Source organism: Trichomycterus rosablanca, chromosome 3, assembly GCF_030014385.1.
Source record: "Trichomycterus rosablanca isolate fTriRos1 chromosome 3, fTriRos1.hap1, whole genome shotgun sequence".
NCBI classification, from domain to species: Eukaryota; Metazoa; Chordata; class Actinopteri; order Siluriformes; family Trichomycteridae; genus Trichomycterus; species Trichomycterus rosablanca.
In genome coordinates, this window is record NC_085990.1 from 20257734 (window position 1) to 20329822 (window position 72089).

The 72089-nt window shown below is 37.9% G+C and overlaps 2 protein-coding genes across 2 annotated transcripts; both read left to right on the plus strand.

The window, feature by feature from the left end:
* Positions 1-15609: 15609 nt before the first annotated feature.
* Positions 15610-29655, plus strand: hcst (hematopoietic cell signal transducer). Its single transcript, XM_062991940.1, has 5 exons — positions 15610-15658; positions 19014-19089; positions 23202-23225; positions 27037-27168; positions 29601-29655. The coding sequence occupies exons 2-5, from the start codon at positions 19044-19046 to the stop codon at positions 29642-29644; spliced, it is 246 nt and encodes an 81-aa protein (XP_062848010.1). The 5' UTR covers positions 15610-15658; positions 19014-19043; the 3' UTR covers positions 29645-29655.
* Positions 29656-44643: 14988 nt separating this feature from the next.
* On the plus strand, positions 44644-50973 carry tyrobp (transmembrane immune signaling adaptor TYROBP). The gene is made up of 5 exons (XM_062991941.1): positions 44644-44689; positions 46728-46748; positions 46856-47014; positions 47093-47160; positions 50917-50973. The coding sequence occupies exons 1-5, from the start codon at positions 44644-44646 to the stop codon at positions 50971-50973; spliced, it is 351 nt and encodes a 116-aa protein (XP_062848011.1).
* Positions 50974-72089: the final 21116 nt, after the last annotated feature.

Below are 72089 nucleotides of genomic sequence, written 5' to 3' on the forward strand. Positions count from 1 at the left end.
CACGGAGCTGGTGGATGTTAGACACCTTGAACTCCTCCACCTTCCACTTGAGGATTCGCCACAGGTGCTCAATTGGGTTTAGTCCATCACCTTTACCTTCAGCTTCCTCAGCAAGGCAGTTGTCATCTTGGAGGTTGTGTTTGGGGTCGTTATCCTGTTGGAAAACTGCCATGAGGCCCAGTTTTCGAAGGGAGGGGATCATGCTCTGTTTCAGAATGTCACAGTACATGTTGGAATTCATGTTTCCCTCAATGAACTGCAGCTCCCCAGTGCCAGCAACACTCATGCAGCCTAAGACCATGATGCTACCACCACCATGCTTGACTGTAGGCAAGATACAGTTGTCTTGGTACGTCTCACCAGGGCGCCGCCACACATGCTGGACACCATCTGAGCCAAACAAGTTTATCTTGGTCTCGTCAGACCACAGGGCATTCCAGTAATCCATGTTCTTGGACTGCTTGTCTTCAGCAAACTGTTTGCGGGCTTTCTTGTGCGTCAGCTTCCTTCTGGGATGACGACCATGCAGACCGAGTTGATGCAGTGTGCTGCGTATGGTCTGAGCACTGACAGGCTGACCTCCCACGTCTTCAACCTCTGCAGCAATGCTGGCAGCACTCATGTGTCTATTTTTTAAAGCCAACCTCTGGATATGACGCCGAACACGTGGACTCAACTTCTTTGGTCGACCCTGGCGAAGCCTGTTCCGAGTGTAACCTGTCCTGGAAAACCGCTGTATGACCTTGGCCACCATGCTGTAGCTCAGTTTCAGGGTGTTAGCAATCTTCTTATAGCCCAGGCCATCTTTGTGGAGAGCAACAATTCTATTTCTCACATCCTCAGAGAGTTCTTTGCCATGAGGTGCCATGTTGAATATCCAGTGGCCAGTATGAGAGAATTGTACCCAAAACACCAAATTTAACAGCCCTGCTCCCCATTTACACCTGGGACCTTGACACATGACACCAGGGAGGGACAACGACACATTTGGGCACAATTTGGACATGTTCACTGTGGGGTGTACTCACTTATGTTGCCAGCTATTTAGACATTAATGGCTGTGTGTTGAGTTATTTTCAGAAGACAGTAAATCTACACTGCTATACAAGCTGTACACTGACTACTCTAAGTTATATCCAAGTTTCATGTCTATAGTGTTGTTCCATGAAAAGATATAATGAAATATTTGCAGAAATGTGAGGGGTGTACTGACTTTTGTGATACACTGTATATATATATATATATATATATATATATATATATATATATATATATACACAGTGTATCACAATAGTGAGTACACCCCTCACATTTCTGCAGATATTTAAGTATATCTTTTCATGGGACAACACTGACAAAATGACACTTTGACACAATGAAAAGTAGTCTGTGTGCAGCTTATATAACAGTGTAAATTTATTCTTCCCTCAAAATAACTCAATATACAGCCATTAATGTCTAAATCACCAGCAACAAAAGTGAGTACACCCCTTAGTGAAAGTTCCTGAAGTGTCAATATTTTGTGTGGCCACCATTATTTCCCAGAACTGCCTTAACTCTCCTGGGCATGGAGTTTACCAGAGCTTCACAGGTTGCCACTGGAATGCTTTTTTACTCCTCCATGACGACATCACGGAGCTGGCGGATATTCGAGACTTTGCGCTCCTCCACCTTCCGCTTGAGGATGCCCCAAAGATGTTCTATTGGGTTTAGGTCTAGAGACATGCTTGGCCAGTCCTTCACCTTTACCCTCAGCCTCTTCAATAAAGCAGTGGTCGTCTTAGAGGTGTGTTTGGGGTCATTATCATGCTGGAACACTGCCCTGCGACCCAGTTTCCGGAGGGAGGGGATCATGCTCTGCTTCAGTATTTCACAGTACATATTGGAGTTCATGTGTCCCTCAATGAAATGTAACTCTCCAACACCTGCTGCACTCATGCAGCCCCAGACCATGGCATTCCCACCACCATGCTTGACTGTAGGCATGACACTTATCTTTGTACTCCTCACCTGATTGCCGCCACACATGCTTGAGACCATCTGAACCAAACAAATTAATCTTGGTCTCATCAGACCATAGGACATGGTTCCAGTAATCCATGTCCTTTGTTGACATGACTTCAGCAAACTGTTTGCGGGCTTTCTTGTGTAGAGACTTCGGAAAAGGCTTCCTTCTGGGGTGACAGCCATGCAGACCAATTTGATGTAGTGTGTGGCGTATGGTCTGAGCACTGACAGGCTGACCCCCCACCTTTTCAATCTCTGCAGCAATGCTGACAGCACTCCTGCGCCTATCTTTCAAAGACAGCAGTTGGATGTGACGCTGAGCACGTGTACTCAGCTTCTTTGGACGACCAACGCGAGGTCTGTTCTGAGTGGACCCTGCTCTTTTAAAACGCTGGATGATCTTGGCCACTGTGCTGCAGCTCAGTTTCAGGGTGTTGGCAATCTTCTTGTAGCCTTGGCCATCTTCATGTAGCGCAACAATTCGTCTTTTAAGATCCTCAGAGAGTTCTTTGCCATGAGGTGCCATGTTGGAACTTTCAGTGACAAGTATGAGAGAGTGTGAGAGCTGTACTATTAAATTGAACACACCTGCTCCCTATGCACACCTGAGACCTAGTAACACTAACAAATCACATGACATTTTGGAGGAAAAATTACAAGCAGTGATGAATTTGGACATTTAGGGGTGTAGTCTCTTAGGCGTGTACTCACTTTTGTTGCCGGTGGTTTAGACATTAATGGCTGTATATTGAGTTATTCTGAGGGAAGAATAAATTTACACTGTTATATAAGCTGCACACAGACTACTTTTCATTGTGTCAAAGTGTCATTTTGTCAGTGTTGTCCCATGAAAAGATATACTTAAATATCTGCAGAAATGTGAGGGGTGTACTCACTTTTGTGATACACTGTATATATATATATATATATATATATATATACAGTGTATCACAAAAGTGAGTACACCCCTCACATTTCTGCAAATATTTTATTATATCTTTTCATGGGACAACACTATAGACATGAAACTTGGATATAACTTAGAGTAGTCAGTGTACAACTTGTATAGCAGTGTAGATTTACTGTCTTCTGAAAATAACTCAACACACAACCATTAATGTCTAAATAGCTGGCAACATAAGTGAGTACACCCCACAGTGAACATGTCCAAATTGTGCCTAAAGTGTCAATATTTTGTGTGACCACCATTAATATCACTGCTTTAACCCTCCTGGGCATGGAATTCACCAGAGCTGCACAGGTTGCTACTGGAATCCTCTTCCACTCCTCCATGATGACATCACGGAGCTGGTGGATGTTAGACACCTTAAACTCCTCCACCTTCCACTTGAGGATGCGCCACAGGTGCTCAATTGGGTTTAGTCCATCACCTTTACCTTCAGCTTCCTCAGCAAGGCAGTTGTCATCTTGGAGGTTGTGTTTGGGGTCGTTATCCTGTTGGAAAACTGCCATGAGACCCAGTTTTCGAAGGGAGGGGATCATGCTCTGTTTCAGAATGTCACAGTACATGTTGGAATTCATGTTTCCCTCAATGAACTGCAGCTCCCCAGTGCCAGCAACACTCATGCAGTCCAAGACCATGATGCTACCACCACCATGCTTGACTGTAGGCAAGATACAGTTGTCTTGGTACTTCTCACCAGGGCGCCGCCACACATGCTGGACACCATCTGAGCCAAACAAGTTTATCTTGGTCTCGTCAGACCACAGGGCATTCCAGTAATCCATGTTCTTGGACTGCTTGTCTTCAGCAAACTGTTTGCTGGCTTTCTTGTGCGTCAGCTTCCTTCTGGGATGACGACCATGCAGACCGAGTTGATGCAGTGTGCGGTGTATGGTCTGAGCACTGACAGGCTGACCTCCCACGTCTTCAACCTCTGCAGCAATGCTGGCAGCACTCATGTGTCTATTTTTTAAAGCCAACCTCTGGATATGACACCGAACACGTGGACTCAACTTCTTTGGTCGACCCTGGCGAAGCCTGTTCCGAGTGAAACCTGTCCTGGAAAACCGCTGTATGACCTTGGCCACCATGCTGTAGCTCAGTTTCTGGGTGTTAGCAATCTTCTTATAGCCCAGGCCATCTTTGTGGAGAGCAACAATTCTATTTCTCACATTCTCAGAGAGTTCTTTGCCATGAGGTGCAATGTTGAATATCCAGTGGCCAGTATGAGAGAATTGTACCCAAAACACCAAATTTAACAGCCCTGCTCCCCATTTACACCTGGGACCTTGACACATGACACCAGGGAGGGACAACGACACATTTGGGCACAATTTGGACATGTTCAGTGTGGGGTGTACTCACTTATGTTGCCAGCTATTTAGACATTAATGGCTGTGTGTTGAGTTATTTTCAGAAGACAGTAAATCTACACTGCTATACAAGTTGTACACTGACTACTCTAAGTTATATCCAAGTTTCATGTCTATAGTGTTGTCCCATGAAAAGATATAATGAAATATTTGCAGAAATGTGAGGGGTGTACTCACTTTTGTGATACACTGTGTATCACAAAAGTGAGTACACCCCTCACATTTCTGCAAATATTTCATTATATCTTTTCATGGGACAACACTATAGACATGAAACTTGGATATAACTTAGAGTAGTCAGTGTACAGCTTGTATAGCAGTGTAGATTTACTGTCTTCTGAAAATAACTCAACACACAGCCATTAATGTCTAAATAGCTGGCAACATAAGTGAGTACACCCCACAGTGAACATGTCCCAATTGTGCCCAAATGTGTCGTTGTCCCTCCCTGGTGTCATGTGTCAAGGTCCCAGGTGTAAATGGGGAGCAGGGCTGTTAAATTTGGTGTTTTGGGTACAATTCTCTCATACTGGCCACTGGATATTCAACATGGCACCTCATGGCAAAGAACTCTCTGAGGATGTGAGAAATAGAATTGTTGCTCTCCACAAAGATGGCCTGGGCTATAAGAAGATTGCTAACACCCTGAAACTGAGCTACAGCATGGTGGCCAAGGTCATACAGCGGTTTTCCAGGACAGGTTCCACTCGGAACAGGCTTCGCCAGGGTCGACCAAAGAAGTTGAGTCCACGTGTTCGGCGTCATATCCAGAGGTTGGCTTTAAAAAATAGACACATGAGTGCTGCCAGCATTGCTGCAGAGGTTGAAGACGTGGGAGGTCAGCCTGTCAGTGCTCAGACCATACGCCGCACACTGCATCAACTCGGTCTGCATGGTCGTCATCCCAGAAGGAAGCTGACACACAAGAAAGCCAGCAAACAGTTTGCTGAAGACAAGCAGTCCAAGAACATGGATTACTGGAATACCCTGTGGTGTGACGAGACCAAGATAAACTTGTTTGGCTCAGATGGTGTACAGCATGTGAGGCGGCGCCCTGGTGAGAAGTACCAAGACAACTGTATCTTGCCTACAGTCAAGCATGGTGGTGGTAGCATCATGGTCTTGGGCTGCATGAGTGTTGCTGGCACTGGGAAGCTGCAGTTCATTGAGGGAAACATGAATTCCAACATGTACTGTGACATTCTGAAACAGAGCATGATCCCCTCCCTTCGAAAACTGGGCCTCATGGCAGTTTTCCAACAGGATAACGACCCCAAACACAACCTCCAAGATGACAACTGCCTTGCTGAGGAAGCTGAAGGTAAAGGTGATGGACTAAACCCAATTGAGCACCTGTGGCGCATCCTCAAGTGGAAGGTGGAGGAGTTCAAGGTGTCTAACATCCACCAGCTCCGTGATGTCATCATGGAGGAGTGGAAGAGGATTCCAGTAGCAACCTGTGCAGCTCTGGTGAATTCCATGCTCAGGAGGGTTAAGGCAGTGCTGGATAATAATGGTGGTCACACAAAATATTGACACTTTGGGCACAATTTGGACATGTTCACTGTGGGGTGTACTCACTTATGTTGCCAGCCATTTAGACATTAATGGCTGTGTGTTGAGTTATTTTCAGAAGACAGTAAATCTACACTGCTATACAAGTTGTACACTGACTACTCCAACTTATATCCAAGTTTTATTTCTATAGTGATGTCCCATGAAAAGATATAATAAAATATTTGCAGAAATGTGAGGGGTGTACTCACTTTTGTGATACACTGTATATATATATATATATATATAAATTTACATACTTACACTATATGGCTAAAAAGTATGTAGTCCATGACGTCCATAAAGATGTGGTTTGACTATCTTGGTGAAGAGGAACTCCAGTGACCTAATCTTTGAGGTGCACTGGAACGTCAAATGCAAATAGGAGCCAAGGCTTTTCATACAACATTAATGCCTGACCTCAGAAATGCTAACTTTTTAGCTGGTGACAGTTCTATGCCTATGTAAATAGGACTAGTTTGACTGCACTTGCTTAAAAGTATTTGGGCTTTTGTCACATGGGGAGAACCTAAACAGGTTTACCATGAGGTCTACAGTTGGCAGTTGTATCCTAATGGTTAAGGTTCTGGTTCTGGTTGACACACGAAAAACAAGCCATGGCGCTTCTTGCCACTGGACAGCAGTTTTTACTAATTAGATAATAAAAACAGCTTATAATTATGTAAAGCTTACTTAATGATGGACAGTCTCACCCATGTTTGTTCTAGCAGCTTTTAATTTAAAGCGTGTGCCTCCTAAGTGTACATAAACTTTAGACTTCAAATGTCGATCCAGGCAACTTGATATGGTACTGTACAGGTTAATTTGGTAAAGAGACACAATGGGTCTGTTCGAAAACCTAGTGAGCTCTCTACATAGACAGCATTTTACGTCATCCTACACACGCTCCCGAGAAGAAGGCTGTTCGAATTCTTAGAGGCCCTACAATGCTGCCTAGTAAGGTACCTTAAATTTGAATGGTATTTCGACTGAATAACGAGGGAGCATCCGATACTTCCTTAGCGGTAAATGAAATCCCAGCATTCAGTGTGGCACAACTTTTCTCACAAAAAAATTACCAATATGGTGGACAAATGCGATGCAACTTATGGAGTTCCTTTCAAATGTAAATAAATTATCATTGATTTTTTATTTCTATAAACGTACAGTGGGCGAAATAAGTATTTGATCCCCTGCTGATTTTGTAAGTTTACCCCCTTACAAAGACTTGAACAGTCTATAATTTTTATGGAAGGTTTATTTTAACAGAGAGAGACAGAATATCAACAATATCAACTGTATATAAGTATCATTCATTCATTTTCTTAACCGCTTATCCAATTAGGGTTGCGGGGTGGGGTGCTGGAGCCTATCCCAGCTTTTCAATGGGCACACAGTAACACCCTGGGCGGGCTGCCAGTCCATCAAAGGGCAAACACACATATACAGTGTATCACAAAAGTGAGTACACCCCTCACATTTCTGCAAATATTTCATTATATCTTTTCATGGGACAACACTATAGACATGAAACTTGGATATAACTTAGAGTAGTCAGTGTACAGCTTGTATAGCAGTGTAGATTTACTGTCTTCTGAAAATAACTCAACACACAGCCATTAATGTCTAAATAGCTGGCAACATAAGTGAGTACACCCCACAGTGAACATGTCCAAATTGTGCCCAAATGTGTCGTTGTCCCTCCCTGGTGTCATGTGTCAAGGTCCCAGGTGTAAATGGGGAGCAGGGCTGTTAAATTTGGTGTTTTGGGTACAATTCTCTCATACTGGCCACTGGATATTCAACATGGCACCTCATGGCAAAGAACTCTCTGAGGATGTGAGAAATAGAATTGTTGCTCTCCACAAAGATGGCCTGGGCTATAAGAAGATTGCTAACACCCTGAAACTGAGCTATAGCATGGTGGCCAAGGTCATACAGCGGTTTTCCAGGACAGGTTCCACTCGGAACAGGCTTCGCCAGGGTCGACCAAAGAAGTTGAGTCCACGTGTTCGGCGTCATATCCAGAGGTTGGCTTTAAAAAATAGACACGAGTGCTGCCAGCATTGCTGCAGAGGTTGAAGACGTGGGAGGTCAGCCTGTCAGTGCTCAGACCATACGCCGCACACTGCATCAACTCGGTCTGCATGGTCGTCATCCCAGAAGGAAGCTGATGCACAAGAAAGCCCGCAAACAGTTTGCTGAAGACAAGCAGTCCAAGAACATGGATTACTGGAATGTCCTGTGGTCTGACGAGACCAAGATAAACTTGTTTGGCTCAGATGGTGTCCAGCATGTGTGGCGGCGCCCTGGTGAGAAGTACCAAGACAACTGTATCTTGCCTACAGTCAAGCATGGTGGTGGTAGCATCATGGTCTTGGGCTGCATGAGTGTTGCCGGCACTGGGGAGCTGCAGTTCATTGAGGGAAACATGAATTCCAACATGTACTGTGACATTCTGAAACAGAGCATGATCCCCTCCCTTCGAAAACTGGGCCTCATGGCAGTTTTCCAACAGGATAACGACCCCAAACACAACCTCCAAGATGACAACTGCCTTGCTGAGGAAGCTGAAGGTAAAGGTGATGGACTAAACCCAATTGAGCACCTGTGGCGCATCCTCAAGTGGAAGGTGGGGGAGTTCAAGGTGTCGTAACATCCACCAGCTCCGTGATGTCATCATGGAGGAGTGGAAGAGGATTCCAGTAGCAACCTGTGCAGCTCTGGTGAATTCCATGCCCAGGAGGGTTAAGGCAGTGCTGGATAATAATGGTGGTCACACAAAATATTGACACTTTGGGCACAATTTGGACATGTTCACTGTGGGGTGTACTCACTTATGTTGCCAGCCATTTAGACATTAATGGCTGTGTGTTGAGTTATTTTCAGAAGACAGTAAATCTACACTGCTATACAAGTTGTACACTGACTACTCTAAGTTATATCCAAGTTTTATTTCTATAGTGTTGTCCCATGAAAAGATATAATAAAATATTTGCAGAAATGTGAGGGGTGTACTCACTTTTGTGGTACACTGTATATACACACACACACATTCACATATAGGGCAATTCAGTGTCTCCAATTAACCTGACTGCATGTTTTTGGACTGTGGGAGGAAACCGGAGCTCCCGGAGGAAACCCACATAGACACGGGGAGAACATGCAAACTCCACACAGAAAGGACCCGGACCGCCCCGCCTGGGGATCAAACCCAGGACCTTCTTGCTGTGAGACGACAGTGCTACCCTAAGCCACCATGCCACCCTGTACAAGTGTCATTTATTTGCAAATTCGGGCTTGTCAGTAACAATGTAACTGCTTTTGGTACATGGAGGGAGATGTTAGTTGACATGCTAGTGCATTGTGCCACCTCATCCCATTGGTTTGAATGGCATGAGGCTAACTGTGTTAGCTTAGTAAGCAAAACCTGTAATCTCTGTCTAAGTAGCGCGTCTGAATAACCTGACTTATAAGTTAATGACTCATTAGAATCCTCTTAATCAGCTGCCTATGTAGGCAGCAGACGCAAGGTAGCTCACTAGGTTTTCGAACAGACCCCATAATTTCTCGCATTGCTAAGAAGTGTATGAAATCGATTATTTCCAGTAAATGATATGCTTCATGTTCAGTGCAAAAGTCATGGTTTGATGTGTTTGGTGTGGCGCAGCTTGAACACCTCTGGGATGAATTGGAATGTAAGCCAACCTTTTTGGTCATCACCACCAACACTCTTTTAACTAAATGGGCCCAAACTCCCATAAACACACTTCGTCTCTGGAAAGTGTTTTCACTGGATTGGAGGCTGGTTATGTTAATGACTATGGTTTGGGAATTGAATTTTTAACAAGCTTAATGTCAGGTGTCTACATACTTTTGGCCCTACTGTGTAGAAGTGTGTCAAACTCAACATCTTGTGGTAATACTAGTTGTAAGCCTGTGTTCACACTGGCAGTAATGTTGCCCTATCCTCTGAATTGGCTTATCAGTAGTGTCCATTTCTGACCTCTAGTTTACTACTGGTGATGCCTAACTGGACACGACTGAGGTGTCTTGGGTCTCACTTGTGTTTTAATGCTGATCAAAAGTCTGCATTGTAATATGCAGACTTAAACCCTAATATGCAAGACAAAGACATAAATCAATTCTATGCAGAAATGTCACAGAGTTTTCTGGGCCTGAGCTCATCTCAGATGGACCACAGTTTTTTTGTGATTTTGATTTTGTTATGTGTTGACATGTCAAATCACCATCTCTCATACTGCAGGGTAATAACTATAAGGGCATTGGTCATAGTTGAGGGTAAAGTAAATGCTTAAACCTGCGAATCTCTTTAAATTCTACACAAAATGCAGTCTCAAAATAATTCAACCCTCTAAATAGAACCCATGGTCACTATTGTATGATTCTTCTTTTCATGATGCATCATAATTTTCAGTAGGAGACAGATCTCAGTCAAGCACATGTACTCTGTCTACAAACCCATTCTGTTGTAGCACATACACAATAAGGCAGAGGATTGTTTTGTTGAAAGATCTTACCTTGATAGCAGCTTGTTGTAGAGCAGTTGTAGCCTAGCAGTTAAGGTACTGGACTAGTAACCAAAAGGTCACTGGTTCAAGGCCCATCACTGCCAGGTTGTCACTGTTAAGCTCTTGAGCAAGGCCCTTTACCATCAATTGCTTAGACTAGAGAGTATCCTGTCAAAGTACTGTAAGAGGTGGCACAGTGGGATATTCTGCTAGCACACCAGTGCCGAGATTCTGAACTCCTCGGTTCAAAACTCAGCTGGGTGCCGCCTGGCAGGCATAATTGGCAGTGCCTGCAGCAGATACTAATTGCCCATCATATCTGCTAGGGTGGGGCGACTGGACTGTTTGTGTGTGGGATCTTCATACGCTGTGTAAGGACCCTGATTGGTATGCATGGTGCGAGAAGAGGAGGGCTGTGCACGTGTCGGAGGAGGCGTGAGCAGCGACACGCTCTCCTCGGATGCAATTGGGTATCCCTCAGCAAAGGATTTGCTAAATTGGAAGGAAAATAGGAAGAAAATACATTAAAAAAAATACTGTCACCTTCGCATCAATGACAGTTGTTGGCTTTTGCAGCTTTTACTGATAACAGTCTGGATGGTCTTTTTCATCTTTGTCATGAAGAACTCAATGTCCTTTTTTTTTTTTTTTTATAAAACAAGCTAAAATGTGGACTCATTTGACCATAGATGTTTCCACTGTCTTTCAGCCTATTTGAGATGGGTTTGGGCTCAGAGAACTTTTGGTGTTTCTGCATATAATTGATGCATTAGGTGGTCGACTGTAAAGTGATGACAGGTTTCCAAGCCCATGTGTCTATATGTATTACGGTAGCATGAGGGTTTCTCATGGAATGTTCTGTGAGAACTCGAAAGTCATGCACATTCACTAGTGGGTTCCGTTGGGATTTCTCCAAATTCATTAAATCTTTTCACAATATTATGTATAGTAGATGGTGAAAGACCTAAATTATTATTAAATAATCTTAAAATTGAGAAATGTTCCTTTTTTAAACTGATTGACTATTCTCTCATGAGGTTTTGAACACAGTGGTGAGACCCAGCCCAACTTTGGTTGTACAGAGCCATTGGTGGATGCTCCATTTATACATCACCTGTCACTTGTCAAAACACAGTGCCTTCAATATTCTATCAGCTTTTCACTTTTATTTTGCCTTTGTAAGTTAACGATTCAAGAAAATCAACAAAACACAGATTCCTAATTTTGCATTTTACTGCAGAAACTGTCCCAACTTATCTGGAAATGGGGTTTGTATGTAGTTGTGTTGTTTGATTGGTTTACTGCAAATGTCTCAAAGTTTGTAAATTTTACAGATTAAATAATTTTGACTGTAGCTGTATGTTGTAATTACTGCTATAATTCATTACAGTAGGAACAGTTTGCTTCTCAGGTTCAGGATTTTTTTATTTAAATCTTTTTATCTTGTTTTTTGGGATTATATAAAAGAAGCAATAGAGCAGCTTATGTTTGTTTATTATGGAAATTAATAATTGCACTTTGTTGGTTTTTATTTTGGTGGAAAATAAACACTATCAAACATTCAGTTTTGCCTCTTTATGAGTATTAATAATACACAAATGTAACTGTATGTATAGTTTGACAACTGGCTGTTTGTGGGCATCTGTCCGCTATAATGGATCCACGAACAGGTCATTTTACCCCTAGAAGCTTCTTAAAGAACTGGGGATGCAAACATATCACTGAGTTTTAAATCAACTTGCTATATTAAATACGTAGCAGCTTAACATGGCATAACATCAACATACACCGATCAGGCATGACATTATGACCACCTTCCTAATATTGTGTTGGTCCCCCTTTTGCTGCCCCATACACAACAAACTGTGATGCACTGTGTATTCTGACACATTTCTATCAGAACCAGCTTTAACTTCTTCAGCAATTTGAGCTACAGTAGCTCATCTGTTGGATCGGACCACACGGGCCAGCCTTCGCTCAGCCATGACCCTGTTTCCGGTTCACCACTGTTCCTTCCTTGATAGATCCTTTTGATAGATACTGACCACTGCAACGGGGAACACCCCACAAGAGCTGCAGTTTTGGAGATGCTCTGACCCAGTTGTCAAGCCATCACAATTTGGCCCTTGTCAAACTCACTCAAATCCTTATGCCCGCCCATTTTCCTGCTCCTAACACATCAACTTTGAGGATAAAATGTTCACTTGCTGCCTAATATATCCCACCCACTACATTTACATTTTTGGCATTTAGCAGACGCTCTTATCCAGAGCGACTTACAGAAGTGCTTCCATAGTATACATTACCATACTCTAGTTCAAGTAGACAACCGTCCAAGAACTCAAATCTGCTAAAACCTGTTGGGACTAAAGTTTTTTTTTCAAGAAATAAATAAGAGCGTTAGTAAGTACAAGTCAGCTTAAGTGCTTAGTAAAGAGGTGATGAAGTTTTTTAATCGTTTTTTAAAGACAGCAAGAGACTCGATCAAGAGATGTTCGGACAGACGAGCGACGCTCATTCCACCAGATCGAGACTAGTGGCTCGGAGGTTGCGTGGTACAGAGTGGGGTTTGATTAGACCACGATGGTAACCTGGAGCTGGTACATTTTTGGCTTTGTAGGCGAGCATCAGTGTTTTAAACTGAATGTGTGCAGCTACAGGAAGCCAGTGAAGAGAACGCAGCAGTGGGGTGATGTGGCAGTGTTTAGGTTGGTTAAAAACCAGACGGGCAGCATCATTTTGAATGAGCTGCAAGGGTTTAATAGTGGACTTGGGAGCACCTGCCAGGAGGAAGTTGCAGAAGTCCAGTCGTGAGATTACAAGTGGCTGGGCAAGAATCTGAGTGGCTTCCATGGAGAGAAATGGCCACTAACAGGTGTCATAATAAAGAGTTAATTAAGCAATAGAACACGAGAGGGAGTGTTCGGCTCGTGCCTGCGACCAAATCACAGCCGTGATGTTATTCGCGATAACACACGACCTCAAGTGTTCTATTGCTTTTATACAACAGTTTTTACAAAATAAAGAAAGAAAATAAATCAAAGAAGCCCTGAATTTCATAATAAATATGCTTTAATATTGACAATACCTTCTGCCAAAAAGTAGTTCCACAACGAATATAAAGTTTAACACTACAAAACAGACATCCAAAGTTGCAAAAACTCATTTCAGGGAGGTAAGAACAACAAAAAGAAAAAGGCAAGAACCTCCGAAGGGAAAAAAAAAGAAATAAAAAACCTCTTGCACACACCAAAGGATATGGGTAATAACAGAACTTTAAGGAGCTGTTAACTGGGCTATTAAGCTAACTGTTCGCGTTACAAACACATTAATGTTCCCTACATAGTGCACTAGATTGTGTATCAGATAACGCTTTCATGTTCACTACATAGTGCACTAGACAATATATTAGACAATTGATTTATGTTCCCTACACAGTGCACTAGATAACGGATCAGATAACGGATTTAATATGCGATCTGGAAAAAAGTCTGTGTCGCCTGCATGCGCGTTTGTGTGCATGAAGCTTGTCGTTACTGGCAACGCGTCAGTGGAGTAATACAGTTGTGGTGTGAAAAGACCGTGCTGTTATCACGAATATCAGCACAGTTAGAACGTTTCTCAACCAATCAGATTGCAAGGTTGGAACTAACTGTTGTATAATTTGTGTTATTCACTTCCCCTGTCAGTGGTCATAATGTTATGCCTGGTCAGTGTAAATATCAAGACAAAAACTAAATCAGCATTTAAAATGTTGATTTAAAAAAAGAATGTTGGTAGCGAGCAGTTGTTTAGATTTAAATATGTGATTTAAGATGCAACCGCTATATCAGAGCTACTCTGGACAACATACGTTAATAGAACATGATTAGCAGAGAAACACCTTAATATTAAAGCTCCAGGCAAAATTACTGAATCATGTTTGCTGCTCAAGAATATTAAATACACGTTCACTTAAGCAAAGTTTAATGTAAATGGGGATGCAGCAGATGAAAATAAATAAATTATTTTATTATGTAATCTTTCGCTTATTGTGGACTTCCATACATTCAAAATGTTACATGAAGACTTTCTAGGCAGACGCAAATAGGGACAAAATTATTTTTTAATAACCATGGTATAAACGTGGTATTCTGAATAGGATGCCCAAACAACTCCCAAATGATCCAGTAATAGTGTATAATCCAGTAAAACAGAATAACTCATTTACAGTTATGCAGAATATTTCACAAGTAAGTAATACATTACTAAAAGTCTAATGAATATTCAAGACTAGTTCTTATTTTATTAAAAAAAAAAACATGCATAATTTTTCACAATTAAAATAATAAAATGAGGTGCTCAGCTGATAAATAGGGTGGACAGTGGCATCAGAGTGTACAGAGCAACAGATGGGCTACAGTCAGTGATTGTATACTCACAAAGCTCATCTGTATAGTAGGTGTAGCTTATATAATAATCAGTAAATGTACATACAAACTAGGTGTACCTAGGGAAATGTTTATAGTATATCAGCAAATGTACTGTAGATCTCAGTTAGTTCAAAAAGGGGTGTACAGCCTCAATTCCCAATAAGTTTGGACTGTAAGAAAAACACAAGAACATAAAAGCATAAAAATTGTTGTTTATTTTAAAGTGGCACAAAGAGTTTTACTTTTTTAACTTTGACTTTGGTATAGGGGTGTTTTAGTGCCAGTAGATTGGGTAGCTAGCAACAGCATGGCTTCGAGTACAGGTGTTAGACTGGCCTGCAGTCAAGACTGGTCTCTTATTAAAATGTGCTGCATTATATGACAACATAGATCATAGAACAGTTGAAAAGAAGTGATACATCAAGTCAGAATGGGAAAATCCCAACAGTTCTCAGTACTCAAACAATTACAGAACATTGTTTTGAAGAACTGATAATGTAACACAGTAGTAAACTATCAGTTTTAGAATGAGCTTAAATATATGAATTCTTTTTACATTTCTTTTCTACTGTCACAACTTTTTAAGAGTTTGGTTTATACTGTAGTTGATCTTGTCATAAACTTGAGAGGAGCACCAAATAAAATAAACAGCATTATTATTAGTTAAAATCTTCTGTGACTTCTACATCTCTAACCTCCTGAGGAGGAGTCCCACTTCCTGAAAGAAGAGGGTTAGCACTCAGGTTTTGCACTACACTCTAGCAAAGTGCACATTTTCACATCAGTGGTGGTGAGAAGCGAGAACAGAAAAAAGAGGTGAGTGTCAAAACATGCTTGATTTTAAGCTTTTCTAAGCCTTTCTGTTGAAATAATTCTTGTTTGGATGTTTCCTTTTTACTAATGCTGGGAAATTGTAGATGGTACAGGTATGTTGGCTGTTTTTAAGTTTAGTTAGTGTCCAGTATATAACTTGGTAAGGAAACAGTTGGTTGTCACATGGTAGGTTAGAAATACATGCTTTTAATTTTGTGGTAAACATTTGGGAGTCCACTGACTCTATTAAACCACGGTGGCTAAGTGGGTAGCACTGTCGCCTCACAGCAAGAAGGTCCTGGGTTCGATCCCCAGGTGGGGCAATCCGGGTCCTTTCTGTGTGGACTTTGCATGTTCTCCCCGTATCTTCGTGGGTTTCCTCCGGGTGCTCTGGTTTCCTCCCACAGTCCAAAGACATGCAAGTGAGGTGAATTGGAGACACCAAATTGTTCAAGGCTGTGTTTGATATAACCTTGTGAACTGATGAATCTTGTGTAATGAGTAACTACCGTTTCCTGTCATGAATGTAACCAAAGTGTAAAACATGACGTTAATATCCTAATAAACAAACAAACAAACTCTATTAAACACCTTTGGAATTAATTAGGCTTTTTCATCCAAGATTAGTGTCTGAGCCTACAAATGGGCATAAATTACCCCCAAGACATTTCACAATATTTTGTCTTGCAATTCTAGAAGTAAGGGGTCATGATATTAATGCCCATGGTTTTTGAATGGGAGGTCCAACAGTCTTCTGTCTTCTAGACAGATGTCCACATAGTTTTGGTAATATAGTGTATATTTTGTAATGTTCTGACATTCTCATAGATGATAATTAGATATATGTTCTGCCATTAGAAAAGCAGTGTCCTTAAATTTGCCTATATACGATGCTTAGATTCTCACTGTTAGCTCTAAGCAGAAGCGCTTTGCTTATTGACCTTAAAAGGGACAGAGCTTTAAGGTAAATTTGTTGATCACAAATACAGCTATTGGCTTAGAGTTTAACAAAAGCTGACTAATGATTCTATAAAAAAGGAGCAACATCGTTAAGTCAGTCAGAAGGCAGGATAAAACAGTGTCAACAACTGTTGTGCTTCTTCATTACAAATATTTAGTTGGTTAGTTAATTGTTAACAATTGTCAAACAAGGCAGACATCCAATGTATAAGACTTAATTTGTCCCTTTCAAAATGTGTTCAGTAAGTAAAATGATTTTACATAGCTGTCAAAACCAGAATTAATCGAATTAAAAGTTATAGCCATGCTACCAGTTATAGCTAAAATGCTTGTGTTAAAGAAACAATGTTACAATGTTAACAGTGGAACGCTATTTTGTGAGTCCAGTTCAGCTAAAGCACAGCAATTTCTTATATCACTGCAAACAGGCGTTTTCCTGTATCACACTGGCTTAACTGTTCTTGTAGGGAAGGTCGTTCTAACTTATTTTTGCTAAAATGTGTATAACATAAATTGTGTATGTTTCTGATGTAATTTAATATAGTAACTTCATCAAAAATGAATGAGATGCATTCTTTAATCATTAGGCTACAAACATGGTGTCGGCTGTCACAAATGTGCAGCCTTTTTTTTAAAACCTATTACCTTTTTTTTAATAGGTTAACAGCGTTTTGGTACACTCTAGTAACTTAATTCACCCTGAACAGGCCACTTTTCTCTGTACAGTGGTACCTTGTAACTCAACGTCCCCTAAACTCAAAATCTTTTAAACTCAACGCCCTTCCTTGAGAAATTTGTACCCTTAAACTCAACGTGTCCTGTTTCTTTTAAAAAATATATATTTATTTAATTTGAAATTAACAATAACAGTGCTCGGCTTAAGCTGTGCAGTAAAATGTCATCAACGTGTGAATATGAGACAAATCTGCATTTGTGTGGAATAACAGTCAAATCCACTCTGAAAGCTCCACATGTATCTGTGTTTAGCTGCATTTTCCTCAATGTTTTACTTTTAAACTTGTGTTACAGCTAGGTGTTCTGAGAAATTGCAGTGTTTTTTATATTATATTTGTGTTATTTTCAGTGTATAAGTGTCAAAACAACCCCATTATTTTACATTAGCCTAAAATATATGCAAGTCAACGGGACTATGGAACGCATTAACAGGTTTCCCATACATCCTTATGGAAAAAAATACCTTAAAACTCAACGCCTTTTAAACTCAACGCCACTCCCAGAACCAATTGAACTTGAGTTTTAAGGTACCATTGTACTGTACATCAGTATGAATTGTTTTGGAAGGGGGCAAATATTACAGCTAAAATGATATTAAAATATCTTATTAGACCCCTGGACTCGTTGCTCAATTTATTGTGTTGTGTTTTTGAATGGATAAGATCATTTTACCAATCAACCGACACTTAATCACTCATAATGACAGTGAAGTATTTTAAAAACTACTTAGAAATGTAAACTCCTATTCATAAAGCAGTTTTGTAACTAGGAGCTCATGGGCCCCAGTGCAAAAAAATTTTTTGGACCCCCTCAACAAATTATCGCCGCACTTTACTGTAAGGGTCTTTTGCTGCGTGTGGAGGTGTGAGGTGTGGGAATAAAGGCACACCACAAGGTAGAGTTCACTTTAACTGTTTAGTCAGGACTTCAATGAGCGTTACAACACTTTAGACTGCCTAGCTCCCGCACCCGAACTACCAATTGGGTTCAATGCTGGGGCCATACGGCGAGTCTCATATACAAAACTAACTAACTGCAGAACGTCCGAACGCACATGTATAAACCGGGTGCTGCATTCTGATTGGCTGAGCTGAATGTCACTCACAATGTCACTCGCCGCTACAATATTGTAAAATAATAATAATGACCTGGTGAGTGCAGCCAATGGAGAGGCAGTGCGGTGGGGGGTTGAGTTCATGTTGTGGAGGGCTAAACCCCCCGCCATGGGCCCCAGTGCACCTACCCCCCCCTGCCCCCCCAGTAGTTACGCCCCTGTCATAAAGTTATTTAGATCCTTTGCTGTGGCATTCTAAATTGTGGTCAGTGCATCCTGTGTACTTTAACTATTCTTAAAATGTGTCTAGAACTTGAAAGTGGTAGCTCAGTGGTTAAGGTACTGGACTAGTAATCAGAAGGTTGCTGGTTTAAAACCCACAATAGTAATATAACAGTGCTAATATTCTTTAGCTTTTTTGGTTTTGTAAGGAGGTTTTGCAGGATGCACCATTCTAAACAATTCAGCTAGTTTATGTATTAACCTTTTATTTAATATAAATTTTTTTAACTTTGTTGGATTTAGACTAGGAGTCACATTCTGTAGTTATTTGAATTTTCCATAGGTGGGTGATGAACTGTTACAATTTGCTTTGTCTTAATTCAACAGGTTTCGACACAACAGCAGAATTGACAGGAAATGGCAAACAGAGGGTTCCTTGTACATTTTTTCCTTTCTCTTGTAGGTAAGCATATTGGGTTTTTTTTAACACCTCCTTCATTGCACGATTTTAGGTCTGAGACCACAGTAGCTGTTCTGCTTGATTTGCACATTTCCTGTTGTGTCGATGTGTCTCTATTTTTTAACTATTTGAGGGGGAAACATCAAGTCAAAAGTTAGGACCGTGTATGTCATGGCAAGCTTGTGTTTTCAATGACTGGAATCATTCTTATTTGCTTTTACATGGTTACAGGGTTTTGCTTCAATTACACCAGAAGAACACTGGGCACCGATGATAAGGCCTGCTGCTTTCTATACTTTCCTTACATGTACATTTGTAATATTTAGAAGGCACTATTGTCCAAAGTGACACAATTTTGGCCAAATACAATGCAAGCAACTGAGGATGGAAGGCGCTTGGTGATCTTAGACTTGTCTGAAGGCACTAGATTCATTAAACTCCTAGTAATCAGTTCTTGCTCCATTCTCCAGACAAGGTTGCTTTCCAGGGGCAGTTTGGCATCAAGTAAGGGATGTATTTATATTTTTTTCTTTTACTTTTTAGCGCGTCCAATTGCCCGATTGCGTCACGCTTCCTCTCCACTAATGCCGACCCCCGCTCTGATTTGAGGAGAACAAGCTAACCCACACCCCTCTGACACGTGGGCAGCAACCGTATGCATTTTGTCACCCACACTAGGCGAGTGCATATATGTGAATCAGCCTTGTGTACGGAGAGACATACCCTGATCCGCACTCTTTCCCCACCTCTGTGCAGGTGCCATCAATCAGCCAGCAGAGGTCGTAGTGCATCAGTTACGAGGAGTCCCTATCAGGCTTAATACCCCACCCCTGTATGAACAACAGGCCAATCGTTGTTCATGTGGCTGATAAAATGGACAGTGTGTGTAGAAACAAGGAGGTGGTTTTAATGTTATGGCTGATCGTTGTATGTACTTATAGAAAGTGTAAAAGTATGGATCTTCTGTGAAATATTGGATTGGACAGCAGTCATGTAATTTAATCTTATGTGTGAGGTGGTTTTGAATGTAAATATAAATAATCACATATTTTACAATCCTGTATAATGTATTACAATCATGTATTGTAATTTTACATAGGCATACATATGCCATATGTCTAGTCAAAGCTGCGTTTTTGGAACGGTGTTTGCCCACCAACGTACAGTATTTAATCCTGTCTGTGACAAAAGGGGTCAGGTCAAATTTCCACTGTAGGCAGATTCTTCATAACACATTGAGTTACAGACAGTGGAAATTGAAAGTAAATATTTAACGAAAAACCAACATCCTCCTTTGGGTTTCAGTAAAGTATACATGACAGAACAAGAAAGAGTCAATATTGAATTGAATTTTACTTTATCAGGTACAATGGTTTAGAAAGTACATTCCTTGATACTTCTGAATTAACAAGGTGCAATGATTTTTATGTGTTAAACATGATTATGACCATGAAAATTTGTAATTGGCTCTTGTTTTAAAGACACTGCATGTGGATCATAATAGAGGTTGCATTAAGTCCATCTACCCAATAAGAACTAAAAAAAATCTGAAGTTTGAGAAATATTGTATCAGATCATCATACTGTATGTAGCACATAAGTGGTCCGTTGTATCGTCTGTTGCAATGCAACACGATTACTGACATAAGATCAGCATATACAGCAAGATATCTTAAGATAAGCAATTTGTTTCTGCTATTTCTTGTTCATACCTTTGCCTTCTGACCTGTTCCGCATGGCAAAGGACTTCCCAGCTCTCCAGTAATTCATGAGGACAAAAACTAACCAACTTTGAGGTGTGCCAGACTTCTCTAAGGGTGTGTCATCATTGCCACTCAGAGGTGTATAGAATACAACAAGTATGGCTGACATCTCAGTGGTGACCTTAAGCTAGGCTGTTGATGGGTCTGCAGCAGGGATATACAAAGTAATGCTGTTTTCTATGTGAATTGTACAGCCAAGCACATCATTTGAAATAGCACCTACAGGTAACAGCAGAAGCTCTGGTATTGAAGAATGAAAAAAAAAACTTTTTTGAAGGGTGGAATTCTGTGACACCAAAAGTCTGACACAACTTAAGAACACGCTCCTGTTTAGCATTTTTCTTAAATTTAATAAAATGTTTTTCAGTACAGTATAATCCCAATCACATAAGCAACATATTAGACTGATCAGGCATAATATTCCTAATTATGTGTTGGTCCCCCTTTTGCTGCCAAAACAGCCCTGACCCGTCGAGGCATGGACTCAACTAGACCCCTGAAGGTGTGCTGTGGTATCTGGCACCAAGATGTTAGCAGCAGATCCTTTAACTCCTGTAAGTTGTGAGGTGGGACCTCCATGGATCGGACTTATTTGTCCAGCACATCCCACAGATGCTCGATTGGATTGAGATCTGGCAAATTTGGAGGCCAAGTCAACACCTCAAACGTACAACCTCATTCCTGAACCATTTTTGCTTTGTGGCAGGGTGCATTATCCTGCTGAAAGAGGCCACAGCCATCAGGAAATACCGTTTCCATGAAAGGGTGTACATGGTCTGCAACAATGCTTAGGTAGGTGGTACGTTTCAAAGTAACATCCACATGGATGGCAGGATCCAAGGTTTCCCAGCAGAACACTGCCCAAAGCATCACACTGACCCAGTCATCTAGACATCATAATTTGGCCCTTGTCAAACTCAATCAAATCCTTACGCTCACCCATTTTTCCTGCTTCTAACACATCAACTTTGAGGATAAAATGTTCACTTGCTGCCTAATATATCCCACACACTAACAGATGCCGTGATGAAGAGATAATCAGTGTTATTCACTTCACCTGTCAGTGCTCATAATGTTAAGCCTGGTCAGTGTATATGTCATGGGTGGCTCGTTCCTTAGGGAGGAACCACCACCAAAGGGCGAAAGGGAAGAAATTTTTCCATTACATTCAACCAGTGTTAAACTGGCTGTGACTGTTCTAGACAGTCTGTCTTGCCTCTGAATATTGTAGTCCAATCAGCGTTGAGTTGTGCTCCGTACAGTACCGCCCCTTTTGGACGATTTCAGTCTGATTGAAAATCGGCCCGGATTGCTCTCATAGACTCTCATGTTAAGGTACTTTTTTTTTTTACTGTAGGCACTGCAATACATTCTGTATGGGTTCCGGGAGGGCTCGCACTTACGTGCTTGCGTCACACGTAACCTGGTGTCACGATCTCGTCACCATGACTACCATTACCTTAGTTCAGAGCAACTCCATCGTGTCATTAAGGGAAATGCCATTTAGTCGTCGTAGTAATCAGGATAAATTAGCAACTAAAGAATTAGGGCCACCCAGACCAAATTTAAACATCAAGCAAGTATCTACAAAAGGGGGGAAAATCATATAAGCTACAAGTAAATTACTAGTAAGTAATGTAATTTTTAAATAGTGAATTGTGATTGCACTTATTGTATCTCCCCAATTGTTTAATTGTACTTCTTTATTCATTGCACATCAGCCCCAATGCCAATCTTTATTCTGGATCTGCTGCACCTAAAATAAAATGCTATCTGATGAAGTCTGAAATAAATTGTTAGGGTGAAGGCTTTACTTAATTTTATGATTAATGGTAAAGCTGTTCTCTCTCCATGTTCAAAGTTATTTGCGAGGGCAAACTGACAGATGACTTAAGATGTTAATTATTTAAGCTTTAATTTACCCATTGAACGGGTCACCTTGGCCATCATCGCAACAGTTGCCCCCCCTGAGAGATTTGGCAGGTATATATCATGGTATATATCATATAATGACCATAGCAATTTCAGTAAAAAGCTTAAAATACAGTACACATACATTTCTTAGCATTTCGTACTACTAAAAAGCAGGTAGGTTAATTTGTAAAACTGAACATTTAATTTCTTTCCAAAAGATTTCCCTGAGTCTTGTACTTTCAATTGATGCACATGCAAATGACTTTGAGCTGGTGGATCTGATCATTTTTAGCATTTTTACTGGTGATCTTGGACTTTTGGATACCAATATAGCTAATAATTCATTAGAATTGGAGGAAAAGGGGTACTTATTGTCATGTGTCTAAATATTTCTACTTGTTCTCTTTCTAACAAATTTTTTTATTTTTCCCCATTTTAGCTATGATCAGTGCAGAAAACACAGGTATGCATTAGCATACACATTTTTACTAGCTCCACAAATAAAAAAGTTTTTTTTCTTGTCTGTATTTTGTATTTTTGCCATAGTGGCTATTAAATAAAGGTTATTGTAGCCTTAAGCTTAGGTTAATGTTTTACCACACATACACATGTATTTTCAAATATGCAAATATTCTTCTTTTCTAGCTGAATAAATATAAACAAATACGGTGCCATCAGAAAGTATTCACACCCCTTCACTTTTTCCACATTTTGTTACGTTACATACATATTCGAAATCCGATTTCAGTATAGTTTTCTTTTAAAAAATTTACACGAAATAGCCCATAATGACAAAGTGAAAACATGTTTTCAGACATTTTTGTAAATCTTTTAAAAATTTAAACATTTAAACATAATAGGTACATAAGTATTCACACCCTTTGCTATGACACTCAAAATTGAGCTCAGGTGCAAATCTGGGGAAGGATACAAAAAAGTTTCGGCAGCATTGAAGGTCCCAAAAAGCATTGTGGTCTCCATTAATCGGAAATGGAAGAAGTTTGGAACCACCAGAACCCTCCCTAGATCTGGCCGCCTGACCAAACTGAGTAATCGGGGAAGAAGAGCCTTGGTCAGAGAGGTGACCAAGAACCCAATGGTCACTAAGGCAGAGCTCCAGTGTTCCCTTGTGGAGATAGGACAACCATCCAGTAGGTCAACCATTGCTAACACACTCTACCAATCAGGCCTTTATGGTAGAGTGGCCAGATGGAAGCCACTCCTCACTAAAAGGCACATGGCAGCCCGCTTGGAGTTTGCCAAAAAGCACCTCAAAATTCTCTGGTCTGATGAAACCAAAATATAATTTTTTGGCCTGAACTACAAGCGTCATGTCTGGAGAAAAACAGGCACTGCTCATCGCCTGGCTAACACCATCCCTACTGTCAAGCATGGTGGTGGCAGCATCATGCTGTGGGGATGTTTTTCTGCGGCAGGAACTGGGCGACTAGTCCGCATAGAGGGTAAGATGACAGCAGCCAAATATAGGGAGATTCTTCAAGAAAACCTGACCCAGAGTGCTCTGGGACTCAGACTAGGGTGATGATTCATTTTTCAACATGACAATGACCCAAAGCACACAGCCAAGATAACAAAGGAGTGGCTTCAGGAGCAGTCTGTGAATGTCCTTGAGTGGCCCAACCAGAGCCCAGACTTGAATCCAATTAAACATCTCTGGAAAGACCTAAAAATGGCTGTCTACAGACGCTGCCCATCCAACCTGACTGAGCTTGAGAGGATCTGCAGAGAAAAATGGGAGAAAATGCCCAAAAACAGGTGTGCCAAGCTTGTACAGACATACCCAAGAAGACTTGAGGCTGTGATTGCTGCCAAAGGTGCTTCAACAAAATATTAAGCCATGGGTGTGAACACTTATGTACCTATTATGTTTAAATGTAATAAATTTACAAAAATGTCTGAAAACATGTTTTCACTTTGTCATTATGGGCTATTTCATGTAGATTTTTTAAAAGAAAACTATACTCAAATCGGTTTTCAAATATGTCTGTAACGAAACAAAAAGTGGAAAAAGTGAAGGGGTGTGAATACTTTCTGATGGCACTGTATGTCACAAAAACATTCAAGAATATAAACCCTGTTTTTGAGGGTAGTTTACAGATATGAAATATTTGCGATATTATTTAAAATATGTGAACATGGGCGCCAGACCATATACATGTTAAACATTACATTCCAGAACCATGGGCGTTAATATTGAGTCACCCTACTTTTATGTTATAACAACCTCCCTTCAGGGATTTTCTAAAATTTTTAAATTGTAATTTTTATTTTTTAATTTGGGCCTATTCAGTCAAAAGAGCATTCGTGATGTCTGGTACTGATGTTTGAAAAGAAAGCCTGGCTCTCAAGGAACATTCCACTCCAAAAGGGTTTCAGTGGGTAATTTGGTGTTGTAAAAAATTTGTTTTGTGTGATTATGATTGAATATAGCTGGTGATTTCTGTGCCATTATAAATAAGGCTAGTTTAACTACCTTATTTAAAACCTTCCTTAAGCCTGACTTCCTAACTTGGCAAAAAATACATTGGTACTTTGTAACACTTCACATTATAACACTTTATACAACAGTTAGTTCCGACCTTACAATCTGATTGGTTGAGAAGCGTTTTAACTGTGCTGATATTCATGATAACAGCACGGTCTTTTCACACCATAACTGTATTACTCCGCTGACGCGTTGCCATTAACGACAAGCTTCATGCACATAAACGCGCACGCAGGCGACACAGCCTTTTTTCCCGATCGCGTTTTAGATCCGTTATCTGATATACAATCTAGTGCACTGTGTAGGGAACATAACCAATTGTCTAATTCACTATCTAGTGCACTATGTAGGGAACATAAATCCGTGATCTGATACACAATCTAGTGCACTATGTAGGGAACATTAATGTGTTTGTGACGCGAACAGTTAGCTTAATAGCCCAGTTAGCAGCTCATAAAAGTTCTGTTATCACCCATATCCTTTGGTGTGTGCGAGAGGTTTTTTTTGCTTTGTAGTGTTAAACTTTATATTCGTTGTGGAACTACTTTTTTGGCGGAAGGTATTGTCAATATTAAAGCATATTTATTATGAAATTCAGGACTTCTTTGATTTATTTTCTTTCTTTATTTTGTAAAAACTGTTGTATAAAAGCAATAGAACACTTGAGGTTGTGTGTTATCGCGAATAACATCACGGCTGTGATGATCTACGGCACTCGCCTTCGGCTCGTGCCTGTGACCGAATCACAGCCGTGATGTTATTCACGATAACACACTCCCTCTCATGTTCTATTGCTTAAATATACCACCAAATAAATATATTTGATAAAATCCACAATAAATATATAAACAAACTAATATAAAAAAAGAACTGCAGACATCATTAAAGTATCAGTACTGCAATGACATACATACATGCATTCTCCCAGCATTTCATTAGATACACCTAACTGGTTTGTACATTACTTTATTATTTATAAGCTGCTCCTGACATACAGATGAACAATTACTGACTGTAACCCATCTGTTGCTTTGTACACTTCATCACCACCCTTTACCCTATTTATCAACCAAAAGATGATTATCACTGACCAGATGTGGTGGACCATTCTCAGCACTGCAATGACACTAACATTGTAATGGCATGGCCGTGTGTGAGTTTCAGGTGCAGCAATGTTGTTGGGATTTTTAAAAACTACAATGTCAATGTGGCTAGGAGAATACTGCTTTAATTAAAAATATAAAGCCAACAGCATAATTTGATCAGAAATTATAGCTCATAATAGACTAGAGGACTGTTAACACACATTGTGAATCAAAAAAAGAAAATAGCTCTAGTCTCAAACTGCACTTGTACAATAAGGGCTAGCTGTGTGTTTTCATATTAAAAAGGTCAGTAATTGTAAATAGTATTTACAAAAATCCAAACAACACTGTTGCACCTGCTAAACCCATACCAGAACAATGCACACTACCATGCCATTACCATGTTAGTGTCATAGCATTGCTAAGATTGGACTAATACTTAATCATCTGGTCCCTTTTTATTGATAAATGAGGTATGCAGGGCAGGCAATGTGTACAAAGCAACCAAGGGGCTACCAATTGGTAATTGTATGCCCACAAAGTTCATCTGTATTGTGGGTGTCGCTTAGGAAATAATCAATGAATGTAAAAAACAGATAGATGTTCCTAAGTAAGTGCTTAGTGAGTGTCTATGTCACTGACTGTGTATGCTAACATTTGTATTTATTCTTTATTTCTTCCAGAGAGGAGTCCATGCTACCAGGTAGCGCCGGGTACCGTGGCAGGTGTGGTTCTTGGAGATATTGCACTTACAATTCTCATTGTCTGTGCCACATATTACTGTGCTAGCAAGCGCCGTACCAAGAAAGAAAAAGGTGAATATTGAATATAATATGTTCCAAACATTGAAACTATTCATTTATACATTTTCATTCTGGCACCATCCATAAAAACTGGACACACATGGCAGAAATCCACCCTGGATTCACCCTGGAGTTCACACATACTAAGCCATTTTAATCCATTACTCTGAGTAGCCGGTAATGTAGAGTAGCCAGATAAAGCCCAGGGTCAACATATTAAACTTCAAATATGCTGAATGAAACACCCGGGCATGAGGCAGCAATCCACCAGGCAGGGCATTACTCGTTTACTTAATCACACTTAAGGAAATTAGCCAATCCAACTAAAAGAAAGGATTAAACTAAGGTATCCAGGTGCCACGTTGATGTGTGGCACCATCGCTCACCAGCAGCAGTACTGTGCTGTATTGAGAATATCTGTAATTAATCCATTTGGGAAGCACTGTCACCTCACAGCAAGAAGGTCCTGGGTTTGATTTACAGGTAGGGATGTAATGATACACTCTACCCACGATACGAAGAGATTCATGATAACGGGTTCACGATACGATTTTTTTCCCGATTTAAAAAAAAAATGAAATTGAAGACAAATTATGACAAAGTTTCCTTTTATTATTTATCTTAAAAAAAAAATTAAATACGGTATTTGTGCTTATCTTTTCTTTATCTAATGAATGCCCTTTTATTTCTCAGGTAGGTACAAACTATGCAAAACAATGCTGCACATTTCACTTTTAGTGTAAAAAAAAAAAAAATTTAAATTTAAAAACAAATGCCACATTATATAAATAAATGAATAATACAAATAAAGTATCCTTAAGTTCCACGTCTTCACCTTTCGTCGCCATTTCACTAAAACAGTGTAGTTGCCAGGTCAGGCATAAATCACTACCCCGCAACCTTTACATTTTCACCCATTTCGAATTATGCCCAATTTGGCTGGAAAACCCCGAACCTGGCAACTCTTTGTAGTGACGTCAACCAGGTGAGGTGGATAGCGCCAGTGCTGTTTGAAGTGAATATCTATTCATTTTACATCTCAATCAATTTGAGTCATGGCATATTTGCATCGATTATTAACTGTCTTGTGGTGCATCATTACATCCCTATTCACAGGTGGAGTGGTTCGGGTCCTTTCTGTGTGGAGTTTGCATGTTCTCCATGTCTCTGCCTAGGCTTCCTCCCACAGTCCAAAATCATGCAGTCAGGTTAACTGAAGATGCTAAAATTGCCCTAGGTGTGTGTGAGTGAGAGTGTGTACGTGTGTGCGTGTTTGCCTTGTGATGGCTTAATGTCAATATGTTTAATAATATGGTGGCACGGTGGCAAAGCAGGTAGTGTAAATGCCGTACAGCTTTAAGATCCTGGAGACCACAGTTAAAATTTTGCTCTGTCTGTAAAGATTTTGGTATTGCTTTCTATGTCCTTTATCTGGGAAGGCTTGTTTACTTTGTCCTTTTTAAAAATAGTAAGGTGGATTGGATACTCTTAATTAGGTGAGTTAAAAAGTGAGTGTGTGATGCCCTGTCACCCTATCCAGGGCATTCCTTCCTTATGTTCATTGTTTTCAAGTTACTAAGGTGCACTATATGGTCAAAAGTATGTAAACTCCTGAGTTTTTTTTCTCTTTATTTATGAATTTTCTCCCTTTTTCTTACAATTTAGCATAGCCAATTAGTCTTGCTCTGCTGGGGATCCCAATTGGATTTGAGGAAAGTATATTTGCCTACTTCACGCCCATTCCAAAACGTGTGCAGTTCTCAACCCCTTTTTTTTTGCCTGTTCTTTGGTGGATTCGCACATGAGGCTTATCCACTTCTGCACAGGTGCCTCAGTCTGCTAACTAGGGTCCCTACACAGTGTTTAAAGACCCCACCCACTTAGTCCGACCTTTTCTCACCCAGCAGACTCAGTGGCCAATTTTGTCTGCTGCAGGCACTGCCCACTAGATGGCGCTCAGCTGACCAGTAGCAGAGCCAAGATTCGAACCAGGGTGTTCAGCATCTCCTGATTTTTAAATTGTTGGACATTCTGTTCCAAAACCATATGAGTTGCCCCACCATAGCAGCTGTAACAGACTTCAATCACCTGGGAGAGCCTTCCACAGGATTTTGGAGTGTGGAATTTTGTGCCTACTTAGTCAAGAGCAATTTTGAGATTAGGTACTGATGTTAGAAGAGAAACCTCAAATCATTAAGGCTCAAAGTTAGAGGAACGTTTAGTTTTATGTAACTGATTGTCCACTGGTGTCCACAAACTTTTGGCCATATAGTGTCTATTACATATGTTATTTAAATGTGTTTCTAAGCTGTAATATGATTCTGCTTTAAAAATTATATCATATTAGGTATTGTACTGAAATGTATTGATATTTTATTTTATTTCTATTTTCATTTGAAGTTGATTATATTAAAACAACACCATGTTTGTATATGCCTCCACAGCTGAGAAAGTCTACATGAATGTCAGAGCAAACCTCAAATCATGAGGAAATGGACTGGATGAAGATCTGATGATAATATGATACATCTTCAGACGAGAACCTGTATCTAGGTCAATTTGTGCTGTACACTTAAGATTTAAGGTGTAGATACCATTTTAAAGGTTGTATGTCATGGCACGCTTGGGATTTCAATAAGCGTTTTTTTTTTCATTAGTTCCTCATTTGTACACAATATCATTTGTACACAATATCATTTGTACACTATATCATTTGTACACAATATTTGTACACCGTATTATATAAATACATGAAACTGTGGACTTTTAGCCAGGATTAGCATAGAAAATTCAAAGTGTCACCTTATACAGAGTGGAAATTTGTCTAGATGTAATCCAGGAACCACCAAAAACAGGTCTGCTATAAATTAGAAGCTGCTGGAACACAGACATTCCAGTCAAGACCACATTTATACTTACAGCCTTTATCAGATGCTCCTAGATTAGCACATGTAAGGTTAGTCTCCATTTAAGTACTTAGTCAAGACGTAGATCTTATTTTAAATACAGTAAGAAACTCATTTCAAGTTCATTTCACCACCTGGGTGCTAATACAGAGAAGCATTGCTGCCTGCCTTCCCTGAATTTTGAGTTCAGTTGGGTGGATAAAAACAAACCAGACCTGTGACTTGAAGGATTTGATAATTGCTCTAAGGTAGATTGGGGCACATTTTGTTGCATTTTAAATCAGTTGCAAATGTCTGATGGTGGACATGGAAAGACCTATTAGGAGGCAGTTGCAGTTGTCTAGCCTTGAAATGACAAGTTACTGAACAAGAATCTGCATGGCTTAATTAGTCATAATGTTTCTTCGCTTTTATATTTTGGTTGGAAACGGTGAGGGTGGGAGTCGTGTCAGAGACTGAGAGAGAGCTTATAGTCCGGATTTAGCACCATCTGATTTCCACCTTTTTAGACGCTCAAAGAAGCTTTAAAAGGAAGAAGATTTTCCTGTAATGATGATGTGAAAGCAGCTCAACCAAACACATTTGCTGATTGCATTAAAAAGTTGGTATGATGCTGGGAAAAATATATTGGAAGGTGACTGTGTACAAAAGTGATGTCATTTGTTTCTGAAATCTTTAATAAATAGAGTTTAAAAAAGTGCGGACATTTTTTGAAGAACCTTCGTATATCAGGTCAGTCTGAGTATGAGAGATCTACCAGAGCTTAGCAACTGCTTTGCAAGAAATTTGCGTAGGCAGCTGTAGCCTAGCAGTTAAGGTTATGGACTAGTAATCAGAAGGTCACTGGTTCAAGCCCCATCACTGCCAGGTTGCTGCTGTTGGGCCCTTGAGCAAGGCCCTTAACCCTCAATTACTGTATGCTGTCCCAGTACTGTAAGTCACTTTGGATAAAGGCGTCTGCTAAATGCCGATAATGTAAATGTAAATTGACATTTTAAACTTTAATTACAATTTGTTATTGATCACATGTACAAAGTGTACAAGTGTAACAAAGTGGTCAAAAGAAACATATACTGTGTTATTTGGGCACAATGACTTAGGTAGTTTTGAGAAAAATGCACTGTTTTCAAACAATACCTACTGTCTTGTAGGATGGTGATAGCATTAGTCCTGGGGCTGTATTGCTATCATTGGAACTGAAAAAAAAAATGGAAGGAGAAAACATTGACTTTTCCAAACCCCTGACATAAACCCTGTTGAGAATATGAGGATTATATTAAAGAATGTATGTGTAATATGTGTCTTAGGGAATTTGTAGACATTCAGTCAAAAGAGCATATTTGAGGTCAGGCACTGATATTGGACAAGATGGCCTCGCTATTAATTTGACTTCCAATTTATGCCAAAGGTGCTCAGTGTGGTTGAGGACAGGGCCCTGTGTAGATTACTGCAGTTTCTTTACACCAAACTTGTGAAGGAACCTTGCTGTTTGGATAAAAGTGTGTATTCATGTGTTAATATTACATTTAATAAGTAAACATTAATTATTTTTAACAGAGTGGACCCTGACCAATGTGGTGCTCTACGCAAGATTTTGGGTGGTGCCCCATGCATCACTAATTTATCAATCATTGTGTTTATACACGCACACAGACACTGCATAGCTTTGAGATAAACACACACACACACACACACACACACATATAGTCCAGTCTGTAATAAAATCCGTAGTGAGTTCTGGACATTTAGGATGGACCATCACACAGTGGAAACGTGTATTGTGGTCAGATGAATCAGCATTCCAGGTCTTTTTTGGAAAAAAATGGACGTCGTGTGCTGGATGGACCAAAAGGACCATCCAGACTGTTATCAGCAACAAGTCCAAAAGCCAGGGTCTGTCATGGTATGGGGTGTGTCAGTGCTCTTGACACAGGTCATTTGCACTTCTGTGATGGCAGCATTAATGCAGAAAAGTACATTGAGATCTTAGAGCAACATATGCTGCCTTCAAGGTGTCATCTTTTCCAGGGACGTCCATGCATTTTTCAGCAAGACAATACAAAACCACATGCTGCACACATTACAAGGGCATTGCTGTGGAAGAAGGGGGTACGGGTACTGGACTGGCCTGCCTGCAGTCCTGACCCGTCTTTTAAGTGTGGTAAAAAGGAATGGCAACATTACAAAGTGTTAAATGCTTTACTGTCCCAACTTTTTTTGGAGTGTGTTGCAGGCTTGAAATGCAGGAATGGATGTTTATTAATAAATGAAATTATATTGACCAGACAAAACATGAACTCAGGTTCATCCTGTCTGCAATGTAATAAATGTAAGAAACTGAGTTTTTTTTATTATTTGCATTTTCCATACTGTCCCAACTTTTCCTGATTTGGCGTTGTATTTACCCAGGTACATTTATGTGTCTGATTGTGTGTCTTTTTATTTTTGTTCTGCTGTGCATTGCTCTCTATTACTGATGAAGTCACTTACACTAACCTCTGGAAGTTTTAGTTGTACATGACAATCACATTTTGGATCAAAGAAGTGTAGCCAGTCCACCTTATGCATGTTTTTTGAGAAGAAAACCTTGCCCATGCGGACACTGGGAGACAAGCAAAACTACTCAAAGACAGTGTCTGGAAGCAGGAATCAAATCCAGGACCTCAGGAACTGTCTTCCTGTGCCAATACCTTTTCAGGCAGTTGTGCTACAGTATTACAGCTGGTTGTTTAAGTATAGTTTCTGATTAACCCTTGTATGGTATTTGGGTCAAATTGACCTGTTTCAAAAGAAGAAAAATGGTACAAGTATACATTCTTTCTACCTGAAACTCAATGGCCTTAGCTTATTTTCTGTGATAAACATGCACAAAAAAAAAATGATTTAGCACACATGCTACTGTACCCCACACAATTACATCTTTCATATGGTCTTAGGGTCAATTTGACCCAAATACACAGAGACAGACAGAAACATGCCCAGAGACATACAGAAACATGCCCACAGACACAAACACACACACACACACACACACACATTGTTTGTTTGTTTGTTTATTATGATTTGAACGTCATGTTTTACACTATGGTGACATTCATGACAGGAACGGTAGTTACTCATTACACAAGATTCATCAGTTTACAAGGTTATATCAAACACAGTCTTTGTACAATTTAGTATCTCCAATTCACCTCACTTGCATGTCTTCGGACTGTGGGAGGAAACTGGAGCACCCGGAGGAAACCCATGCAGACACAGGGAGAACATGCAAACCCCACACAGAAAGGCCCCAGACCGCCCCACCAGGGAATTGAACCCAGGACCTTCTTGTTATGAGGTAACATAATGTTACATTTTATTATACGCTTTTTACCTGTGTACACCTGCAAACCACATCAAATATTTTCTTGCACTATATGCCTAACACCTGCACCTCAAGTGGGTGGGACAAAAGATAAATACCTTTGCATTACAGTACTGTCTTTTTCCCAAGCATCACCCCCTGTTGCAAGGACTATGCCTCAGTTGTTCATTTGCATTTCATAAGATAAAAGTGAAAAAGTTCAAAATAATAAATGTTAATGGAAACATTGTCCCACTTAATTTTTTCCAGAATAAGCATGATTTATGACACCCAAGTCTTGAGTATAGTGGATTTATAACATTAATTTACATTTTACATTTACATTTTCAGCATTTAGCAGATGCTTTTCATTCAAAGTGACTTAATTGACATTAATTGATTACATTAATTACATTCATGTTCAAAGTTATTTGTGAGGGCAAACTGACAGATGACTTAAGATGTTAATTATTTAAGCTTTAATTTACCCATTGAACAGGTCACCTTGGCCATCATTGCAACAATTGCCCCCCCTGAGAGATTTGGCAGGAGCCGCCGCTGAGTCCAGTACCTTAACCACTAGGCTACAACTTGCCCTTATAAACTAATAATTATAAACTTATAATTTAAACTCATGACAAAAAAAGAATAAACACTTCCATTGTTAATTGTGTTTTAGTAGAGAGTAATGATTGTAATCATTAAACATATGTTATCTCTATTGTTTGAATATCAGATACAGTATATGTTAATGGCTAATGAATTAAAATTTTATTTCAAAATTGTTTTTAAAACACCAAATTGTCTCGGGTAAATTTGACCCGAGGGATACCAGAGGGTTCCAAAAGTGAAGACCACACAAGGGTTAAATGAGAAAAAAAGGCTTCTGGGTGATGCAGCAGCCTATTGAAATGAATAACATCCTATTGGACTGAATAATGAAGAACTCCAATTATTTACATTATTATTATTATTATTATTATTATTATTATTATTATATTTATTATTTTATTCATTTTTTGCCAGTTATAACTTTTAGTTCCATCTGATTTTGTGTATGTATGATTTGTGTAAATCCTTTTTGTTTTTTCAAATTATCCTCCAGGCCACCCAAGGAGGATGGGGGTCACTGCTGACTGAGTCTGGTTCCTCTCAAGGTTTCTTCCTGTAATTTTAAGGGAGTTTTTCCTTGCCACTGTCGCCCTCAGTTTACTCTCGGCTTGCAAGGGTTTTTGGTCTACTGGTCCTGGATTCTGTAAAGCTGCTTTTAGACAATGTCCATTGTAAACAGCGCTATACAAATAATTTGACTATTTGAGTTGACTTGACTATTGTCAGTCCACTGAGAACTGGGTTTTAGTCTTAGCGGTGCTATCAGCTTGGTTGTGTACTCCACAGACTCAAGTGTCTTGGAGCGAGAATGGCTGATTTATTTATTGCCTTTTTGTGGCTGCAAAGAACTCTTACTGTCTGATTGAGGACTTGTAATGGAGTGTCAGTCTTCAGTTCTCCTCAGGTAACATGGATGTTGTACATAACATTCAGATACAAACGTAAGAAAATATATAAATAAACCCTGACCTAAGCAGAGTCTGTTAATTCATTGAAAAGTATTTGCTTGCTTTAGTGTGACTTACATAGGATGTCAGAGAGTGCATCTTCCTGTCTTGGTTAAAACAGCTTACGAGCTTGTGATTTCCATCCATATCTTTTTGTGGTCAGTTCATCCTGTGAAAGAATGAAAGTAAACACCTTCTATCTTTATCCTGATAAGTCACTCAGAGAAAAGGTCTGACATTTCATATCTGGTTAATGATTAGATCATGTCCACTTAGTCTGAAGTACAACAACAACAATTTTACCATCAGCCCATGTTACTACGACGGTGTATTAGGGCCACTGTAAAAAAATATTTTTAAGTTGTGATTTTGAGAATAAAGCCTTAATAGTTTAAATCTCAAGAATAAAGTCGAAATGATTATGAAAATTAAGTCGAAATGATTATGAGAATAAAGTCTAAATGATTATGAGAATAAAGTTGAAATTATTTCGAGATTAAAGTCGAAATGATTATGAGAATAAAGTTGAAATTATTTCGAGATTAAAGTTGAAATGATTATGAGAATAAAGTTTAAATAATATGGCCAAAGAGTGTGCAGCCATCGTAGGTTTGTCAGTTCAGAGAAGCACCGGTGTCAGTACCTGGATCAACTTTAATCTCGAAATCGAAACTTATACGACTTTATTCTTGAAATCAAAACTTATACGACTTTATTCTTGAAACCGAAACTTATACGACTTCATTCTCAAAATCAAAACTTATACGACTTTATTCTTGAAATCGAAATTGATATGACTTTATTCTTGAAATCAAAACTTATACGACTTTATTCTTGAAATTGAAATTTATATGACTTTATTCTTGAAATCTAAATTCATATGACTATTCTTGAAATAAAAATGTATATGACTTTATTCTTGAAATCGAAACATATGACTTTATTCTCGAAATCGAAACTTATACGACTTTATTCTCGAAATCGAAACTTATACGACTTTATTCTCGAAATCGAAACTTATACGACTTTATTCTTGAAATCGAAACTTATACGACTTTATTCTCGAAATCAACATTACATTGATAAACTGGATTTCTGTGCTAGTAGCATAACCAGAAGTACACAAACTTTTAACCTTAGTAAAACAAAGTAATACAATTACTCATCACAGATGACTGCCGTAAAAAGAAAAGAATTATTTTTACTTAGGCAAATTACAAAATTAAACACTTCAATAAACACACGTTTACTACCCTGTTTTTTTTTTTTTTAATTATGATGAGCATCCAGTGAATTCTGAAAGTATTCAGACCCCTAGACATTTTGCACATTTGATTGTGTTGTGAATTGAATTTAAAATGGATTTAATTGCCAATTTTAACCATTAATCTACACTTAACTACTCATAATGGTGAACTTAAAAACATATTTTTCGAGTTTTTCATAAATTATTTAAAAAGCAACAACTTTCTTTCTCAATCTTTCTCACAAAAGTAATTTCAAAAAGATATCAGACTTTTTTTTTAATACTTTGGGCTTTTTGCTGTGTCATTTTATAAGCTGTTTAAATAAACCAGTACCATGTGCAAATTGCAAATCAAGTAGTACCATTTGTAGTTGTATCAAGTAGTACCATTTGTAGTAGTAACATTTGTAGCAGTACTATTTGCAAGGTTTATTGTCTTTTGTGGGTACTATAGGTTCTGCGTCCTCTTGCAGGAGGAGGAGGTGCAAGAGGAGTACACAGAATCTATAGTACCCACGAAAGACAATAAACCTTGCAAATAGTACTACTTGATTTTAGACTTACCCCCTTTAGTATTTGTTTTGTGTTAGATGTCTTACATTCTTATTTGTTATATTCTTATTTTTTCTAGATTTTTTAGATTTTTTTTAATCTTATTTTTGCATTACATTACTGTCTTAATTTTTGTATTCTTTACTGTACTACATTGACATGTTGTTGTGTGATGTTTGTGATAATTTCCCTTCGGGGATCAATAAAGTAATCAATCAATCAATCAATCAATTAGTCAATCAATTCAGAATCCTAATTGCTTTAATTACCCTTAAGGTGCATCTAGAACTTAATTGAAGCCCACATCTTACAATTCAAACAGTTTGGACATTCAGGAAGCCTTATACCATAGTCCAAGGTACTTTCTAGGCAATTTTGTGATCAAAAGCATAGATCAATGTAGGAATATAAGACCATAAGTGTTTCCAGTCAAATTAGACATCCGACAAGAAGAGCTTTGATCAGGGAGGAAAGAAAGAACCCAGCAATCAATCTTAAAAAGCACCAAAAATCATGTGCAGAGATATTGAAATAAATCAGGCTATGAAGGCAGAGTGGAATGGTGAAAGACACTGTTGAGCTTGGAGTTTGCCAAATGCTACCATGTAAGGCCCAAAAGATTTTCTGTTCTAATGAGACAAAAAGTTAACTCTGTGGACAAAACAGTAAGCACAATACCTGGCCAAAACATGTGCTGCACATCAAATGGCTAACAGCATCTCAAAAATAAACTTGGTGGTGGCATTATGCTATGAGCAGAGGTAGCTAAAGGTTCTGGACTGGTAATCAGAGGGGTGCAGCTTCAATCTCCATCATTGAGCAAAGCTCTTAATCCTCAATTGGTTTTATCACTTTGAATAAAAGCATCTGCCATATGCCAAATAAGTAAAATGTAATGATATGTTGGTGCTTCTATGTGCCAGGACCAGAAAGACTGGTAAGAATTGATGAATATATGAATGTGTCCAAATACAGAAACATCCTCAAATAACCTCATCCAGAGTGCAGGAAACTGGGAAGACACCTTCCCCATAAATACAATAATAAACCAAAGCATACAGCCAAAACAACACTGGTCTCTTGGGAAAGGTCTCTGAATGTCCCTCCACAGCTCAGCCAAAGACCAGACATACAGAAAATACCAATTAACATCTGCCATGAAAAATGGGATACACTGCCCAAATGTGTGTGAAAATTCCTGCTGAAGTGGCTTCTTGAATAGTCACAATAACAATATTAATGATTGTGTTTATTTTAATTCATTTGTAAAAGCATAATTAATGCATCATTATATTTTAGTTTTTTATTTTAATTCATTTGTAAAAAACATGTACTTACTTCATCATTATCATTATGGATGATTTAGTATACACTCATGTTTGAAATGGTATCTATATCCATTTAAAAAAGGTAATCCAGTGATATACAGTGGAAGCCAACAGTCCACTAGTGAAAATGATTGTAATTTACAACAAATGTGGCCATATTTATTATAGGTCAACCACACAGTGAAATCTGACCTTTTGTACAAAGCAACTGCTTTGATTAGGTTCCTATTGCTTTTGAAAAGTATGTTTTTTTTTTTTTTTTTTTACTTAAATTGTTGTGCTGATTAAATTATTTGTATTTTTTAATGATTGTATTGACGCTTTCGACTTTTGACCTTTTTTCACTTTTGGCTTCTGTTGTAAAGAAGATAAAGACAATCTGACGAAACACAAACATCTATTTTGATATAATTATTTTATTTATTTGTTAGTTATTATTTACTATTTATTTATTATCAATAGAGAAAACACCATCACAACACCAAATTGCTCTGTTACAAAATAATTTCTTGGGTTTCTGGTTCTTTTTTGTCGAGAAAAATGGCTACTGCAATTTCAACCAAATCACAAGATGAGTGCAAACAAACCTATTCAGATAAAGTAGACGAGAATAAGACGGTCCAATGAACCATATGAGTACAATAATAATAATAAGAAGAAGATATACTTTATTTGTCATATATACATATACAGATGTACAGTACAATGAAATTCTTTCTTCACATGTCCCAGCTTGTTTGGAAGCTGGGGTCAGAGCGCAGGGTCAGCCATTGTACGGCGTCCCTGGAGCTGACAGGGTTAAGGGCCTTGCTGAAAAACCCAATAGTGGCTGCATAGCAGAGCCTGGATTTGAACCGCCAATCTTCCGGTTGATAGCCCAAAGCTCTACCCACTAGGCTACCACTGTCCCAATAAGAGTACTTTGTGATGCCATATGGGCTGACTAAGACATGTTTTACTCATTCTAGAATGTGGTCTTTAGTGATTTCCTCCATTAGTTTGTCATACATTGACAACATCCTGATTTACTCTGAAAACCCAGTGAAGCACCAGCAACATGTGAGTAAAGTCCTGGAATATTTGTTACATAACCAAGTTAGAGAACTGCCAGTTCCATGTGACCACAGTCTCTTTTTTAGGTTATATTCTCTCCCCAGACATGGAGGATCAGAACCAGAAAGGTCAAAGAACTACAGTGCTTTCATGATTTTGCCAGTTATTACAGGAGGTTTATCAGGGTTCATTTACTTCACTCAAATTGTTCTGATTATCAAATTAATCAAATCTGTATATTGTAAAGATTGGATTTAATGATTGAATAATCATGTTTTCCTTTTATTGTCTTGTTCTCGTTTTGTCTGCACTAGTGTTAACCTAGCACAGTTGACAGAGCACCGCTAGCCCACCGGTGGCTCAGTGGGTAGCACTGTCGCCTCACAGCAAGAAGGTTCGATCCCCAGGTGGGGAGGTCTGGGTCCTTTCTGTGTGGAGTTTGCATGTTCTCCCCGTGTCTGCGTGGGTTTCCTCCCACAGTCCAAAGACATGCAAGTGAGGTGGATTGAAAATAATAAATTGTGTTTGACGTTAAACTTGTGAACTGATTAACCTTGTGTGGTCAGTAATTACCGTCTATGTGATGAATGTAACCAAGTGTTAACATGACATTAAAATCCTAATAAACAGACAAACAAACAATCGTTGTTGGTGGTGGGTTATTGAATTTCTTGTTCTATTTATTGTTGTATTTAATGTGATCCCTTCATTAAACTGTTTATATCTTGTGTTTCAGTGCTTGTGTTGCAACTATGACTACCACTATTACTACTAATGAAATAATAATAGTATTAATTCATTGTCATTATTATTATCCTTAATCTTTGCCTATCTATGCCATTTTTGGGTACTTTGAACATGAGAATTATTTACAGTGATACCTTTCTGTGGAATCAACTCAGTTTGACTGTCTTGAATCTAAGTACTGACCTAAACAGATCTTAGGATGGTGATCATTAGGTGTTTAAGGTCAGGAATCTCTAAAGGCCACTGAAGTTACTCTACACCAAATTTGTCGAACCATGTTTTAATGTCGTGCTGGAACAGGACTTTGCATTGTCCAGACTGTTGCCATGAAGTAGGCAGTAAGCGTATACTTTAATCATGAATTGATTACAAACACTTGGTTGTAAAACACACTTGGTTGTAAAACACCTAAATGCAATTATTAAAATGTCATTTTTATGTCTAAGTAGGTCATAGCTTGGGTTTGGGCTGAGGTGAAGTTCAGGTATTTTTATACCAGTAGTCAACCAGTGGGTTGGTAAAGGACGTGTCACTGTTTTATGTGGACCTGTAACCCCTTTCCTACAAATGGTCTGTGTTAAAATGTCTGTCATAAAAGTTTTATTATTGTTTTCATAAAAGGTAAATTTTCCTTCTTTTTAAGAATTTCACTTTTATACAGCATAGCTTTTTTATTTGGCTTGCTTCTTTCAAATTGTTCATTCATTGTTTTTTTTTTACCAATAACATAGAAGGGTTATTTCCGCACTTTTTAAAACTCTATTTATTAAAAATTTCCAAAAACTAATTACGTCATTTTTTTAGTCACCTTCCAATGCATTTTTCCTAGCGTAGCCACTGATGCACCACTGCTTTCACATCATCATCACATATAAATCTTCTTCCCCTTAAAGCTTCTTTGCGCAGTTCAAAAGGTGGAAATGAGACGGCGCTAAATCCAGACTAGAAGCTCTCTCAGGCTTTCAGACATGACCAATTATTACTCCTTCCGCCCTTACCGTTTCCACCGAAAACATAAGTGTGGAAACTTTTTGAAGATCCCTCGTATATAATAGGATAAAAAGATAATCTAGGGCAGATAGAATGCCTTTATTTGTCATACATACATATACACATGAAAAGTTTCTTTCATATGGCAGGTTGTTGTAAGCAGGCATTAGCCATGTACATTGCCTTGCTCAAGGGCCCAATGACATTCTGTTTGACAACCCAAAGCTGTGTGTGTTTGTGTACTTTACTGTGCAAACGTCTTAGGCCACCAATAGCTTTAGTATTTCAGCAAAGTTTTAATGAGCATCCATATTTATCTTTATAATCTTTATATTTATTCTTTATAAAGATATAAACAGAAAATACAATAAATATTTATGCAAAATAAAAGAAAAAACTATTTTCTAGAGCCAAAAGTCAGTATTAAGTAAGATCATTCTTATCATTAAACACCCTTTTGGGGAGTCCTAAAGTTTCCTGTAATGTAAGTAATTTTCTGGTACAGCGGACTCTTGACTTATGAATTTAATTGGTTCCGAAGGGCTGTTCTTAAGTCAAAATGTTCGTTAGTTAAACCTATTTTACCCATAAGAAATAATGTAAATAGAATTAATCCGTGCCAGACCTCCCAAACCACCCCCTTACCTAACCTTTCTAATGTCTTAAAAGATCTTTTTTGTTATAAATACAAGTATATTTGCCCTTAAATCCTAAATTATAGAATAGACATTACTGTAATAAACAATAATAAACAACAATACACTACTGTACTGTACATAAAAACACCACATTTCAGTACAGTACATGTGCTGTACCATACACCATAATACATTGTATCTACCAGAAACAACAATAACTCTCATATTTCTCTATTATTTCCTTCCTTATTTCAATAGCGTTGTATTTTGTAGGTGTAATTTCACGAAAGAATAACTTCCTTCTGTCTTACTCAATGTTCTCTCTGTCTGATACACAGTGACACTGTGCTACTGGCAGGAGTTATACAACAACAGAAAACTGCACTTTCTCTGCACCTTCTCTGGGGACATTTTAATATAGAATTTTACAAAATATAAAGAAAACACCGGAAAAACACTGTCCACTGTCCGAATGTTCACTCACTGTATGTATATATAGAGAGAGACGGTCGGAGCCAACTTGTTTGTGACGTCACGTGTTTTGCGAATTTCGGTTCGTAATCCGAAATTTTTTTGCACGTTAAGTTGAAAAAGATTGTTCGTAACCCAAAATGTTTGTATGGTAAACAGTTCGTAACTCAAGGGTCTACTGTATATTATATCAGGCTTTTTTCAGCACTTCCCAGAGTTTTTCGTTAGATTTAAGCTCTCTTTGATTTCTTTCTCTGTCCAGGTGATCCCACACTGCTTCCATAATTTTCAGTTCTGGCCATGTTAGTGTTTTATCAGCTGTTTCAAATATGATTTCACTGCATGCTGAAAAATAAAATGATTAATTAAAACCTGTCTGTACTTTTCAGCATTAATGATTTTATTAATTTGGACAATGTCATCAACACCAGTGATAGAAATGCAGCCCCAAACCAGTACAGACTCTCCATGTTCTACTAAAGCTCACAAGCACTAATTCATCTATCTCTTTCCAACTCTTCCTCTCACATTATCAGACTGGACGCAAAAAAAAATCAAACGTGGATTTGACTTACTAAAATGTTTTTTACCACTGAGGACAGAATTTTATATGCAAATTGTATCTGCTATGCGATTTGAAAATGTATATAAGATTTGAAAATGCTGCATAAGATTCATAAAACTGGTAGATACATGAGAAAAATGGAAAATGGAAAAAAATGCACATGCCTATGACAGCACAGCACAAGTTCAGGAACTGGTGCTCAACAAGGAGATCCATCAGTCAACATTGTCAGTCTGAATTACTCATTGTGATATGGTGCTGCATTGTGATCTGGTGCTTATTTGAAAGTCACAATTTGCCAAAGTCATAGGCAAAGATACAAAGGTCCATTTATTACAGTGTACATACAGACATACAACCCCCCCCCCAAAAAAAAAAAAAAAGTCGGGACAGAATGGAAAATGCAAATTAAAAAAAAAATGCAAACAGTCTTCCTTACATTTACCTTTACTTCATTATTTACTTATTTTATTACAGAACACTTCATGTTTTGTCTGGTTTGTTAATAAACATCCATTCCTGCATTTTCTTCCAGCAGCACATTTCAAAAAATGTTGGGACGGTAAAACATTTACCACTTTATAATGTTTCCATTCCTACTTACAACACTTAAAAGATGTTTTGGCACTGAGGATACCAAGTGATGACGCGTTAAGGTGTAATCTTGTGTGCAACAGTACGGGGTCGTCGTTGTCGCATTTTTATATTCTATATTCTGTCTATTCTACAATCCTAAATTATAGGATTAATATACAATTTACTGTTTACTGTAATAAACAATAATAAACAACAATACACAGTAGTACTGTACATAAAAACACCACATTTCAGTACAGTACGTGTGCTGTACCATACACCATAATACATTGTATCTACCAGAAACAACAATAACTCTCATATTTCTCTATTATTTCCTTCCTTATTTCAATAGCGTTGTATTTTGTAGGTGTAATTTCAAAATTTTCAACACATTATCCAGTACCCGTACCCTCTCCTTTCACAGCCATGCCTTTGTAATGTGTGCAGCATGTGGTTTGCATTGTCTTGTTGAAAAATGCATAGACGTCCCTGGAGCAGATGTTGCTCTAAGATCTCAATGTACTTTTCGGCATTAATCCTGCCATCACAGAAGTGTAAATGACCTTTGCCAAGGGCACTGACACAGCCCCATACCATGACAGACCCTGGGTTTTGGACTTGTTGCTGATAACAGTCTGGATGGTCCTTTTTGTCTTTGGTCTGAAGCACACTGAGTCCATTTTTTTTCCAAAAAAGAGAAGAAAAACTATTCATCTGACCACAATTCACGGTACAACTTTCCACTGTGTGATGGTCCATCCTAGATGCCTCCAAGCTCAGAGAACAGTTTTTACCTTATTACAACATTATGCAACATTTTACCCATCCCCATATTCATTCTGCCTGTATTGAAAAAAAAATTTGTTCCATACTGAACCAACTTTTTCTGATTTGGGGTTGTACACACACACAGGCAGTGACTCATGTGTATGTGTGTCAGGGTACACCTAGCTTTACTGATAAAACCTTCACATTTTAAAAGTGCAGAAAAAGCTTGCTGAAGTGCAGAACCACAATGTTGCAACCACCTAACCAGTATCAGGAACTAGCGCTGAACTGAGCTGTCCTCGTTTAAGAGCGGAAATAACCTGACCATAACACCTCCTCTAAAAACAGCAAAAAACGGACAAGGCATACACATTTTATAATATCAAATCTAATGTAAAATGTTAGATCTAGGTTCATTGCTGAATACATTTGACTACATTGTGGCTCTTTTGGTATGACTGAATATTGTTTGGTATTGTTTGGTATTGTTTGAGCACAGTGTGTTTGTGTATGCATGAGTGTAAGTGTGAAGAGAAGCTGACACCACACACTAGCCATGAAAAACCACATGACTCCTCCTAGTCTTACAATGACCAACAAACACTAAAGCCTTTCTCGCCTGCACTCGCCTCATTCTTCATTGTTTTGGGTCAACAACAATAACGTGAAATAAATTTTGCAGCCTTTATTGAGAACAAGTAAAATCACAGGCAGCAATTTTTCTAATCAACCTGCACTCATCATGGGATGGACTGTACCTTTGATAGCTGTTATCAGTGGACTATTTGGTGAGTCGGTTACTGTCCTTATTAGATCCATTTAATATGTGTAAATAGGCTGATGTTTTATTTGAATTGCTTAATCTAGTAAGATTTTTAGGAGATTTTAGTGTTTATTTAAAACTATACCTCAGAAAGAACTGAGTGGACAGTTTGTGAAGCTGGTGGGGAATGAGATCTAGCATGATTTCAATGTATTTGAGAAGCTTTTAAAAGGGCCTTATTGCCTCCGGGACAGTTCTAATCCTTTTCATAATGCTGTCATGTAAGTGTTGAGTATTTTGTGATGAAATCTTGCACGATTCTTTAAAAATTACCTTTGAAATTTGGATTGTGTTTGAGGATTGTGGTTGAAAAGGCTGTGGAAGGTGTTTGCCTTTATCCTGATTAAACCTCTTGCACCACAGGGGGCATCTGGTCCCGTAAAACTGTCTTGTATGTGTTGACTGATCATACAATACAATCATTAGAACTAATAAATTCCCTGACCTTTCCATAATATCTCTGACTATTCCATTATAAATAAACCATTGTACAGAACAACTGGAAACAGGTATTGTGGCTTTTGCTTAGTGTTAACCTATTCAGACGTAGGAAATACTGTGAAAGTTGACTAATAATTAGTATTATTTGTTATTGTTCATGGGTTTAGGATTTGTGCTTCTTATACCAAGACATTGTCTTTGCACAGTTGCATTCCATTTCATAATTGTTATGACATGTAGTTTTGGTAAGACAGGAGTTATTAAGTCCTATAACGTAGTATCTGTCCCTGTCAGTAAGCTTTCACTTTAAACCACTGTTGTATTTCTTTTTAACAGATATCTGGAAATATATTTATAAATCAGATTAATGACAGGAACAATTTCTTTATAATTACTGTGGCTAATTAAAAAAAATAGTGTAAGAACTACTGGTCACATGTGACTATTTTAAAACTTAAAAGCCACCCTTTATACTTTAATATAAAAATGTAAGAATATAGTTTAAACCAGGTGTAATAAACTGTGGATATTTAAATATTCCGCCAAACCAAAATTTGAGAATTACATAGATTTTTACTTACATCAAAATCGTTTTAATAACCAACCACATTTACCAATTAAGGGTCAAGGTAAGGTTTCTTTTTTCAAGATTTTTTTCCATCTTTATTGTGACCTCTGACAGGTGAACTAAATAGGAAAAATGGGCAAGCGTAAGGATTTGAGCAAGTTTGACAAGGGCCAAATTGTGATGGCTGGACGTCTGGGTCAGAACATCTCCAAAACTGCAGCTCTTGTGGCGTGTTCCCGGTTGCAGTGGTCAGTATCTATCAAAAGTGGTCCAAGGAAGGAACAGTGGTAAACCGGCGACAGGGTCATGGGCGGCCAAGGCTCATTGATGCACGTGCCCATGTGGTCCGATCCAACAGACGAGCTACTGTAACTTAAATTGCTGAAGAAGTTAATGCTGGTTCTGATAGAAAGGTGTCAGAATACACAGTGCATCACAGTTACAGGGCTGTTTTGGCAGTAAAGGGGGGACCAACACAATATTAGGAAGGTGGTCATAATGTTATGACTGATCGGTGTATATAGGAATATATAGATGATAAAGGGATGTGCCTATACACGTATACAATAAAGCTTTGGGGTAAACTAGATAAAATGTACTTTATATACTGTTACTATACATTATGGTGCTTAATGTCAGAGCTCTTTTATAGCTTAGATGTCATTTCAGATGTTTTTCGTATATTATATTTTGTTCAGCAGTTTTGTGTTTGTGTGTGTGTGTGGGGTGACCATGGAGGTGAATAATATCAGGTTTTTCATAACATGCCATCATGGAATTCAAAATTGCTGCCACATTAAAAGTTATTATGACTTTTCAGGAAGAAAATGTTGTAATCGGGATTTCTAAACAGCTTATGGAAGTCACGTCAGTCTGGTAGTGCAAGCTATGAGAAATTCTAATTTTGACCCAGTAAAATATGCTAAAATCATAGACTGAGTGATAGGTAATGTGTGCATGTGTGTAATTATGTAATATTTTCTTGTTTTACCAGGTTCTGTTGCAGCAACACAAGGTATTTACTCTCAAAAATAAACAAAATTACACATACAAACATGTTTGTGTGATTTATGTTGTATCCTTCTGGTTCACAGTCATGTGCTGTCTCTGTTCCTCTTTCAGACTGTGGTTCATGTTACCATCTGAACATGGGGGTCATTATTGCCATTGTTACTTCTGACATTATCCTCACACTTCTTATTACTATCTCAGTTTACTGTTTTGCATCACGTCAAAAAAGAAAGAGCAGCATGCGCACATGTACTAACTCTTCTGGAAGAGGTATGAATTATTTGTTTGTGTGTGGGGAATAAGAGGCAATATTAAATGAGCCTAAATGTATAATTTTTATGTCTGAAGGCAAAGAAAAAAGTCAACGGTCAACAATCAGACAAAAAGAAGTGGAAATTACAGAGTCCCCCTATCAGGTAAATAGTATTTAAAGTCATTTAGGTTATGTATCAGTATCATTTCAAACATTTTGGAGCACCAGCCTTAAAATGCTTATTGAAACCTGTAAATAAGTATCCAAATTAAAGCTGTTTTTAGCCTGCAAGCTGGATATAAAGGGGTGTGTCAAGTTGAATGTCAGCACAACAATATAGTAGCAGTCAGGAAATCACAATAACCGTAACCATCTGATGCTAATGTGACAAATGACCTTTTTGAATTGTTAGAAATGTAAGGTTTTTAAGTGTTTTAACATTTTTTACTTTTTATGACGTTCGCATGCTTGAAGTGATTGTAACCCAAGATTTTTTTAATCTAACGACTGTTTAAGATATAAAGAAAATATTTTTTGCTGCTATGGTGGAATATGAATTATAAATAGAAAAAAAACAAAAATCCCAACAATTAAATCAATGGTACATTGTTTACGCAACAGCGACAGGCCTGTAATTTAGATTTTATACGCAAAGGATAAACATGACAGAAACACTCACTCACTCACTTTCTTAACCGCGTTATCCAGTTAGAGTCGCGGGTGGAGGGTGGTTGGAGCACACAGTAACACCCTAGATGGGGCGCCAGTCCATCGCAGGGCAGACACACATACACACACACACACACACACACACACACATACACACACACCCATTCACCTATAGGCCAATTCAGTGTCTCCATTTAACCTGACTGCATGTTTTTGGACTGTGGGAGGAAACCGGAGCTCCCGGAGGAAACCCACACAGACACAGGGAGAACATGCAATCTCCGCACAGAAAGGACCCGGACCGCCCCGCCTGGGGATCGAACCCAGGACCTTCTTGCTGTGAGGCGACAGTGCTACCCACCGTGCTGCCCTGACAAAAATACGTTTTGTGAAAATGATTATAGTAACTTTTCTTTGCATTAATTCATTTAGAATTACAAACTGGCATCTCAACCACTAGAGAGTTTTTTTTTAATCGTTTTTCCAGTTACTGATTTATGGTTTTGTTTCTTTTTATTTTATTGATTGCATCAGAATGCTTAGTTAACTTGCTTACTATGCAAAGGGCAGCCGTACATTAAATTAAATAAACTGAAAATGTTTGAAAGCAACAACTAATGCAAGTTCTTAAATCCAACTATTATTTTTATTCTTATTTATTTATTTTTTGGCTGCTCTCATGTTGCTACAGCAGGTTTGGACTGAACTGCACAGTTTTTATGCTAGATGCCTTTCATTACTATCTTTATCCAGGCTTGGGACTGGCACTAAGAGCCTGTTTCAGCCACTTCCACTACTATTAAGTTTATTTTAATTTTCTAGAGCTGAATTGCACAGTTTTTATGCTAGATGCCTTTCATGACTATTTTTATGCAGGCTTGGGACCGGCACTAAGGGCCTGTTTCAGCCACTTCCATTACTATTTAGTTACTATTAATTTACTAGAACAATTGATCAGCCAGCAGAGGTTGTAACTGTAGCAGTTTTGAGAAACCCTTTCTGGCACTCTCACCCTCTGACAAGCCAATCATTGTTTGTATAGGCGTCCGTCCTGCCAGTAGCAGAGCTGAGATTCGAACTTGCAAGTGTGATAGTCTTTTACTGCTGCACCACCTGACACCCTGTAGCAGAAGTATTACCAGTAATACATTTCATTTGGTCTGTAATAGAATAATCCAGTTACAGTTGGGAACTGTAGGTAATTAACTGCAAATTAAAGTTTTTTTCACACACTTGGCCAGACTTGTGAACTTTTACTTTAGTACTGGAGTTAAAGCGTGTTGTACTTCTGTGCCACCTGAGTGCCCTGTAACACAAATATTAACAATTATAACATTTCACATGGTCTGTGATAGATAAAGGCAATGGTGGTAAAATAAAGAGACAAAGTCACAAACTACAGAAAACAACATCTAAGTAGTTATATTAGTTCATAATATTATGTATCGGTCATTATCAGTATAAATGTACTGACCTCTAAGTGGTCAGTTAATATTGCTGCTACTACTGTTATCATGTGAGACTGACATGTGAAAACAGCTACTCAGAGGGGGATTTCCGACTCTGGTCATATGTGGAACAGAATATCTGAATTGACTCAGATTTATAGCTCATATATACACCTTTAGTATGAATTGATACAGTGATTGCCTTGTCATTAAACATTAGTGTTTGACCTTAGAAATTCTTTTTACTAAAAAGGCACAAATACCTATGGACACACTCCAAACTTTTTTAAAACAATTTCCAAAGCAGTGGATGTTGTTATACCCAAAAAGTGGTATGGGAGGGTGTCCAACAAGCTTATGATTAGGTATCCACATACTTTTGGACTTATAACAAAGCTCTAATTTTTTAGGAAATATAAAGGGAAATTTTAAGTAAAGTAAAACGTCTGAGTGTTCTATTTAAAATGTGAAAATAAACAGTTAATTGTTAATGAAAACTGAAAGAGTAATTGAGTAAATAAGGAACTGAGTATATTATCAGATAAATATATACAACATTATGGGAGTTATGGGCTTCTTCTTTCACATGCAACAGCTTTTCAACCTTTCAGAGTCAAATTATATGATATTTTAGGATATCTCCACTTCATAGTGCTTGTTATCTGGTTCAGTTTTGTAAATGTATTTTCTGAAGGTAGAACAGTATCATAAAGCTGTAAAAACTATTGTCCCCTTCCTGAATGCTCCTATGTTTGCTTAAATGTTACTCTATAAACAAAATGTTAAATAAGACAACTTGAGTAAACAAAAAACTCCACACACCATAATTATTTCATCTATTAAAGGAAAAGTTATCAAGTACCAACCCATCTAAACGTAAAAACGTTTGCCGTTTTTATTTACCAGCCGTGCAAGCAAATCTATGACAATGAGGAATGCTGGCTCACTACTCTGAGGTTCTTTTACACATAGCATCTTAATTAGGTTAAAGTCCAGACTTGACATGACCACTCCTAAAAATGTCTAATTTTTACTAAGCCATTTAGATGTGATTTTGTTCTTCAGATTGTTGTCTTGCTGCTTAATCCAACTAAACCTTACCTTTTTTTAGAGCAGAATTTATGATTCTGTCAATTATATTAATGGTTCTTTGTGACTTAAAGTTGTCGGTGTGTTCTTAGAAAAATGTTGGTATGATGTTCACTTCTGGGTAAAGCCACTGCTGTATTATTTGGAAATAATGGCTCTTGATGTGGTTTACTGGAGTCTCAGTTACTCAGAAATAGCCTTTGAAGCCTTTTTAGACTAAAACATTTCAATTACTTTCTTAAAAACTTATAATATAATTAAAAAGTGTGATATGCAGAAGAAATCACAGGGGTAAAAACAGAACAGTTTCACATTAAGTCTGGGTCTCTTCTGTGTGGAGTTTCCTCCCACAGTCCAAAAACATGCAGTCAGGTTAATTGGGGATACTAAAGTCCCCCTAAGTATGAGTGTGTGTAATGGACTGGTGACCTGTCTTGGGTGTTTCCTACCTTTCGCCCAGTAAATCAGACCCACTACGAACCTGAAAAGAATAAAGCTATGATAAAACTGACAATGAATTTATGAATATATATAATGCAATAAATACAAACAGTTTATTTTTGTATTCATAATATTTACAACCTTTACTGTCTATTACACTTCTTCCCTACATTAACATTGTATTTGTGTAGTAGCTCTCAGAATGTACAGAAACTGTCATGTTGTACTGTTTTAAATCAAGCTCTCTGTTTTGCTTGTATATTTTGTAACAGGAACTATATGGAGTTCAGTCGGATATATATAACGACCTCTGCCAGTACCAGAAATAAAGCTTCAGGTCCTGTGACGGTAACTCACTGAGAGAAAGACATTCACATAGCCTGTTATTAAATTAATCTTCAGTCTAAACTATCTTCACTAAGAATGAGAACAAATAATGGTGGAATATTTATGGTTTAATGAAACTATTTACTTTGGTTCTATTCACATACACCGATCAGCCATAACATTAAAACCACTTCCTTGTTTCTACACTCACTGTCCATTTTATCAGCTCCACTTACCATATAGGAGCACTAAAAATAGTTGTATATAGTCAATAACTGACTGTAGTCCATCTATTTCTCTACATACTTTTTTTAACCTGCTTTCACCCTGTTCTTTAATGGTCAGGACCCCCACAGGATCACCACTGAGCAGGTATTATTTAGGTGGTGGATCATTCTCAGCATTGCAGTGACACTGACATGGTGGTGATGGTGTGTTAGTGTGTGTTGTGCTGGTATGAGTGGATAAGACACAGCAGCGCTGCTCCTACCTACCAACTCCTACCTACTTGGTTCACCTTGTAGATGTAAAGTCAGAGACGATCGCTTGCTGCAGTTTGAGGTGGTCATCTTATAGACCTTCATCAGTGATCACAGGACGCTGCCCACGGGGTGCTGTTGGCTTGATATTTTTTGGTTGGTGGACTATTCTCAGTCCAGCAGTGACAGTGAGGTGTTTAAAAACTTAATCAGCATTGCTATGTCTTATCCACTCATACCAGCACAACACACACTAACACACCACCACCATGTCAGTGTCACTGCAGTGCTGATAATGACCCACCACCCAAATAATACCTGCTCTGTAGTGGTCCTGGGGGAGCCCTGACCAATGAAGAACAGCATGAAAGGGGGCTAACAAAGCATGAAGAGAAACAGATGGACTACAGTCAGTAATTATAGAACTACAAAGTGCTTCTATATGGTAAGTGGAGCTGATTAAATGAACAGTGAGTGTAGAAACATGAAGGTGGTTTCAATGTTATGGCTGATCAGTATATAAGCTATTCACAAACAACAAGGTGTCATTATGTAATCATAGACATCTAGATGTTACAATTTCTGTAACCCTTCACTTTAGATTTACTTTAAATCTTTGATTTAAAAAAAAGTATTATTTAAATATTTATAAACACTTTATAAGAGTAACTGGGTGTATTAATGAGCATTCCACCCAAAAGTCCTTCTTTAATTATTTTGAATGTTCATTTTTGTGGAAAAAAACATCTACTATGCACCTTGTAAATGAGAAAGACAATGTTTTAGACAAAAATCTGTGTATTTAAAAAATATTTTTTGATATATGGCAAATGTATTCCTTGGAATTAAGGTATTTTATTTTTTATTATTAATCCACAAATTTACTTCAAATACAAGCTAAAATATCTAGTTTTAGTCCTACCAGGCCATGTGACATTTAGCATGCTTTTTATAGTTAAAAGTCCCATGCAAAAAAGGTCTTTTTATGTACTGGATATGGTTTTTAACACTGGCCTTAGTCACAACCACTGGCTTTTCCAGGCATTCCAAATAGTGCCCTTTTAGTTTGTTGACAAAGTTTAGAAGTCTCAGTTTGTACTGCTGATCTACATTTTGTATTAAATATCACCCAGTAAATTAGAAATATGATGTTTACATGATATCTTAAGCCGATCTAACAACTACAAGGGCTAAGGATAATTCATTTTTACTGTTATTATTAATATTATTATTATTATTATTATTATTATTATTATGAGTAGTAGTAGTAGTAGTAGTAGTAGTAGTAGTAGAATGGATTTTTGGATTTTCCATTTAAATTGACATAATGAAGATAATGTTTTATAGATCAACTGGGAAAAAAAACATAATTCACAATATTTCAGGCTTGCAATTAAGACAATAAAATATGTTAAATCCTTTGCTGAACACTTTAGAAAAGCAACTTTATAATGCAAATTGCTTAAATAATCACTTTAAACATCAAGACATTGGTTACAGTTAAATAAGAGATCATGGTTCCATGTGCATTTATTGTCAGTTATTTTAATTTGGATAACATGTTTAAGCAAACCTCACCTATGATAAACATGATTTTTTTATGTAATTATATGCAAGCTAGATCATCATGCAATAGTGTAAAAGTCCACCTGTTGTTTTAATTAATGTACAATATTTTAAAGAGTTTGAGGTACTAAACCGTAATGACTGTGTACGATTTTAAAAACTAGTGATTGTTCTCCTGCTTCTCAAGCTACCACTAATACACCTGAATCAATGTGCTATGTAATCAGAAGCTTTTGTTTGCCAGGATCTGACAAATAGCCCAAATGACATGATTAATTGCTTGCATGCACATATGAAATGTAGTATTTGTAGTAATATGTCATATTATTAAATGTATATGTATAGCATGTGTAAAGTAAAAAATGTGAATGTTTAAATGTTTGTTATGACTATATTAAAGAAATGCATGTATAATCACAGAATAAAGACAGCTTGATTAATCCAGAAGAGAACTAAAATAGGACTTCCTACATTGCACCAGGACACTAATCAGCACATGGTTATAAGATGAGTCAGGAAAACAATGTGGTTTAAAAGATGGGAAAAACAAAACAGTATATTTTAGACCATAGACCATTCATACTGCTGACTGTGTTTCTTTTCCCAGAAGGATCTGATGGAGTATTAAAACAGCAGATGCTCTGTACGCCCCCAGTGAATATAAAAATGTACAAACCCCATTTCCAGAAAAGTAAGGATATTTAGTAAAATGCAATAAAAACAAGAATCTGTGATTTAGCACTGATGCCTCACAGAAAGAAAGTCCTGGGTTCGATCCCCAGGTGGGGCGGTTTCCTCCCACAGTCCAAAGACATGCAAGTGAGGTGAATTGGAGATACAAAATTGTCCATGACTGTGTTTGACGTTAAACTCTTGAACTGATGAACCTATCATTTCTATCATGAATGTAACCCAAAGTGTAAAACATGACGTTAAAAATCCTAATAAATAAATACCATTTAAAAATTTTAATCGAGATTAATCGGAACCAAATTAATTGCAATTAATTGACTGCAAAAATAAGTTTGAAGTTATGCACATTTTTATTGCAAGAACATGTTTACCAATAAAAAAATAATACAATTATGATAAAATTATTAAATCTAAATGATTTTTAGAAAGCCAGCCAATGCCTATATAGAGTTGTTAACAGCTACCCATTTTTCAGCCAGTTATTTAAAATGACAAGTCTGTTCACACTATCTGGCAAAAGTGACGATCTTTTCATGTTCATAACCCTGCCACTGAAAACTGTCGCTCAGGGTACTAATATGAACCATTTCTACATGCAACACGTATAAGTCAAGTCAACTTTATTTATATAGCGCTTTTTACAATAGACATTGTCTCAAAGCAACTTTACAAAATCCAGGACCAACAGATACAAAAACGTCATAATGTCGTATAATGTCATGTCGACCCACATCGTTAACTATGTTAAAGCGTCTACAGTCCACTGCGATCCATTTAACACCAGTGTTGGAATTGTTCCTATGACGTGTACAGTTCATGAGCTTTACATCCAAATTCATCTGAAATAAAGTTAGACTGAGTCTGAGCTCATTTTGCCTGTAAAGCGTATCCGTACGCGCAGATGCCCGACGAGACAAATGCATGCTTTGACCAAAGATGATATTAAAGCGTCAATTAATAACTGTAATTTTGAAAGTAATGATTTCTCACGCTTTAAAAAAAAAAAAAAAAAAAAGATTATTTAAAATACCCTGTATTTCGCAATATGTAGCAGCAGCAGCTCGAGTAATTTGTAACTCACTACGCAAACTGGAAAAAAGACAGGTGTTATCGTTATACAGTATAAACACAATGTTACTGTGTTAAAGCTGTGCCAATTGAAACATACATCACTGTGGTAATTTGCACTAACATAGCCCAATAAAAATCGTTTGATTAAAAATTTTATCCTTGATTAATTTTTTTATTTAATTTTTTAACGACAGCCCTAATTAGTATATATACATTTTGGATTGCAACACACTCACAAAAGATGAGACAGGACAAAGTAAAAAAAAAAAAAAAAAAGTCACACTTTGACACACATTTTGAAACAGATGAAGGTTATTATAATTAAGTATAAAAAGTATCGATCAAAGATTGGTTGTGGCTCACCACTTTGTGAGAGAATTGTAAGTTTGAAAAGAACACTTCTCCACTGCTCCACCAAACGTGTCAAACTACACATATATGGACCTTGCTTTGTGGTCAATATAGTCATGCTGAAACAGGAAAGAGTCTATCACAAACTGTTGCCACAAGGTTGAAAGTATATAATTTATTTTACACACTGTAACTGATTCTGCTGTTAGCAGTTGGAGTTAAGGCCTAAACACCTTAACTCAATAATTAGGTGTGTCCCCATACTGCAAACCATTTATAGCACATTATGTAACAATTATCTACAAATGTGATATCCAGCCTGCTAGTCGGTACAAAAAGTTTCTTTTTTATAATAGGCTTTTTTTTTATTACCTGGTGCGAATGTACACTCTGAACTTCCCATTTTGTCATTATCACTTCTGTGTTTAGATACTTCTTCTACTTTTCAGTTTGACATTGGAACATTATATGGACACTATGATTATTCAAAGGGTTTTTGGGATTAACCTACATCAATCTGAAAAATAAGACCTAATTTTGACTGATGATAACTGTGAGAGTTCTGAATCAGTATTGAAAATTGGTAAAACTCTACGCAGGCTAGTTAAATAAAAAGTAAGTGAAGAAATTTCAGTGTTAACTTTAAATAATGAATAATTCACCCCAGGGCAGGGCTTTGGAGTATAACTATTTTAGGATAACTTGTAACAAATATTTATTTCTCAACATTTTATTGTAATAGAAAATTCTAAAGTTGATTGGGACATATTTTCTAAGCAGTACAAAATGCATTATTGCAGGATATCTACAAAGCTCCAGGTGATTAATTATTGTGCTGACATTGCAGAGACAGTTTAAATCTAGTTAGATAAGTGCTGGGAGTAGATATAAATTACCTTTACACACACAAAAAAGCTTAGGCCCCTGTGGTCCTGTTCTGTGAGCATGTCCAACACATCACATAGATGACAGGAAAAGCCCTAGCAGGCATCCCATTACAATTACAGCTTTATTGGTAAGGAATTAGGCTGCCATGAGATTGTAAGGGACATAAAAATGACAGAACCCAGCTGCATACATGAGGGTTGTGTTCACACTGCAGTACTGCCCTGTCTACAATCCAGCCCTGACTGTATATACCCAGCAGTGCACTTGTTCCTTATTTCATTCAACAAACACATGTAAGTGAAGTGTTAACTCACAAAACATTTACATTTGATATCTGCAGCAAATGTCTTTAAAATACATGGCAAAGCTGTTTCCATTAGACTTAAATGAATTGGATTGATGTTAAAGTCACATGAATTCTTAATTGGCTGAATTTAGCTGTTGTGTCATGAAAACACATCTTATGGCCAAAAAAGGTTAAAATTAAAACTCACTTCCTATTCACACACAGGGACTGTATGATTGTAGTTCCAACACATGAGGGAGACATCACACTCCTGAAAATAAAATTGGCACCAGGAACTAAAAAGACTTACTGAGTACTTACTGAAGGAAAACGGACAGGGAATTGGGCAAGCTAAAAATTAAGCATAGAGCTAGCGCTAACTAGCAAGCACATTTATACGGCATTGTCCAGCTGCAGCCATTGAAGAATGACCCGACTATCATTGATGCCTTACATTCTGGCAAACAGATGTAAACTAAGACAATATGAAAAGCAGAAAGTTGAGCTGAACACTATAAAAAGTGTAAAATTCACACATGCCAGCTAATGGCCTAGGTACCTAAAGGCCCCCACACCACATCAGATGTCTTAAACTATAAAAAATAAGATCTGAATGTGAAAAAACTGATCTAAAATTGAACATATTAAACTGAAAACTGTAATATCTCAAGTAAAAATGAATAAATTGACAAATTAAAGTAATAATTTATTCCAAAAAATTTCAGAATTCAATAAAAATGTTTTCATACACTTATTTCAATTTGAATTTCCATTTTGTTGGTCCATTCCAGATGCTATAACCTTTATGTCCTTTGGCATTGGTGAGTCTTGGGGGTGTTGCTGTTGTGCATGTGTTACTGCACTGTGCTTAGAAATCCCAAGAAAGCGGGACCCACCACATCCTCGACCAGAAGCAGTGGTAAAACATGAAAGTGAAATATATATATATTCAGGGTTGTGGCTGGTCCAGTTCTACCAGGAATCTCTGTGCCAGGAATATGCTGGACAGGGCACCAATTTATTGCAGGGCTTCCAATATATCCCTCCTTAGACACAGCCAATCATGTCTGTGTAAACACCACTGCGATTAGTATTGTTATTAATAATAAACTGGCCCTTTTTGGAGTTAGAGCAGACTAAATTTGTACCCAAAACATTTTCCACAAAATTCTGATGTGTGTCTGTGAGAATTTATGCCTATTCAGTCAAAAGAGCATTTGTGATGTCAGCCACTGATTTAACAATTTATTCCAAAGGTGTTTAATGGAGTTGAGGTCATGGAGTTCTTTTACACTAAACATACAACCTGTTTTACATAATAATAATTAATAATTACCAGGGGTGCCCACATACTTTTGCACATATAGTATATTCGTGCCTTACACCCAGTCTTTTTTGGTGGAACCAGACCTGCCACGACCATGACTAAGATAACGCGGTTAATTAGAAAGAAAATAAGTTTCTTACTTTCCTTTTTCATCTAAGTTCTTCGCTTCCAACACTGAACAACAAACAGCTTATTGGGATGAAACAACGTGAAGCTAATCTTTTAATAATCTTACACCAGCTTGGGCCTAAGAGGATTTTAAGCACTTGTTTTTTGTTGTGTGCCTTGTTCTGTTTTTGTAAACCCCAAAATGCCCAACATACAATGGAGCTACAGAAAACAGCATGAAGAAATTTAATTTTTATTATTTTTCTTGTGTGTTTGTTATAATAGTAAATATCAGTGATTATTATTTTATTCAGACCTGCAGGCAATTTTTACATTGCAGAGTTTACATTACACTGATATGAAGGAGACATGTAAGTCGTGGCAGTCTTGGAATTTTAATCAATGCAGGCTTTACATGGGCTTGGGGGCTGATGTGCAAGAATAAAGCTCCAAAAACATAGACATTCTTGCAGATTTAGTCCCTCATTGCTACTCTACCTGCATTCCATTGAGGAAGAAGGGTATTCACTTTTATTTATTTATTTAAAAAAAAGGCTGGATAAGAATCCAACTCCCTGCAGGTAAATCAAGCTTTTTTACACCTTGCTGTTCCAAACAATTACTTTATGGAAATTACTTAAACAGAAAGGCCTTTCCGAAACCTTTGCCAGTTGAAAGGGCACAGTTCACTAAAATGTGCCCTTTCCCTTTTGTTAAAGGGAACTAAAAAAAACAACCTAATAAATTTTGTTTAAATTCCAATTCTCAAATGGCACAGTAAATATGTAGGGGTCTATTACCAGACTGTAATGTTCTGGAGTCCAGTGGTGGTGTTCTTTTCACCACTCCAGCTGACGCTTGGTCATGTGACTAGTGATTTTTATGTGACTGTTCTTGCTTTTAAAGGAAATTTGGAATTGAGTAGTAATTCTTGCAACCAAAGGCAGGTAGTACTCAACAGTCCAATTGTCTAACCTTAGATGGGCTCCTGCTTACACTAACAGGATATAAAATATAAAGTGCTGATGAAAACATGCTGAAAGTCACTTTTTTATTAGAATGCTTTTACTCTTGGTGCTTGTCTCTGGAGATTGCTTGGGTGTCTTCTTGATTTTATGTGTGACTGAAATAGCTGGACCCACTATTTATTAGAGGTGTTTATAAAGTTTGGCTATTTGGCTATTTAACCCTTATAAGGGCCACTGTAGTGTTTCGATCTAAGAACATTCCTATAGATGTTCTTTATATTAAATTCATGGCACCTTAACAAGACAATAAAAGTCTATGTTGCAGTGGCAAGTATGAGACTCCCTATAAAGCTGTCCTTCTCTGTGAGTTCGTTTGGTACCATCTGACTAGGTGGTAGCATTACTGAGATACCAACTAGGGTTACACTGCTGTGTTACTCAAGCACAAAAACATTCCAAGAAAATAACTTGATAATCATTTATTCATTTTCACTAATGACTTCATTCTAGTCAGGTTTGTGGTTGTTCCAAAGCAGGAATACAGTCATTTGCTTGCTTATGCAAACGTAGCCACTTAGATATGCATAGAATTCCAACAGACTATAAGAAGAGGTAAGAATGTAGTTCATTCTTGTGCAGAAAAACTAGACCTATTAGCATGGACATAGAAAAGCCTCTAGCTGTAACATGTACAAAGCCAATGTAAGCATTTCATAATGAATGAGCATAAAGATAAGCTAAACTAGTTAATAATTGCAAAACTAAAGCACTGAATAAGAGTCTGGGGTGCGGTCACAATCCCCCCACCAGCAGAGGTCACAATTGCAGCAGTTCTGTTGCAATCCTTCTGGTCCTTCCTCCCCTGGACAAGCCAATTATTGTCCATATATACAGTATTATTGCCTTTCAATATCAGAGCACTCAGGCAGTTGTAGCATGGCCCAGGTTAGCATACTTTACCAATGTGCCATCAGAGATGTAGATATTTGTTGTATAGTCCCAAATATATCTGGGAATAGAACAGCAAAAATGAGGTTAGTTGTGTTATGTACACATACAGTGGGAGCCAAAAGTCCTGAATGAGCTTCTTTTTTGCATTTTGCGTTTTTTTGAATTAAATACAATGTTTTTAATTCCAAATGTGAAACCGCAACAGTTATTTGAAGACCGAAGAACATCAAGATAAAAAAGGAGTGCCCTACATAATCAACTGATCTAACCTCATTAAGCATTAATGTGAGCACTTAAAGACTGAGAAAGCTAAGCATTCAGTAACATTTCAAAATGCTCTTTGGAATATTGTGAATCATGCTTGGATAACATGGATCATCAGATTTTTTCACAAACTTGTTAAGTCCATGCCAGCTTAAGGGCATGCTGTGATCACTGCCATGGGGGCACAAACCAAATTCTAATACATTCTATAATTGATCTCTATTTTTTAGAGATTCAACTTAAATGTACAAAATTATCAAAAATGTTGCATTCAAGAAAAATCCTAAATAAAGCCTTTAGTGGTCTCAGACATTGTGGCCCCCACTGTATGTATGTCATGTGCAAGATGTAATGTCTTTTGTGAACTTCTGCACAAAAGTGTTTCTCACCACAAAGTGACATTAGTGCCAAGTTGCAAATTAACCAGGTATCATGGTATGCAGAGCACATGGACGTGGACTAGGATTAAAGAGGGTTCAGTGTCTGACACAGAAGGGATAGACAAGTGTCTCAGGGAGAAAAAGAATGAAGGATGGATTAAACACACTCTTTGATGTCAGTGAGAGCAGTGACCTGGGAACAGATATAATAAAAGAATACGTTTTAGAAAGACAGCATGGCTGGTGGAAATGCATATTAGGCTGCATTGTTGAAAAACACAGAGTTTCTTACATTTACTTTGACTTTTATTTGATTGCAGACAGGATGAACCTGAGATATTTTATGTTCTGTCTGGTCAACTTTAATTTATTAATAAACATCCATTCCTGCATTTCAGGCATGCAAAACATTTAAAAAATAAGTTGGGACAGTAAAGCATTTGCCACTTTGTAATGTTGCCATTACTTTTCACCACACTTAAAAGACGTTTTGGCACCAAGGATACCAAGTGATTTAGTGTTTCAGCTTTTATTTTGTCTCATTCTTCTTGCAATCATGTCTTAAGATGTGCAACAGTACGGGGTCATCGTTGTTACATTTTCCTTTTCAAAATTCTCGAAACATTCTCTATTGCAGGCCAGTCCAGTACCCGTACCCTCTTCAGCCATGCCTTCGTAATGTGTGCAGCATGTGGTTTTGCATTGTCTTGTTGAAAAATGCATGGATGTCCCTGGAAAACCTGGAATGCTGATTCATCTGACCACAATACATGTTTCCACTGTGTGATGGTCCATCCTAGATTCCTCCGAGCCCAAAGCAGTCGACGCAGCTTCTGGACATGGCGAACATAAGTCCTAAGTCGCATTTGTGCATGTAACTCTGTATTGTAGTGCTTGACAAAGGTTTGCCAAAGTAATCCCTCACCCATGTGGTTATATCAGCTATTGTTGAGTGGTGGTTCTTGATGCAGTGCCGTCTGAGGGATCAAAGATCATGGGCGTTCGGGTTAAGCTTGCGTCCTTGGCCTTTACGCACTGAAATTCCTCCCAATTTCTTGAATTCTTTAGTGATATTATGCACTATAGAGGAAGAAATATGCAAATCTATTCCAATCTTTCTTTTCGGTACATTTCAATAATTTTCTCACACATTTGTTGACAAACTAGAGATCCTCTGATCATCTTTGCTGAAAATGCAGCAATGGAAGTATATTAACAAATGAAATAAAGTTGAGCAGACAAAACATGAAATATCTTGGGTTCAAACTGTCTGCAATCAAATAAAAGTCAAAGTAAATTTAAGGAACACTGCATTTTTATTTTATTTGCGTTTTCCATACTGTCCCAACTTTTTCTGATTTGGGGTTGTATTTAACTCTGAAGGAAAGTTTCAGATTCAGCTTAATTAAAACAGGCAGAATATAAGGAATATTGATTTGTAATATACTATTACTTACAAGAATCATTTACCAGCGAGGGTTTTCACCCAGAGGGCTGTGTAAAAAAGTAGACATCACACCCTGCTGATACAGTCAGATTTTACACTCACTATGACAGTTGCTCATTCTTTAAAAGTAATCTTATTTGTATATATCTGACTCAGCAGTCTTCCTGATAAATCTGCCTTCCTGATTGTAAGGCTGCTGCTGTATTATCAGCCATATAAAAGTCTTAAACAAACAAAAACCTCAGTATTCAGAACATGAGAATGTTATAGAATGCATAGCCAAAAGTATGTGGACACATACACTGACCAGGCATAACATTATGAGCACTGACAGGTGAAGTGAATAACACTAATTATCTCTTCATCACGGTACCTGTTAGTGGGTGGGATATATTAGACAGCAAGTTAACATTTTATCCTCAAAGTTGATGTGTTAGAAGCAGGAAAAATGGACAAGCGTAAGGATTTGAGTGAGTTTGACAAGGGCCAAATTGTGATGGCTAGACGACTGGGTCAGAGCATCTCCAAAACTGCAGCTCTTGTGGGGTGTTCCCGGTCTGCAGTGGTCAGTATCTATCAAAAGTGGACCAAGGAAGGAACAGTGGTAAACCGGCGACAAGGTCATGGGCGGCCAAGGCACGTGGGGAGCGAAGGCTGGCCCGTGTGGTCCGATTCAACAGACGAGCTACTGTAGCTCAAATTGCTGAAGGAGTTAATGCTGGTTCTGATAGAAAGGTTTCAGAATACACAGTGCATCAGTTTGTTGCGTATCGGGCAGCAAAAGGGGGACCAACACAATATTAGGAAGGTAATGTTATGGAAGGTAATGTCATAATGTTATGCCTGATCGGTGTATAGTGGTATTACTTGTTGGATTACAAGTTGTCAAACCTGGCACTAAACCTAAACACTTTCTCTGTTACTCCCAGCTCGGATGTAAAAACCTGGGTGTCACCATAGATTCAGATCTCTCCTTTGATGCACATGTTAATATTATTACTAGAATTGCATTCTTGCATTTACATGATATCTTTAAAATAAGGAATATGCTATCTGTTAACGACGCTGAAAAACTGATCCATGTGTTTATAACTTCTCGCTTAGATGGTTAGCTTATTGTAATGGAGGATGGGGGGGTCCCTGCTGAGTCTGGTTCCTCTCAAGGTTTTTTCCTGTTATTTCAAGGGAGATTTTTCTTGTCATTGTCGACCCTCGGCCTGCTCAACAGGGGTTTTTGTTCTGTCGGTCCTGAATTCTGTAAAGTTGCTTTGAGACAATGTCCATTGTAAAAAGCACTTTACAAATAAATTTGACTTGACTTGACATAAAAGTGGATTTAAAGTCAAAACTTCATACACTACCAGTATAAGGGAAAGACTGGAAAGGGATTGTATGTTATGTATAGTATGTCTTAGGGTTTCAGTGATCTCTTTTTTGTGTGAATCATTTAAACACACACAGCATGTGGCCAAAAGTATGTGTACACCTGACCAGGAGCATGTTATGAGATAATGAAACTTAATTCCAAAAATGATAGGCACACTTTAAACAAACCACATTTCCCCAATAGTTGGGGAAAAATAACCTGTGATTTGTTAATTCTCTTATTGATCAGCTTCATTGTAATCTGTAAATATAAACACATTTAAAATTTGATGCCTGCAACACACTCAAAAAGTTGAGACAGAGACGTGTTCAGCACTGTATCCATCACCTTTCCTATAGATGAGAGTTTTTAATGGTTTAGGAACTGCTGCTCAACAGTCTGTGGTTGCTGTTCTCTGACTTTCCTCTTCATGCTACACCATACACTGATCTGGCATAACATTATGACCACCATATAGAAGCACTTTGTAGTTCTACAATTACTGACTGTAGTCCATCTGTTTATCTACATACTTTTTTTAGCCTACTTTCACCCTGTTCTTTAATGGTCAGGATCCCCACAGGACCACTACAGAGTAGGTATTATTTGGGTGGTGGATCATTCTCAGCACTGCAGTGACACTGACATGGTGGTTGTGTGTTAGTGTGTGTTGTGCTGGTATGCGTGGATCAGACACAGCAATGCTGATGGAGTTTTTAAACACCTCACTGTCACTGCTGGACTGAGAATAGTCCACCAACCAAAGATATCCAGCCAACAGCGCCCCATGGGCAGCTTCCTGTGACCACTGATGAAGGTCTAGAAGATGACCAACTCAAACAGCAGCAATATGACTATATGACTCTAAGGCCCTGCTGTTGTAGCGTGTGCAAAATAAGGCCTTGCATTGTCTTGCTGAAATCCCAATATACAGTATGCCTCTGCAAGTCACCCGTGCAGTGGGCACTGATGCAGTTTTATACCATGACAGATGTTGGCTTTTGCAGCTTTTACTGATAACAGTCTGCATGGTCATTTCTGTACTTGGCAAGGGGAACTTAATGTCAGTTTTTTTTTTTTTCTGAAAACAAGCTGGTTGGACTCATCTGAGAACAGTGGACTCATCTGACCACAGCACACAGTTCCACTATTTTCTGGTCCATCTGAGATAAACTTGGGCTTAGAGAACTCTACTGTAGTTCTGCACTGAACTTATGCATGGCTTTCTATTTGTGTAACAGAGTTTCAGGTTGCATGTCTTGATGCAGTGGTGGACTGTGTTACGTGACAACAGTTTTCTGAAGTACTCCCAAACCCATGTTGTTATATTCATCACAAAAGCATGACAGTTCCGCATGCAATGCAGTCTCAGGACTCAAAGGTCATGCACATTCAACAGTGGTTTCCAACTTTGTCCTATATAAACTGAGATTTATCTCGAGTACCTGAACCATTCCAGATATTATGTATGGTAGATGGAAAAATACCTAAATTATTTGTAATCTTGCACTAAAAATTTTCTTTTTAAAGTTGGGTTTTGTAAATTCAACAGCCTGTATTTTCTAGGAAGGCTATAGTATTTGTGATAAGGTACTATTCCTTAGTGGGGTTGGGGTCAGGGCTCTGCACAGGCCACTAGAGCTTGTCAAATCAGTGTTTTTAATGACCTCACTTTGTGTACAGGGGCACAGTCATGCTGGAAGAGGAAATGGGGATTCTAAAATAGCGACTTGTAGAGACCTGTTAGGTGTGGCTAAATTTATAGATTCATTTGTTTTACTAAAAGAAGAACAGGAAATTATTTATTTCAGTTCATTTCTTTTAGCAGTGAATACACCTGTTGTTATATCCTTAATAGATACTACATGCAGTAATTATATCCCTGGTAGATACTGCATGCAGCAATAAATTATTAGTAAAAAATTATTTTAACTTATAACATGTAAATCCAAGGACTAGGATCATCAAGACAGCTTAGTCTGGAGTTTATTATTTTACAAATGTATAAACAAAACACAGGATGAATCTTGCCTCTGGTGGCAAATAAGCTAGGGTCAACTATTACTTTATCTAAAATCTTTTGACTTAATGGATACAAAGTTTGTGGAAAGACTTCCGAAGAGGAGTGGGAGCTATTATAGCAGCAAAGAGGGAAAACACTCCATGGCTTTAAAATTGAGATATCTAACAAACGTATGGTCACTTAAGGTAACATGTCTACATACTTTTGACCATATAGTGCATATGCTGTTTTTTTAATGTAGATAAAGTCAGTGAATTCGTGAAGAGTCTTAAATATCTTTGATGAGTTGCAGGAGGAAATGCCAAGGAAATGCTGGAAGCCACACCTCCCCTGATAACAATGATTACAGGAACAGAATGTTATTTCTGAAGGGGTTTACAACATCATGCAGTAAAAGTCTGTTTCTTTTATCAAACGGATGTCAACAGATACTTTACAGCCAAAAGTACATGGTGACCTGACCATGAGATTGTTGGGCATTCCATTCCCACACCATTACTACAGAGTTGCATTTGTCAGTATAGTCAAAAGTCAGTCAAAAGAGCATTCGTGAGGTCAGGCACTGCAATTCATCCCAAATATGATGACTGGGGTTGAGGTCAGAGTGACCATCAAAATGTGTCTTTATGGACCATGGTTGAAAGCATATACAGTGCCTTGCAAAAGTATTCAGCCCCCTTGAACTTTTCAACCTTTTGCCACATTTCAGGCTTCAAACATAACGATATGAAATTGTAATTTTTTGTGAAGAATCAACAACAAGTGGGACACAATCGTGAAGTAGAACGAAATGTATTGGATATTTTAAACTTTTTTTAGAAATAAAAAACTAAAAAGTGGGGCGTGCAATATTATTCAGCCCCTTTACTTTCAGTGCAGCAAACTCACTCCAGAAGTTCAGTGAGGATCTCTGAATGATCCAATGTTGACCTAAATGACTGATGGTGATAAATAGAATCCACCTGTGTGTAATCAAGTCTCCGTATAAATGCACCTGCTCTGTGACAGTCTCAGAGTTCTGTTTAAAGCGCAGAGAGCATCATGAAGACCAAGGAACACACCAGGCAGGTCCGAGATACTGTTGTGGAGAAGTTTAAAGCCGGATTTGGATACAAAAAGATTTCCCAAGCTTTAAACATCTCAAGGAGCACTGTGCAAGCGATCATATTGAAATGGAAGGAGTATCAGACCACTGCAAATCTACCAAGACCCGGCCGTCCCTCTAAACTTTCAGCTCAAACAAGGAGAAGACTGATCAGAGATGCAGCCAAGAGGCCCATGATCACTCTGAATGAACTGCAGAGATCTACAGCTGAGGTGGGAGACTCTGTCCATAGGACACAATCAGTCGTACACTGCACAAATCTGGCCTTTATGGAAGAGTGGCAAGAAGAAAGCCATTTCTCAAAGATATCTATAAAAAGTCACCTGGGAGACACACCAAACATGTGGAAGAAGGTGCTCTGGTCAGATGAAACCAAAATCGAACTTTTTGGCCACAATGCAAAACGTTATGTTTGGCGTAAAAGCAACACAGCTCATCACCCTGAACACACCATCCCCACTGTCAAACATGGTGGTGGCAGCATCATGGTTTGGGCCTGCTTTTCTTCAGCAGGGACAGGGAAGATGGTTAAAATTGATGGGAAGATGGATGGAGCCAAATACAGGACCATTCTGGAAGAAAACCTGTTGCAGTCTGCAAAAGACCTGAGACTGGGACGGAGATTTATCTTCCAACAAGACAATGATCCAAAACATAAAGCAAAATCTACAATGGAATGGTTCACAAATAAACGTATCCAGGTGTTAGAATGGCCAAGTCAAAGTCCAGACCTGAATCCCATCGAGAATCTGTGGAAAGAGCTGAAAACTGCTGTTCACAAACGCTCTCCATCCAACCTCACTGAGCTCGAGCTGTTTTGCAAGGAAGAATGGGCAAAAATGTCTGTCTCTCGATGTGCAAAACTAATAGAGACATACCCCAAGCGACTTGCAGCTGTAATCGCAGCAAAAGGTGGCGCTACAAAGTATTAACGCAAGGGGGCTGAATAATATTGCACGCCCCACTTTTCAGTTTTTTATTTCTAAAAAAAGTTTAAAATATCCAATAAATTTCGTTCCACTTCACGATTGTGTCCCACTTGTTGTTGATTCTTCACAAAAAATTACAATTTCATATCGTTATGTTTGAAGCCTGAAATGTGGCAAAAGGTTAAAAAGTTCAAGGGGGCTGAATACTTTTGCAAGGCACTGTAATTCATTTTACATTCTTGATTTTAAGGCTGAAAAACCTTTATAAGTCTTTAAAACTCAATAATTACAACCCCAAATCAGAAAAAGTTGGGACAGTATGGAAAATGCAAATAAAATAAGAATGCAGTGTTTCTTACATTTACTTTTAATTGATTGCAGACTGTTCATGTTTTGTCTGCTCAACTTCATTTGTTAATAAACATCCATTCCTGCATTTCAGACCTGCAACACATTCTAAAAAAAGTTGGGACGGGGGCAATTTAGAGGTAGTAATGAGATGATGTGATTCCAAACAGGTGATGTCAACAGGTGATTGTAATCATGGTTTGGTACAAAAGCAGCATCCAGGAAAGGCTGAGTCTTTGATGAGCAAAGATGACCAGAGGATCTCCAGTTTGTCAACAAATGTGTGAGTAAATGATTGAAATGATTACAAACAATGTACCTCAAAGAAATATTAAAAGAGATTTGCATGTTTCTCCCTCTACAGTGCATTATTATGTGTCCACTCAACAATAGCTGATATAACCACATGGGCAAGAGTTTACTTTGGCAAACCTTTGTCAAGCACTACAATACAGAGTTACATGCACAAATGCCACTTAAAACTTTACTGTGCAAAAAAGAAGCCTTATGTTAACCATGTCATTTACACTTCTGTGATGGCAGCATTAATGCAGAAAAGTACATTGAGATTAACAAGACAATGCAAAACCACATGCTGCACACATTACAAAGGCATGGCTGTGGAAGAAGAGGGTACGAGTACTGGACTGGCCTGCCTGCAATCCTGATCTGTCCCCAATAGAGAATGTGTGGAGAATTTTGAAACGAAAAATGTGACAATGACGACCCCGTACTGTTGCACATCTTAAGACGTGTTTGCAGGAAGAATGAGACAAAATAAAAGCTGAAACACTAAATCACTTGGTATCCTCGGTGCCAAAATGTCTTTTAAGTGTGGTGAAAAGGAATGGCAACATTACAAAGTGGTAAATGCTTTACTGTTCCAACCTTTTTTGGAATGTGTTGCAGGAATGGATGTTTATTAATAAATGGAATGAAGTTAAGCAGACAAAACATGAAATATCTCAGGTTTATTTGCATTTTCCATGCTCTCCCAACTTTTTCTGATTTGGGGTTGTACAATGTTTCAAACGTTATCAATAATTCCTGCAAAATCTGCATGATAGGACCAGTAGCTTGGAATTAAGTGAAAGATACAAAAAATATTGTAAGAAATTGTACAAAATGCTTACCCACAGCTCATACATTCTATTCTTACTACAACTTGTAAAGCAGTGCAGTACCAAGTGCCCCTGAGGTACAAAACTTCCCTTCATCATTGTCTTCAGTAAAACAGGAAGGGTGGAGAATTTCCTTTAAAGTTTTTATTTGGCTCTTGCTTTCTTGATGGTTTTCACTTTCAATTTATTGTTTACAACCCTCCACAATCATTTGGCACCCATGGTATAAGAAATTCACCTTTTGGTGAATTAGCTTCATCTCACACTGAAAAAGTCCAACCTTTAATTGCAGTAAATTTATTCTTAATATATTTATTCTATTATTAAGAAAAAAACCTTATTATAATAATTATTTTTAACGAAACCAGATTTTTGGCACCCTATAATCTCTCTTTGACAATAAACCAGAACTTAGTCATCTCCTATAACATCTTGTAAGGTTGGAGAATGCAGACCAAGGAATTTGAGTCAACTTCTCTTCACAGAAACTTCATCCAGGGTCCTAGGTCCTCTCTTGTTTAAGCACTCTCTTCTTTAGCTTACCCCACAGCTTTTCAATGGAGTTTAGATCGGGACAAGGAGATGGCCAGAGACATTCTTAGTAAAGGTAGATTTTGGAATTTTAATAGAGTTCTTGATGCCATGTACCTTTATTAGGTTCCTAAGACCTTTGGTAGAACAGCCCCACGTCATCACAGCCCCTCCACCATACTAAACAATGGGCATCAGGTTTTTTAGTGTGGTCATTTTTCCTTCACACTGTGAAGGTAGCCTAGTGGGTAGAGCTTTGGACTATAAATCAGAAGATTGTTGATTCAAATCCAGCCTCTGCTATACAGCCAATGTTGGGCCCTTGAGCAAGGCTTCCAAACAAGCTGGGATTTGTGGAAAAACAATTTAATTGTACTGTATTTGTATATGTGACAAATAAAGGCTACTTTTTTAAATCCTGTGGAAGGTGTTTTCGAAAGAGTAGAAGATGTTGTCCAACAGGTTAATGGTCAAATGTTCACAATTTGGTATATAAAATAGATTAGTATTCAGACCACTTGACTTTTGCTCACTTTGTTGTGTTGTGAATATTTTAAGTGAGCATTTTCTTTAGTACAACAGGCAGTGCAGATCACCTGGCTTATACCATCCCTGTAGTAAAGGTGTCATCCCTGTGGTGGTGGCAGCATCATGCCATGGGGTGTTAGCAGAGACAGGGAGACAGGTAGAATTGAGAGATGGATAAATGCAGTTAAATACAAGAAGATCATAAAAAAGAGTGCATGCAAACTCAGACTTGGCCAGTGGGATCTCAGCAGTTACTGCACTTGTAATCGGGAGATCACTGGTTCAAGACCCACCACTGCTAAGTTGCAGTTGTTGAGCCCTTGAGCAAGGCTCTTAACCCTTAGTTGCTTGAATTGTATTCGGCCACTAATGTTAGTTGTTTTGGATAAAAGCATCTGCTTATTGAGTGGATTTGGCAAATTTTTAATTGTCCTTGGGTGGCAGGAAAAAAAGGTCTCAAAAAGAGTGAATAAGTTTTACTTATCAATAAAACATTAAAACATGTTTTCACTTTGTCATTATGGTTCAATAATTGTGGACTGATTGGTAAATAACAATTCTACCTATATAAAATCAAATCCACAAAACAAAGTGTGCAGAAATGGGGTCTGAATACTTCTGTTGTGGATTATTGGTAGTATCATTGATATTATTGATCTTGGTAACATATTATTAATGAAATGGTCAATCATTCATGTACTTTTAGTAAGCACTTAATCCAAATCAGGGTTACTATTCACTATTTGGGTGTATCTTTGTGTCTGCTCTTCAATGAAGCTTGTATTCAGATGGCTTAATTAATGCTAAAGTAATGAGTTTTCTGCCACTTTGTTTTCTTATGTGTCATATGTGGTGACAAACTGGTATCATCATTGCATGGTCAATTTATTAACACAGTACATTGATATTGTGACAAAGGTGAATTGTAAAGCAAGGCTGCAGTTTTAAAGCCAATGAATAAACCTGCAGAATTACATAAGTTTTTAACTTTATTTTTCCTCAAAACAGGCTTATAATAAAGACAGTATGGCTGGATACACAGTACAAGAAAACATAAATGCTTGAACAATCGCTCCAAAGGATCCATCATTTTGTAATTTCACTGAAATGATCAGAATAGACTCATGGAGCATGATCTAGCACTCTGTTTATAAAGACTATATTACACATCTGATAATATTTACTGCAATGAACACTTTACTACAGTTTAGTATATTACATATTACATATCTCATCTAACAATATTTACTGCTAGGATACTTCTAGTTTTTATATTACATACTACATTTTTATTCTATTTATTTAATTACATAGTTTGTACAACGTTACTTGTGTACTTTAATACTTGTGTACTCTAATACTTTTGCTTTAATGTACAGTATCTTGAGCTGCTGTAATAACTGACTATCGCTTTGGGATTAATAAAGTTGCTATCTATCTATCTATCTATCTATCTATCTATCTATCTATCTATCTATCTATCTATCTATCTATCTATCTATCTATCTATCTATCTATCTATCTATCTATCTATCTATCTATCTATCTATCTATCTATCTATCTATCTATCTATCTATCTATCTATCTATCTATCTATCTATCTATCTATCTATCTATCTATCTATCTAATCCATCCATCCATCCATCCATCCATCCATCCATCAGGATCTCTGGTTGTGATGTAAATAAGACCTTAACTCAAAAAAGAGATTTAAAAAAAACAGACACTTGACTTAAAATTTTCTTTATTTAATACATAACAGTATTCTCATGTCAATGTACCATATATAGTCATATAGAACCATATAAAACCAAAACTTACAATCCCCATTTCCAGCTGGGACAATTTGTAAAAAAAAAAAAAGTAAAACAAGAATCTGTATTTTTTAGTTCCCTTAAACCTTTATAAAGAGTGGAGTCCCCTTCACACTAATTGGCACCCCTGCTAAAGATAAGTAAAAGGGGTTATAGAAGTTCACATTCTGGTAAATCAGCTTAATCTCACAGTAAAAAAATGAAAAAATGAACCTTTTATTGAAGTAAAAAAAAAAGAATAAAATAAGGAAAAAGAGTTATTTGTAACAAAACCACATGGGCCACAGTCCCTCTAGAAATTGTTAAAAGGAAAAGGAACTGAGGCCTTTTTCAATTTATATATATATATATATATACAGTGTATCACGAAAGTGAGTACACCCCTCACATTTCTGCAAATATTTCATTATATCTTTTCATGGGACAACACTATAGACATGAAACTTGGATATAACTTAGAGTAGTCAGTGTACAGCTTGTATAGCAGTGTAGATTTACGGTCTTCTGAAAATAACTCAACACACAGCCATTAATGTCTAAATAGCTGGCAACATAAGTGAGTACACCCCACA

What these genes read in the sequence shown, in the direction of transcription:
- hcst (XM_062991940.1), top strand. Translation starts at nt 19,044, where the DNA reads ATGGCAAACAGAGGGTTCCTTGTACATTTTTTCCTTTCTCTTGTAG. An exon ending in TTTTTTCCTTTCTCTTGTAG is followed by an intron (nt 19,090 to 23,201) that starts GTAAGCATATTG and finishes TCCCCATTTTAG; the next exon opens with CTATGATCAGTGCAGAAAAC. An exon ending in CCGTACCAAGAAAGAAAAAG is followed by an intron (nt 27,169 to 29,600) that starts GTGAATATTGAA and finishes ATGCCTCCACAG; the next exon opens with CTGAGAAAGTCTACATGAAT.
- tyrobp (XM_062991941.1), top strand. Translation starts at nt 44,644, where the DNA reads ATGGGATGGACTGTACCTTTGATAGCTGTTATCAGTGGACTATTTG. An exon ending in TACTAACTCTTCTGGAAGAG is followed by an intron (nt 47,015 to 47,092) that starts GTATGAATTATT and finishes TTATGTCTGAAG; the next exon opens with GCAAAGAAAAAAGTCAACGG. An exon ending in TTACAGAGTCCCCCTATCAG is followed by an intron (nt 47,161 to 50,916) that starts GTAAATAGTATT and finishes ATTTTGTAACAG; the next exon opens with GAACTATATGGAGTTCAGTC.